Source organism: Cupressus sempervirens, chromosome 10, assembly GCF_028749045.1.
Source record: "Cupressus sempervirens isolate cs-2001-9-10 chromosome 10, ASM2874904v1, whole genome shotgun sequence".
NCBI classification, from domain to species: Eukaryota; Viridiplantae; Streptophyta; class Pinopsida; order Cupressales; family Cupressaceae; genus Cupressus; species Cupressus sempervirens.
Window position 1 is genome coordinate 324,077,783 of NC_143127.1, and position 72,089 is coordinate 324,149,871.

Sequence of the window (72,089 nt, forward strand, 5' to 3'; positions counted from 1 at the left end):
AAATCAACATCCTTTATTGCTAGAACCTATGACCCAGAAGATGTGGTTAGAACTATCTTGAGAAATATGATAGTTTATCACTTGCCTCTAACTCAAGAGATGTGGGAGGAGGATGTTATTTCAAACTATTTATTTGATAATATTTGTAGTAAAAGGTCTAGAAATGGAAAGATATAATAAGAGTGGAGGCAGAGATGGATAGTACTAAGATCTCTCCTGACTTAGTAGTTCAAGCAATATTGTCACCTTCTCCTTCCCTTTCTCCCTTTCCTATCTCAAGTGACAATCAGACATAACATGACCATATGAGGAATATTGTTGATATAAGAGATAAGAATTCTCATAGGTGACAAGCTAATTCCACATTGTCTATTTGGATTTCAAAATCACTATATTGGGAATGAGATTTTTGATGGCCTCATTAACACAAAATCTAGCGAAGACAAGTTCGAATTCTTTTAAAGTAACACTAATAGCTCTAATAAAATGTTCAAATGAGTCATTAATTTATTTAAATAACTTCTCATCGCATAACTCTAGTTGAAGAACATGGAGTCAAATCAAGACTAGAACCATACAAAGAAGCTCAATTGTCAAATTAAAACTAGGCTTCTATTTGGCCAAAGTCAATGCATGCTTACCTAGCCTCAAAGATCTCACCAAGATAAAAACAAATGTCCTTTTCTAATGTAGAAAAGAATAGAAAGAGGTCTCTCAAGATCTCTAAGACACTAACCAAGCCCTTAAGCCTCCATCCTGTGGAGAATCATCTCCTAACCATTTCAATGGGTGGTTAGAAAGAAGAAATGTGGCCCATCAAACCTTAAGAAATGTCGAGTGAGTTATTCATTACCAACAAGTCTAGCAAGAAAATATCTAGCCCATATTTTCCATGAGAAATCTTAGGAACCTCCTCTGAAGTCATAGTAGCCTTGTGACAAAGAAGGACATTCTTCCATCCTAGCTTGGATATCTCTACAATCCCTAAGTTAGCATCCTTTTGAGTCTCCTTTGGGGATGAATCAACAAGGAAATTTATATCCTCAGGTGGACAAGGCCCCCTAGATGATGACATTGGTAGCTTGAGGTAATAGGAGGGCACAACAACAATAGATTGATTAGAAAGGACAAGCTATGGATCTGGACATACTTGCACCAAGTTCAAAGGTGCAGGACACTTATCAGAAGCACACATCATGGGTAGAAGTTGTGAAGAACTTTCAAAACTTTGTTTTGTTTATAAAAATATATATAATGTTATTTCATCAGCTTTACATTTTTTGTAGGTAATTAAATATTCAAACATACTTGCACCAAGTCTAGAGAGGGATGACCCTCACTAGAAGCACACAGCATGGGCAGAAATTAAAATGAACATTCAAATCTTTTTTTATTTATAAAAATGTATATAATGTTATTTCATCTTCTTTTTATGCTTTCGTAGGTAATTAAATCAATCAATTAATATGCTAATTAGTATTTTCATTATCCTTGAGAATTCTATCACCATTCTTTCGTCTGACTTTCATAGAGATGACAAATGAATCTTATTATATAGTTAACAAGATAAGTATTTATTTTTCATAATCATATATATATATATATATATATATATATATATATATAATAGGAATTTCATTAGTCTATTATAGTTTTTACCCTTAAAATAGTACTATCCAACCATTCTTAAGTCATAATATACCTCTTCACTTACATAGTATAAAGGAAAACATTATGCACCTATAAATTCAATACATCATTATGAACAAGTTTGACATGAGTTAATAAAACTATAATCAAATGACTCTATGTTTTAGGGTTGGCTAGATTACATTTATATTATGTAGGCTCATTAGTAATGATTATGATAGCCATCTTTGATGTTCCTAAAGTTAGGAGTATACAAATTTAACAGTTTTACATATTTTAATATTCTTATCACTAATAAGGAGAGATATAATCCTATGAGTTAACATAACTTTAAAAGAATTAGTGTATAATTTTTGCTCCAAACTTCAATTAAGGATAATAATTATTTTAGTTCCATAGTTTTTCAAGCATTGAGAATGTCTACCATGAGAGATATGAAGATTAAAACTAAGAAACATAAGGGTAAAATGAGTTGTGTTGCAATAAATTTATAGCACATGTTTAAAAGATAATTAAGAAAAACAAAATACTTCTACAAACACAAATTCAAAACAACTATTATGGTTGATGCAAAAATTCTTTTCCACATTAGTTAGGAACTCTTGCAATTAATTTCATAGATTAAATGTAATAGAAGTTATGCTAAAACGTGGGGAATGGAATTATAATTACTTGAATAGAATTGCTTTTTCCAATGTGAATAGACTTTGAAGGAAAAATAGGAATTTTTAACAAGATTATGCCTCCAATATGTCCGTGTTCTTGTGAGCTATTCAACTTTAAGTGTTGGGGCGTTTTTAAAATAATAATACTTAAAATATGTATAAAATATACATTAACAAAAATTCACTAAAGGATATTAAAATGTGTCATGTTGAATGCTAGTATAAATGAGAAATTAATGAATTTAGCATGATTCTAATTAAGAATAACCAAATCTTACTTATTAGTGACAATGACAAGAAAATCCTATTATTCTCATTCTTTAAATCTCAATTTACCCTATATATTAATTACATTCCATGTTTTTTCTATCTATAATTGTTTTAGCAAATAAATATTTTTAGTAAGTTGTAGAGAAGATTTAAATTATCAATAAGAGATACATACAAACATAATAGCATGGATATGATAGAAAAGTGAACCACATGAGTAAGTTCAAGAAATAATGTACATAGAGAAAGAGTGATTGGGTCAAATTTGAGGTTACAACCAACACTTAATGAGTTGATGCAAGTTGCCTCCCATTAAACAAGCAAGAGGTGTCAAAGTAGAATCAAAACCTCTCTAATAAACTCCTAAATGATGATAATGTCAATTAATGAGTGTTAAATTTGCACTATTGACCAAGATATAGGTGTCACTAAGCCTAAATATAGATAATTAAAATAGGTCTACTAATATGTATTCATTGCTAAATTGGTAGAAGCTAATTAAATGAGGTCCTATGGTTTTTTTGACCTCATGAGTAGGGGCCTATAAGACTATTATTATGTTATTTTGGTTTTTTGTTGTTGGATAAAATACAAGGATATTATACTATCTAGTATGTGTGTATAAGACTTTGAAAAATATAAACTATATATTTGATATAATATAATTCTACTCTATTTTGGCTTAAACATTGTTGTGAACCCATGTCTAGTTTAGCATAGACAAAGAATTCATATCTCATCACCCAAATCATCAATGACGAGAGAGCCACTACTTAGGTTCCCTCAACAATTTTAATCGGTAGCATATTTTGGTAATGTGTGATTTAATTTATTTCAATAAGTTCTTTACATGTTAATTTTCTATTATTGTTCACTATGTAATTTGGTAATCTTTCTCATTAGACAAAACAATTATGTGTGTTATTTGTGTTCTATTATATCGAGCTTTTATATGCGAAGCTTAAATTATATATTATATTCTAAGATTAGATAGGAAACTAATAATATTTCTTTGAAATTTTTATCAATTTCTATCATTGTTGTTTCTATCAATACTCCCTAACACAATGGATAACACTTCATATTACAATGGGAAAAAAAAAAAAAAGAATGATTAAGTTTTCCATTTTAGGTAATTCCTTAGAGTTTAGTTGCATATAATTTTCACTTATCTTATTAATTACATGCCCTAGGAAAATATCTTCAACATCTTTCATTAGTTCTATATTTGAAATTAACAAGATACAAATATAATTCTTAGTTTGAAACTACAATACATACTTTATTTTTTCCCAAAAATTAGATGAGTTAAGTGATATTATTTTTTATTTTTTATATTGAATGCTTTATGTGTAACCTACATTATATTAACACTCTATGGATATTTAAACATAGTTTAAAGATTATATATTGTTCAATTAAAGAGTATCACTTTTCTCAAAAACATGTCAGATACAACCTAATTATAGTTCCTTATATTAAATCTCTAAGATGAATGATAAAATCAGTTAATCTGCAATTATTATTATCAATTATTTTATATAATATATTATAACTTTTCTTTAATAAAGAGTATTTATAAAAACAAAATTTTTTGTAATAGTTGAATAAAAATAAGAGAGATGAGAATTCATCGTGTCGGAAAACACCAAAAGGAATATGTAATAAACATAAATAAATAAGACAGAGTTTCAAAGATAAAACAATGGCTCTTTAATATTATTCACATGGAAGAGCATGTCGGGCTTGCACGGTTTTAACAATCGGATACAGTAAACAAATGAGACAGCGCAAGAATTCAATTGACCATAGAGCAATGGTGTCTGACTCGTCCCGCGTTCCCAGTGAGGACGTCAATTGTACCCATCTTCTCCATTGATCTTCCAAACTCCGTGAAGAACCAGCTACTAGAGTTTGAATTTGAAGATTCTAGTGCAGAGTCTATGAATGAGTTTGCCTCAGCATCCGTCACAAGCGCAGCATCTGACGCAAACAGACCCCGTTTCCTTTTCAAGTTGACGTAATAATGGTTGTCAAATGTTCGAAAGCTTCCAGGATCCATCTCTACTAAGCTCCTGCTGTCTCCAGCCTTGCATTTTATTCTCAATTTCTTGGCGTACGATTCCGCTAAGGAAGAGTCTCTTGATCCAGAGATTCTACTGGCAAAGGGTCCACAATGGGAGGTGCCGATAGTGTGAGCCCCAGAGAGCACAACCAGGTCTTTCACAGTTAACCCCTTTTCTGCGAATGAAGACTTCAGTTGCTCGAAGCTTGCGAAAGGAGACGGCAAGCTTGATGCGTCTTTCTTCAGAGATATAACGCCGTCCCTTCTTCCCATTGGAACCTTCCACACTGGCCCTCCAATCTATACATGCAAACATCATGCAATAGGCTTATAAGTAATTTCACTCTATCCAATACTAGGCAAGCTTCGGTAATTTGACCTAGGAGAATGGTCGTAGTTTTGAAAAGATAAAAAAGTAAGTAATATACCATGTCCACTGCATCTCGCGTAACGAGGGCAAGAATATCAGCACAAGACACCACGCCGGGACACTGCTTTTCAAGCTCTGTCTTTGCAGCGTCAATCACTTGGAATCCCCTCAAGCTTAAATTTGCAATTGCGTCCTTCTCAGCATCATTGTTCGTTGAATTTAGCAGAACTGAGCCGTCGCATCGCTGCATTGCATTGAAAATCAAAATGGGATCTCATTGAAATGTAAAGATAAAACCCAGTAAGAAGTAATGGAATCATAACTCACCCGTACAAAACAATCGTGAAAATGCATCCTTAGAATTGGAGCAGCCAAGGAAGGGACCCGAGATATGTACTTGTTCACAGTGCTTCTGACTATCGTCTCCGCCTTTGGGCAGCTCCTTTCGTAGAAATCCAACTTCAGTTCTGATTTTCCAACGATGAAAAGAAGAGAAAGAAAGAGCCCAACTACGATAGGCTTCTTAGTCGACATCGGTATAGCTTTCTTCTCAGTATCAATTGCGATGAGGTGAGATAACATTAAGTGATATAGAAGCAGATGGTGATTGTGTCTCTGATATGACGGGAATCACTGAATTTATAAGCAGAGAAGAGAAAAAGAGCAAGAATTAAATCACGTCAACTTCCAAGGCAAAGCAATCGGCAGAGACATGCTAGATGAAGGGATAAACAATGGTAGACTAATTTATTGTTTTTCTCTACCCCAACGTGTTTCTATGGAGATATGATTTGGAATAATTAGGCGCATTTACTAGTATTTTGTCTTGGCTTATATTCTTCAAGAAGCAACTCTGGGAAGAGTAGCAGCACAGCATTGTATTATATTCGTCTCCTTGCCAGCTAACCACGCTGAGATGGCCTTTTGTAGCAGTCGCATACTTAGTTCCTAAGGCAGTTACTCTTCTTCTTATCGAAGGGAATAATATCTATGACTTGCCATCGCAGTTTTATTTGGTACAAATATGACTGTTTCATTTAAGGATGGTACTATAATTTTAGCATGCTTTTATTTTACTGCAAAACAGAATATTGCAACGCACATGAACTGTTTACCTTTGAAGACGAAATAACTGTTTGCTAAGATTGAAAACCGTTGTATGCTAACGGATGCTTGAGCGGTACATTGAATCGTCGAACAAGTAGAAAACCCATATAGGTTACCGAAGACAATAAAAAACAAGAGAGCTGCATGCAGCAGCTGCAGTGCCTGCCTACAATGTTTTTGTTGTTTTGCGTGTTAGTGCATCTTTGAATATTTGTTTTCTTTCGTATAGCTTACTGCTTCCTTGTAGTGTTTTCTCCTTATAGGCTGAATATCAATCTAAGTAAACTGATGTATAAAAATTTGGATTACGAATAGAGAAAGCGGAAATTGGAGCGTGAGGTAAACTTGAATAGTAGCCATTACTTCGAATAAAATGTATAAATGGAAATCTATTTTGCCACAAGCTTCGAATTACTAGACCTTCAAAATTGATACTCTAGTTCTCAAAAATATCCGTATGTGCAGTTATTTGACGGAGATATTAAAATATAATGAGTTTCAAAAAGCATACATTATAAAAATATAAAAATGTAAATATGGAGAGAGGATTTCAGATGACAAACCAATAGATAATTTTTTTGACAAATTCTAATTTTTCTATTCTTGATGTTTGTTTGCTTTTGATTTGGCAAATGATTGTTGCAGAAAATGGGCATGCTTATTGTTCGGAGGATGATATGATAAAGAAAATAGAATAGAGTAAAATAATTTCTAAAATTCAGTTTTCTCTTGAAAGATGCAATCCAATAGTATGAAGTTTAAGGTTTTTTCATATTTTTGTGACATACAAAATTATGCGTATGTTTGTGTTTCTACTCTCTGAATTTTAACGAACTTGCCACAAAGATGAATAACATTATTCCTTTTGACTTTCACTTTTAAACAAGATCACTATTATTTTGCACTAATTCACTTTTATTCTCATTTACATTTCAATGCTTAAACTCATTGAATAAAACATCAAACCAACATTGTAGATTTTTTTTTTTCAATGCATAGACTACCTTGATATCATGAATATCTTACCTAACATTAGTCTATTTTCCTCAATGCCTACAATTAGACCATGGATTTTACCTTAGGTTATGGATAATAATTTATGATTATACAATTATTATATTTAAAAGCTTGTATCTCCACATATATGTGGAAACAATCTCTGTGAAATGGCTAACAATGTTTAAGCACAATAATAAATGCAATAAGGTCATGTTCTGGTTAAATAAAGTAAGATACAACCCGAACCCTTACAACCAAAATAACATCAAGTCCATGGACACAAAGTTAAGATCACAAGCAATGACACCTATAGAACAATACTAGAATAAACCAGCAAAAACTAAACAGGATGATAAAAACTAATTAAAACCAAAGAACAACAAATTAGGCAAGGAAACTAAAACCAAAATCCCATCCATTGCCAAGGCAACAAAAAAATAGACCCTAGTGCAACTAAAAACTTACAAACCAGCAACAAGAAGCTCATTGAGGAAAAACACCCAACACTAAACATCACATCAGCAACACCTGATAAGGATAAACCACCCATAGTAGAAACCCTACACCTTCATAAACCAAACACTGAGGACCCAACACACACCAACCTGAGGCAAAAGACACAAAGCCAAACCAACTATTTTTTCAGCTCCTTGAGTTCATCTAGGAAAGAGAACTTGGGAGGGTTGATAGACATAGTCCCTCACCTCCACAGGGAGGCCTTCAAATTACTTTAAACTTTTCTTGAAGTCTCCTCCTTGCACTTCTGCTTTGTTTATGTTTTTTTTTCTAGATCTTTATACCACCAATGTTGGCTTCCATTTTGGATTGAATAGAACTATTGGGAGAAAAAAAATTATTAATTTAATCTCTAACTTAGTCCTTAGCCATTTTCATGGTCATGCGAGCCTTTAGCATTTCATTCTCTTTTCTCCTCCAAGAGTAGACTATTCCCAAGTTTCACCACCTAATCCTCAATATTTTCCCAATTATTTAATTTTTCACGTATCTCTAAGCCCACTTCCTATCATGCTTCATCCCTTTGACTAGATGTCCATTCAAAAGATTAATGATCTACCTCAACAATGGCTCCCATCCTATTAATTTTCCTATCAGCAATACACATTTCGAAAAAAAGCCATCTCATTGAAGCTTTCAACATATCTTAACATAATCCTTTCTCTATCGATTAATCAAGGGTGAGGGTTTCGAAATCTATAAAGCCATCCTCCTTTTTAGGAAAAGGGTTAAAAGAGTGTTCTAGAGACACTTGAGGGTGAGAAGAGTATCTCAAATCAATGACCAAGGAATGAGGGTATATTGTGGAACCTAGGAAAAGGGGAGTTTAAAACTAGGAAGAGGTTTGAGGGGTCTATTTTGTCTCCATAACTGAGGAAGAGCTACTTTTATAGTTCTCTAAAACTTCCACAATTTCTTCTAAATTCTCATGGAGATCCCCTTTCTTTTTTTAATTTTTCAAAGGGGTTGGAGGAGTGGGGAGAATCATTATAGTTGAGCTAGATGGAGTTTTAGGAGTACTAGGGGTATGAACTTGGTTCAATAAGGAAGAGATAGAAGGGAAAACCTAATTATTGAGATCAAACTCAAGGTCTAAGAGGTCTAAGAGACTAGATTCCTATAGTCCTCATAAAACCTAAATAGAAGCCCTTGGTATTTAGTAAGAGTGCCATTTTTCTTGCATTTCTCATAGAAATAGAAAGTGGGGAATAAATCTAGAAAGTAAAAGATAAAAATCATTCCTCAAAAAATGATTAAGCATAGGAAACAAGTGGGAATGGAACCATTTATTTATTTATTTATTGAAAAAAGAGGGGTAAAAAGTTATTCACTCAAAGCAAAGTTACATGGCAAAGGCCAAAGGCCCAAAAAAGGCATTACATATTCTTGTTCTCTAGTAACATCTTATCAATGATCTCACAATACTCAGAAGGTAACTCATTCCTACCATTAATAACCCATCTTTACCCATTCTCTGAAGCCCACTTTGCGAGACAATCTGCCACTTTGTTCCATTCGCAAGGGATATGACGAAAGGAGACCAATTCCAAGGAACTACATATACCAAGAATTTGTCTAGCCATGGAGGCAAGTTGCCAGCTTACATCTTTCAACCTCTGGTTATTCAGCATATCCACAACAATCTGAGAGTCAGACTCACAGATGATCTTCCACCACCCTAACGAACATCCATGCTCAATAGCAACTTTAATAGCTAAGGCCTCCATTAGATTATTAGAATGTTGACCCTTATAAATAGAGTGGAGAAAAATCATACCACCATCATTATCTCTACCAATAGCCCCAATACCAACATGACCCGGGTTCCCACGAGAGGACCCATCTGTATTGATCTTCAAGAAACTAGTTGGGGGAGGAGACCACCTCCCATCCCGATGCACTTGATGCTTATGATGACTTGCTCTTTTACTGGGAGTACATCCTTGCCAGTTATCACTCAGGTTCAAATTCTTAACAATAACCTAATCCCCATGATCTATATTAACAGACATATCAAACTTTGCATAGATTGTCTCCTAGAGCCTATTAAGAATCAACTTCCACAATTGAGAACTTCCTAATTTGGAATCACAAAAGATTTTGTGATTCCTTTCTAGCTAGAGGTTCCAAAGAATGAAGATCGGACCCACCAACCAGGCAATTTACGAGAAGGAGGTCTTTGTAGGAGGTCTGCCCAAGCTTTCCCATAACTCAATAACAGAAGAAGCATGAATACAACCATGACACCAAGCCTCCCACCACCTATGCCATATCTCCCTTGAAAAACGACAGAGAAAAAACAAGTGGGAGACACACTCTTCATTGTGCATACACAGAATGCAAACTAAAGGTCCCTAAAAACCTCATTTGCGAAGATTCTCCCAAGTGAGGCATTTCTTCTGAGCCAACAACCATAAGAAAAAGTTAGACTTGGGCCATGAAAAGTTGTTCCGAACCTTCTTCCACCAATTCACTTCAACCAAACCGTGTAAGTTCCTGTAAAGAATAGCATAGCCTTGAGCCACTGTAAATTTACCTTTTGGACTAGGACTCCATGCCAAGCTATCCCTCCCATTGAGAGAGCTACAGAACCTATCATCCAAAACTCTAGATCGAAGGGTCTGATCCTCATTAGAGCCACCCATCGGCCACTCTTGAGAATCCTTCTAGCAAGCTATCTCAACCTGCCCCAGCTGCTTAACAGTCTTAAAATGCTCCACTTTAAGCCAACCTGCATCTTTGAAAGTTTGGGAAAGGGAGAGAAGCTGGGGATAACTAGAGAGAATGGGAGGATGGCAATCCCATGAGTCCTACCAAAACAAAGTATCCCAGCCCCTGTTACAAATCCAAAAGAGCCCCTCCTTAACTAGTTGGGTCCCTTCTTAAGAGTATCCCAAATACAGGAGTCTTTTCCCACCAAAGGAAAACAAGGCACCTCGGAGCAATCCACACCAAGAAAGTACTTATGGGAAAGAATCTTAGCCTAGTCTTGATCTTGATTGTTACACCAACACCAGTATAATTTGGCAGCCAAGGTCGTGACAACAAGAGCCATCAAGCGAAGCCCAAGGCCACCCGCATGTTTTGGCCTACACACATACTCCAACCTGACCAGGCTCCACTTTGAGGATAAGAGGATACCAGACCATAGGAATTGTCGAGATAAGGCATCAAATTCCCACATAAAATTAGAAGGGTGCACTTGAACACAACACCTATAAATGGGAAGAGATTGCACCACAGTCTTTAGCAACACCACTCTCCCAGCCGAAGATAACCATCTGTAAGCTCATTGACTAACCTTATTCCTGAATCTATCCAAAATTGTTTGCTAGTAAGCCATCCGCTGAGCACCTAAGAGAAAAGGAACCCCCAGATACATCAGAGGAAGGGAACCAATTTGGAATCTAAGAATTCTAGCAATCTGATTCTGGATAAGCCGAGGAGTATTAAATAAATAAATAGTAGACTTGTCTTCATTAATTCTCTATCCTAAGGCTTTTTGATAGATATCCAAAGCTAAATCCTAATATTCACGGCCTCACTAATTCTAGCCATGCCCATCAATCCGGTATCATCCACAAACTGAAGATGAGAATATGAAGGAAGGTTCCTATTCCAACTCCAACCATGGATAAAACCCTGCCACACCTAAGCTTTTAAAAATCTGCCAAGACCTTCAGCCATGATAATGAACAAGTAGGGAGAAAGGGGGTCACCTTTTCGAAGTCCCCGAGAGGCACCAAATAGCTCTGAAGGCTCTCCATTAATGAGAACTAAGAAGGAGGGTGAAGTCACAAAGCTAAGAACCCATTCGACCCATTCCACAGCAAACCCAAAAGTCAAAAGAACTTTCTATAAGAACTCCCAACTCACTCGATCATAAGCCTTGGCCATGTCCAATTTAATGAACATAGCTTTCTCCTTAGAAGTAGCCATAGAGTGGACCACCTCCATTGCTATCACAATTCCATCTAAAATTTTTCTTCCGTCCACAAAGCCACCCTGTTCAGCAGAGATCAAAAAACCAAGAAATGGCTTGAGCCTCTCAGCAATCAATTTGGTGATGATCTTGTAAACAACATTGCATAATGCTATAGGCCTAAATTGATCCAGCCGGTTAGCCCCTTCCTTCTTAGATATGAGAGCCAAGAAGGTAGAATTTAAAGATTTGAGCATTTATTTATTCCTGTATGATTCCTGGACCATGTCTAGGAGATCACACTTTATTATCTCCTAGAACTCTTGGAAAAACTCAATCGAAAACCCATATGGACCAGGGGCCTTACCTTTCTTCATATTAAACACAATTTTCTCCACCTCTGGAAGTGAGATAGGTCTTAAGAGGACATCATTCATCTCTGTAGAGACTAGGTGAGGGATACAATCCAATATATCACGCTCTTCAGGCCTAGCACAAAGATCCTCCCTAGAAAAGAGAGCAGAGAAGTAATTAACTGCTTCCCTAAAAATATCTGCACAAGAAGAAATCTGAATTCCATCCTCTAAGACAAGAGAGGAGATAGAGTTCCCATGCCTTTGGGCCTTGACAGAGTTGTGGAAAAAGGCAGTGTTCCTATCCCCTTCCTGAAGCCAGTCAATACGGGATTTTTGCTTCCAAAAAATTTTGTCCCTAAGCTCCCATTCTTCCAACTCCTTAAGAGCTAGGGACTCAGGTTCACTCATCTCATAATTCCACCCTTGGTCCCAAATTTGACGGGTAATCATATCTAGCTTGGTTTGAGTAGCATTCTTTTCGACATGTAGATACCTGAAGCATTGTTTATTCCATCTCTTGAGCCTGTATTTCACATGTTGAAGCCTCTTACTAAAAGTATACATGGCTGTACCATGATTTGGCATCCCCTCAACCCACCAATCCACCATAAGTTCAAGTAAAGACAAGTCTTTGAGCCACATCAGCTGGAATTTGAAAGAGGGATTCTTTGTGACTCTGAATGAAGTGATGGAAAGCTTAATAGGCCAATGATCCAATCCCCTCCAGTCAAGAATTTTAGAACTGGTGGTCCACCTGTTGTCCATCCAATAATAGGAAACCAAAAATCTATCAAGCCCTTTCGAGATAGCCTCACCCCCACATCTGTGATTATTCCAAGTAAAAACACCATTAGCTGGTTTCACATCAATGAGAAGCAATGAGCTATTCATATCTCTGAGCAAATTTGAGGATTGGTCCAGCCTGGCTAACCCTCCTCTTTTTTCCTCCAGGCTAATGACTACATTAAAATCTCCTGCCATGATCCATGGGAGAAAAGGTTCTAGGGATCTAATGAATCTAATATGGGTCCATAACTAGGATCTACCTAGAAAGTCTGTAGGAGAATAAACATTGGAAAAGAAGCATCTTTCTCCATTCTCAAAGCTAGTGGCAATGAAAGAAATGGAAGACCGACTAGAGATCCACCATAATGGGGAGACTTTCCTTAGGTTCCATAAGCACACCACCCCTCCTGAACTATTTGCGCCACCCACCCCCTACCAAGAGCCTTGGGGCCAGATAAACACAGCACAATTAGCCAATCCATCCAGTGAAAGTTTATTTTCTTGAATGAAGACCATATTAGGAGATTGAGACTCAATTAATCTATGAACAACCTTTTGTCTAGGGATGCTATTCAACCCCCTTACATTCCATGATATTACAATCATTTATGGGGTTGAGAAAAATGATAATCAATGGGTTTCACAGACCCAAACTCAACCAAATTTTCCCCCATTATCTTCACTTTCTCTTGATCAATCTTCCTACCACTTTTTACTAGTTTTTCTAAGGGCCCCTTCTTGAAGGGTTTTTGTTGAATGCCTAAAACAATAGGAGCCTTATTATTTTTTCCATAGTTTGATGTCCACTTAGACCTGCAGGAGTCAATGGCCACCAAAACTAGTCCCAGAAAATCTTGTGAACCACGAAGATCCTCGCAATCCTGAACAAGAGGGGGCAAGTCAATATCCAACTGCTTAGCTTGTAGGTCCCCTGTAACTAGAATCTGATTCTCTCTCTGCATATCTCCTTCTTAATTCTCATGCTGACCTTTGGCCTTAGAATAGAGCTCGACCGGGATGCCTTCCTCTTGGACCATATCTCCAAGAGCCTCAAACTTGTTAAATGTGCCATCAGTTTTCCTATTTGTCCAAGTTCTCTTCTTACCTTTGCACTTTATATGAGATTTAACCTGATTAAATCCCTCACTGTCAACGGGTCCATTAGATACCTTGGCCTTTCCCTTATCCTCTCTAAAGGGACCAGGAGCATCCAAAGAAGGGTTCCTATACCTAGGGCATTTGCGAAGAAGATGCCTGTATTCATCAAAAATTCTACATCTAAATGGTAGCGTCTCGTAATCCAGTTGTTGAATCCAAGAAATAGACCCCAAACATATCTCCATAGAATCTGGCAATGGATTATTTAAATCAACTTCTACACAAATATGAGCAAAAGAAATTACCTTTCAATCTTGAGTCTGTGTAGCCGCTCCCACGGGTTTTCCAAGAAGCATAGAGATTGAGTGAAGAATATCTTCCCTCCAGAATTCCAATGGAAGTCTTGGCAAGCGAACCCACACTAGGACCCAAGAGGGGATTTCCTCAGTAGAGTTAAAGCCCATGTGCCAAGGTTTGATGAATAGCCCCACCTGGTTAAAGAAATAGTGACCACCTTCAAAGGCCTTATTCCTATCTAACATGCATGAGAAGATAACCATAAAGTAATCGTTAGCCACTAATAGAATCTCCATATCTCCCTCTGGGTTCCACACACGACGAGCCCAGGAATCCAACACAGGCAGTGACAAGCGAAGGCCCAAAAATTTGCAAATAAGAGCATGATTGCTCCAATACTCGACATCCTCTAAAATCTATTTAGGTTTAATAACCAAGATTGGTTGGAGCTCAGCTTTCTGCAAGCATCCATTAGTTTTTTGTAATCAGAGCTTCCCATTTGAGGAGGATTCACCTTCCCTTGATTGGGGCTTACCCTTCTGAGCCATGCTACTAGCATGCAACCCTGAAGCTGGCTCACCCATCTCCAACTCTCCACCAGAAGGCAAGGGAGAGGCGGCACTGAAATCCCCCATGCACCCCAAACCTTGATTAAGAAAAGGAAGAGGGAAAGATGGGGCAAAAGCCGCTCAACCCCTCACCACCACCAACCCTCCCCACAGGCGTGGCAAAAGAAAAAGCCGCAGTAGACACTAACCCACGGCTACACATGGGAAGAACACATTGCAAAAAAGAAAAGAAAATGCCCAAGCTACAACATGCAGCAGCCCCCAAACTAGAGGAACCATGCTTTAGGGGGGCAAGGAAGAACATAGGATGGGCCTGCGTGCCCTAGCACAATAGACATGCACCAAAATCCTTCATCGCAAACCAGTCATCCAACCATTTTTCACACACAAGCCTCAAGAATGGAACCATTTATACCCCTTTAATTACTTCTTTATTATTCCTAGAATCTTTATAGTTGACCAAAAAGGGGTTTCAAGAGTACTACAGGTATGAGCTTGCTTCAATGAGAAATAGATAGAAGAAGAAACCTAATTATTGAGATCAACCTCAAGGACAAGGATGTTTGGAGGACTAGTTTCCTATACTACACATAAAGCCTAAACTGAAGCCCTTGGTGTTTAGGAAGAGAGCCATTCATCTTGCATTTTTTCATAGAAATAAAAAGAGGGGAATATATCTAGAAAGGAAAAAATAACAAATTATTCCTCCAAAAATGATTAAGCATAGGTAATGGGTGAGAATGGAACCAGTTATACCGTCCTTCAAATGTGATAAACTATATGAGTACTTGCACCACACTCTTCCACACCCCTTTAATTGCTTCTTTGATAAACCTAAAATGAAGTTTAGTAATTTTCTCATCTAGGACAAAAAATGCTTTGGAGCCTCCTTAAAATAGTCTTCGTATTCTGTGGAATATTCACATTCTCCATATTCATCCCATAAATGGCCAAAATCAATTCTTGCATCACAACAAAAGATGCATAACCCATAGTCACCTTACTAGCATCTTATGACTCTATAATCCTCAGTGATTTCCTAGGGTTGTAAGCCTTCAACCCCCTTATATGTTTTTTAATCTCTACATGCTTAAGGCTCCCTTTCATTCTAATATTCCCCCAATTAATTAGGATAAACTTGAAATGATACACTCCTTGTGATTTTCTTCTCACTATGCTATCTACAACACTTAACACTTTGACTTCTCTCTGAAAACTCAGAAAAAGAAAACAAACACCACTTCTTTAGATTCACATAGAAACTCAATAACTAAAATTATATATAAATCAACTCAATTAAAGGATATAAAGAAAATACCCCATAAAATCGAATAATTGCATGATAACAAATGCAAGATCTCTTTACAATGTACTAGATCACTTTGTACACTACCCATAATTCTTCCCAAATTTTGAATCCCTCTGAAAATATTTCCACACTCACAAGCTTGCCTACTACATGATTTCCTTCTTGGGAAGAGTGGAAAAATGATACCTCATTAACACTTCTTAACAAGTGTCTAATCATACTTAAGACATAACTTTTGTTCTACCCAAATTTGTCCATATTTTTAAAGATATATTAATTATCCTAACAACATCTCCCTTAATGATCGTCATTTTTAGATTTTTCCTAAGGAGAAGAATGACCCCATGATATAAGGAAACCAACTACAGCATGTAGGCACTCTAAACTCTAAGGTTGTCAGAGTGTTGGAATTACAATAGGAAAAGTAAACTCTGAGAGGGGGGTGAATAGTGCTTTAAACTTTAACCCATAAAAACATTCACCATACATCCATCTCTCAATTCAATAAGTCAATTGAAACACCATATAAAGAATATACCTTTAAAGTATGTAAACAAGCAAGAATTCACACATGTATGACACTAGATCTGTGATTATCCAGAAACTCTCCAATGAGAAGGTAAAACTGGGGTGGGCATGACACCCAGAAATCTTCACTACTATAGTAATAAAGTGTATCTAATAAATCTTACAATGTTTGATCATGAAAAATAATCTACTCTATAAAAGGTATGCCTTGTTAAAAGATTACAAAGACTATTAGGTCTTACCCTATTAAAGGATTTCAACACATTATTAGAAGTGTGCCTGATTAAAGGACTTCAACTCACAATTAAGTAAGCACCTTGTTAGAGGATTTCAATATAGGCTGTTAAGACTACTCTGTTAAGAGATTTAACTAATTCACCTTTAAGAATGTCTCAAAAATGATTCTGCGATTAGCACTCTATTGCTTGATTTTAGATCACCTCTATACTAATGTGTACTTGATCCTTTTTTATCAGATGTCTCTTTGTTATTAATTGTTTTCTTCCTCTATTCACCTTTAACTAATTTTGCAGTGTAACTTTAAATAATAATACTTTGGCCACCATGAATTTTCTATTTGCACATGCAAACTCTCCTTCTCTCTCTCTCTGATCATTTAGAAAAAATTTAGGGTTTGTCCTCCTTAACAAGACCTAGTTGACTAAGATTTAGGTATGAATCAATGGTTGTGATTCACCTATATTATTGCTTGAAGTTTCCATTTACCTGATTGGATGCATGTAATACATAGGGATTCCCACTTATGATTCATCCTTATCAACAAAATATTGTAAACTAATCCTTAAGTCAGCTCAAAAATGGTTTACATAGTAATTTATGCCAATACAAACAACTATGTCAAAACAGTGATACTCGACATCTGAAGTCCCTAGTGCTTGACACTAACTATGATGTGAATGTTGTCTCTTGGCATCTAAATGACTCGACATGTTCTACTTTCTTATCAACTAAATCACTCGTCACATACTATCTTCTCAGCACTTGAGTGACTTGGCATATGAGTCACTGGGCACTCACGTTTACTTGGCATGATCTAACTTATATATTGTGCTCAACATATGTTACTTGTTTGGCATGAAATTAGTAAATAGCTTAAGTGTATAGACACTCACTTGGTAAAGCTAATCTGAGGTTAAAAATCTCCCTCTTTGACATGAGTGTCAAAAACACTTGATCATACATTAATAATCTTATTTTTATGAGCATAAGGGTATGTGCAGGATCATGGTCAACCAAACTATGCTCTTAAGTGGCAATAAAAAATCAAAAAATCAAGGTTATGTCAACTTAACATGCAATTTTCTACTTTTTATTAGCTTTATATCAAAATGTTGAGAGAAAAGAATCTCTAGGAAGTTGAATCTAGTTTCTAAACTACTAGGACTTATCTCAAAAAATCTAAAAATTGATTGGTCAAAATTTTGAATTTTAATGCATTATTACAAAAATTTTAGAAAAAAAGTAAGAAGTAGACGTATGTCTGACCACCTTAACTAATTCAAAACTCTGCAAAATTTAATTTTCCATTTTCTTCCTTATAGTCAAAGAAACATAGAATGTGATGCATCTTTTGGATTTTAAAAATGTTTTACCATTTGAAAGTTATAGTTGTTTTTCAAACAGTGTGTTAGTCAACACTTTATATGTAACTCCATTAGAAAATAAGTAATAATTACATACTAAAATCATAATTTGACAAACCTTACATTTATGGAAATATAAGAATATTCTTAAGAAACCCTTTTCATTTCATAAAATTCTGGTAGAAAAAAAGTCGTCAACTACATGTTTGAAGTAAAAATCACATAAGAACATGCCAAAAACACATTTTTAGGATGTTTTCAAATTTGACCATATAGATTTGGTATCCAAAGATATAGTAGACCTTATAAAGATATTATTTTTTTTCATTTAGTATTAGGGTGGGTGGGGAAAAAGTTCGAATAGATTTTGAAATGGTTTGAAGCATTTCAGAACTACATATTTTTCAGATCACCACTTTTTGACACACCATGATCCTACACATACCCATAACATAGATGTCTATTCAAATTCTATACAAAATTTTAGAATATCAATTTTTTGTAACATGACTTATACCTCAAAATTTTATAACACCCCCTAAGTTGTTTAATCTATTCCATATTATACTCTGTATCAAAATCTTTCTCTTACTAAGTAGATTTGCATTAATTGATACTCATTCTCTACTTTTGTTTGAACTAATTTTTCATCTTTTTGTTCTCTTACTCCTTTATATATTAATCCCCTTTGGGTAAGACATCTTTTTTTTTTGCTTTCTTTCCCTCCTTCATTGGCTCTCCCATTGCTCTTACTCCCCCTTTTTGACATTGATGTTAATCACTTATACACCTATAGTGTATTGGTCCAAGAAAGATTTATGGACCTCAAGTATAATTTTAAAAGTGGCATCCCAATTATCACAATCTACCTCCAAAGACTTAATTTGGATGGTTAGCTCTACAGCAAGGTGGATTAAGCCATCTAATGTAGAAATATTGAGGTCTTTTTTTATAAGTCTTTCGACATAGCCCAGTTCCTTGTGTAAAATCTCAATGTGAGGAGTCAATGTCGACTAGATGTTGATCAGTTTATCCCTTATGTTGGCTTCATCTACTTTGTAATGATGCTAACTAACTCTGGGATTGTAATAGGGTCCTAAAATGTTTCTCACCTTGATTTGGAGACTTGGGCAATGTTGCACCGGATGACTGCATTTGGCTCTCCAAACTCAGAATGTGGTTCCTTACCTCTTGTGTGAAGAGTGTAGGATTACATAGTTTTGTGTACAAAGAGAAAATATTCTCTAGTAACTTCTTCACACTCTCTATCCTAGTTGCTAGCTCAACCTGTGTCATTGCAATACCACTGGATATCTTCTCATTTACTTTGTTTTGAAACTTCTTTTTAGACCATTCTAATAGTTTCGCATTAGTATCCAAGTCTGTGTCACTAACTCTTTCCACTATATTGGCCAATTATTCAATGATTATCTTGGTTTCATATAGAGTAGGAAGACTAAATTCATCTAAGAAAATCTCTTTGATATCAACCAAATCTTGCTTCTCCCTATGCTCCCTTCTAAGTAGTTCTTGATGTTTCTTCTTTGTGACGGTCTCTTGTAATATATCCATCTTCTTAATTATGATTATTGCATAATCAAATTTAGGCAATATAATCTCTTCATCTAGGCTAACGTCTCCATAGGTAATTACCTCTTCTACCTTAGACAAACTAGGACTCAGCACTAAAAATTGCAATTGAGTAGCATCTATGCTCGACCTCTAAAGAGTTTGACCAGAAGGAGTATCAGATTCTAGTAATGTCACTATTTCTTGAATAGCTAGTAGCTCCTTTGGCTTGGGTGTCAAACTTGTCTCTTCAAACTTGTCCTTTTCTGTCTCTATAGTTTCAATTGCACCTTGTCATGTGCTAGAGGTGTAGGTGTATCTACCTCCCCTATTTGGACTTGAGTCACATCAATTTCTAGTATTTATGTCTTATCTTTACCAACTGTCTCAATGTAATGTTCCCATTTTTTAGCCTTCACGTTCTTCAAAGTCTAAGTGGAGGATAAGAAGAAATTAAATTAATTTCTTATAAAGTCATTCAATTAAAAGTAAAGGTGACTTTGTATTTAATTAATTTAATTATTTACAAGGGAGTAGCTTCTAGGGTATGTATTAATTATTGGAAGAACATAAGCCTCTCGTGATTTAATTAATTATTGCCAGGGAAGAATTTCTAAAGAACACATTAATTAGTGGAAGGAGGAAGCTTCTAGCTCTTGCAATTAATTAATGTTTTAGTTCCTTCCATAAGGATGAAGAAAAGGATAAATAGGGCTGAAAGTCTCATTGCTGATCATCGGATGATTATGACTTGCATTTGATAAGAGCTTGGATGTGTGAATCACACTCCCTTCTTTTGGCAATAGAGGACGTTCATTCCCTATTGTAACATTCTAGATGTCATTCCCTTAAGGTTTGGCCTTTGGAATACATCTCTTTGTAATTGATTGCAGCATTCTCAAAATTAATATAATTTCAGCCTTGGTTCAACTTTTGGGCATTCTTGGGTGTCCATTATAGTGGTATTAGAGCTATAAGTGATGTCGTCCTGTGGAGATCTTGAACATCTATGTCTGAGCATGCGACAAGGGATTTACAATTTTTGCAATACTAGAGCAAGACAAAGTAGGATTTCTAACTCACATAACGAATGAGATAGTTCATTCGTGTGCAGGGACATACAATCTAGTCATACAGACACAGAGGAGACATTCTTTGAACATGAGAGCAATATGGATGATCGAGATGATAGGAGTACCAGTCCAGATAAAGAAAATGAAATGCTTAGGTTACTAAGTTCATTAGAGGAGGGGCAGTGGATGCAACAAGAGCATAATAGACGAATAGATATGTGAATGGATACGATGGTGCAGCTAATGGCTAGAAAAATGGGCATCAATATTAATCTAGGTGATGCCAACAATGGCAACAATAATAATAGGGGCAATGATAATGGAGGCTGAGACAACATTAGTGGTAATAATAACAATGGGAATGAGGCTGATAACTTTAGACATGTTGCACGGCTAGCTTGAACAACCAGCTCGAGACCCCTTCTACCCACCTTCCCACCTAGAGAACTAGTTCAACTAGTTAATGAACCATAGATTACAGAGTTACAGGATCACTTTAGAAGGGATTGAGAGGCTAGTGGGCTAGAGTTTCAGGCAGATATCTCTCTCAGAGATTACTTGGACTTGAGGATGAGACACGTGCCCAGATTAGGAGGAAGAAGTCAAAACTTTGAGCTGAGAAAGAAAGTGGGGAAACTTTCTTTACCATATTATGATGCTTTCGAGAAGATGACTGCACGAGCTTGGGTGCAGAAGATGGATACTTACTTGCAGCTAAATCCTATGCCTAAAGAGGAGGCTATAAAATATGCAGCTATTCACTTGGATGGACTGAGACATGAGTGGTGGCACCATGGCATGGTAACCTTTGGACAAAACTAGATCACATCTTCTGAGGAGTTCACTAAGAAGCTCATAGAGAGATTTGATACTAGGGATCCTGAATTAGAATTTAAGGAGTTGGCACAACTCAATCAGTGGGGATCAGTTGAAACATATATCAGCGAGTTTCAGAGGTTAGCTATGTTGGTCACACATATTTCAGAGAGGAGGTTAGTAGTATTGTTTGTGGATGGACTCTCAGAACCCTTGCAAGGTTGGGTCAAGGGACATGACCTAGGTACGTTGTAGGAGGCCACTAAAAAGGTTCAAGACTTAGCACCTTCTTCATTTAGGAGCAGATTTTAACACAAGGATTCTTATATGAAAAGGAACAAGGAGAAGGACAAAAAACCTTTTCACAAGGATGCTCAGCCCAAAAGAGATAAGTTGGATAATGACACTTTGAATGATTTAAGAAAGAAGAAGTTATGTTTTCATTGTAGAGAGCCTTGGGATTTATCTCATAAGTGTCACCTCAAGGCTAAGGAAAATCAAATGGAATATTTCTTAGCAGAAGAGTCATAGTCAGAAAGGGAGGATCAACACTCTATTTTAGATGAGGATAGTAGTATTCAGGGAAGCAGCATTCTTGGAGATGATAAGTCATTAGCATGATTAACAAGGGCTTAGAAGGAAATCACATTTAGGATTAGAGGTACTATCCAAGGGTAGAAAGTGATCTCACTCATTGACACTGGGGCTACACATAATTTTATAGATGCATAATTTGTAGCCAAGAGAGGTCTATAGACTGAGGAGGATGCCAAATTTAGGGTTATGGTAGCTAATGGTGGAAAACTATTATGCACTCAGAAGATATCTAATCTTCACATCAGGTTTGGAGATGGCTATGAGTTGAAAGATGAGTTCTATGTGGTAGACATGGGAGACTATGATGTCATCGTTGGCATGGTATGGATGGCCTCTCTAGTAGAGTTCACATTTAACCTAGAAAAATTGGAAATGAAGTTTCAGCATAAGGGAAGAACTGTGGTACTTAGGGGACTTTCAGATGGAAGTTGCAGAGTAGTTTCCTTGAGAAAAATGCAAAGACTTTTTTGGCATGATAACATAGAGTAGGCAGCAGAATGTTTCACTATGCCATCTTCATAAGAGTCATAGGTGAAGAGTCATCCACTAGAGATCCAGGAGATACTTGACAAGTACACTAAGGTATTTGGCAAGATTCCGCATGGGGTTCCTCCCAACAAAGGAATAGAGCATGTTATTGAGCTTGAGGAGGGAGCCAAAATAGTCATGATTACTCCCTATTGTCATCCTAAGAAACATAAGGATGAGATAGAGAAGAAAATTAAGGAGTTTTTGTAAATAGGGCATATCAGGTCTAGTAAGAGTCCCTTTTCTTCAGCAGTAGTGTCGGTAAAGAAGAAGAATGGGACAATGTGCATGTGCATTGATTATAGGGCATAAAAAAAAAAGACCATTAAGAATAGATATCCCATCCCACAAATAGATGAGTTGATTGATGAGTTACATGGTGCATTTTTTTTACAAATATTGATCGATGGTCAAGATATCATTAGATCAAGATAAGGGAGGAGGACATTGAGAAGATAGCTTTTTGGTGTCACTATGGTCACTTCAAGTTTTTGGTTATGCCATTTGGGCTAATCAATGCCCCTACTACATTCTAGATTTGCATGAATCAGGTATTTAGGGAGCAACTTAGGAGATTTGTTTTTATTTTCTTTGGTGACATTTTAGTCTTTAGTAAGACTTGGGAGGAGCATTTACAACATCTTTAGATGTTGTTGTCTACTTTGGAAAAAGAATCATTGTATGCCAAGGAATCTAAGTGCGAGTTTGGGATGACTGAGGTACTATATCTTGGACATATTATCAGTGTAGAGGGAGTTCGGGTATATCCTAAAAAGATTAGGGCTATTTTTGATTGGCCTACTCCTATGAATCTTACACAACTTAAGGGATTCCTTGGTTTCTGTGGACTTTACAGGAGATTTGTTAAAAGATTTTCATAGTTTGTTGCACCCCTAAGAGACCTTACCAGGAAAGGGGCTTTCACATGGAAAGAGGCAGCTCAGAGAAGCTTTGATCATTTCAAGAAGGTGATGTCATCATGTCCAGTACTAGCTCTACCAGATTTCACAAAGCCATTTGAGCTTCACTATGATGCATCAGGAGATGGGATTGGGGCGGTCCTAATGTAGGAGAAGAATCCCATTGTTTTTGAGAACAAGAAGCTCCATGGAGTGGAGAGGAGCTATTCCATCTATGATCAGGAGATGTTGGCTATAATGCATGCATTGGCCAAGTTTAGGTCCTACCTAGTTGGGGGAAAGTTTTTTATCAAAACTGATCACAACAGCATCAAGTACTTCATGAACCAACATGATTTGAATGATAGATAGTGGAAGTGGATCATGAAGTTGTAGGCTTATGAATTTGACATTGAGTTTGTCAAAGGTAATAATAATTTGGTTGCAGATGCCTTATCCAAGAGGCCTCATATTTGTGCTCTAGCTGAGGTCACATGAGTTTGGAGAAATAAGATCATAGAAGAATATGCAAAGGACACTTGGGCTTCTAGAGTAATTGCAGGCACCATACATGATGATCACTATGTGTTGATGGATGGATTGATAAAGTTTTAGGACAAGATATATTTGATTCCTTCATCACAGTTTAAGGAAGTAATACTGAAGGCATTTCATGATGCACCTACAGCTGGACATCTAGGGATCTTTATGACCTATAGGTAGATCCGTCAGTGGTTCACATGGAAAGGGCTCAAGGATGATGTTCAAAAGTATGTCAGGGAGTGTGCAATTTGCCAATAGAATAAGGGAGAGCACACATATCCTACAGGGTTGTTACAACCTTTGCCCATTCCGAATGGGAAATGGGAAAGTATTTCCATGGACTTCATCACCGAGTTACCATGAGTACAAGGGAAAGATTGCATCTATGTGATAGTTAACTGACTGACGAAGTTTGCTCACTTCTTTTCTATTCCATCTACTTATACAGTAGCACGGGTGGCTGATCTTTTCTTAAGAGAGATATTCCAATTACATGGGCTACCTACTTTCATTGTTAATGATAGGGATAGTAAATTCATGAGCACTTTTTGGCAAGAGTTGTTTAGGTTGTGTGGTACTGAACTTACACCTAGCACTAGTTATCATCCATAGACAGATGGGTAGACAAAGATTGTGAATAAATGGGTGGAAGGATATCTAAGGAACTATGTGACTACATAACAGAGGGCTTAGTTCAAATGGCTACATATGAGAGAGTACTATTATAACACCACTTATCATATGTCCATTAAGATGACTCCATTCATGGCACTGTATGGTTATGAAGCACCTAGTTTCATGGATCTAGTTTTGGGAGATAGTAGAGTGCCCAAAGAAAAAAACTTCTTGCAGGATAGTTAAGATATTTTGAGGGTGCTCAAGGAGAATGTTCAGCAAGCCCAAAATCATCAAAAATTGTATGCTGACCAGCACCAGATAGAACATAGTTTTGAAGTTGGGGATATGGTTTACGTAAGGCTACAACCATATAGACAATCATCACTCAAAAAAAGCAGAGCAAAGAAGTTGAAGCCTAGGTTTTATGGCCCCTAAAAAGTGATCTGCAAGGTGGGTGAGGTTGCTTATGAGATAGAGCTTCTAGAGGATAGTTGGGTGCATAATGTGTTTCATTTTGTAGACACCTAAATTTGATTACACTGCTTTAGTAATCCTATTTAGTTATCTCTAAAGGCATCATTAATTAAATTCTTATTTAATTAATCGTTTGCCATCCCTAGTTGATTAATTTAATTAATCATCTATAGTCCTAATTGATAAATCAAATAACCTATTATTTATCAATTAAATCCTATTCTTCTATCTAATTTCAAAAATCCCCATTTATTAAATAAACCTATTTGATAAATAAAATCTTCAAATCTAAAAACCCCTAACTTATCCCTAATCCTCCATTTAGCCTAATTTACCCCATCCACCCATACTAACCTAGCTTAGCCACTAACTCACCCAACCTCGTTAATGTCATCCACTTGCACATCTCTAACATCTCTAATCTAATCCTAAACCCAAGCCTAATCCACCCCCTAATGTTGTCACATTCCTTAAACAAGTTTAAGACTTTCCTAATCCAAACTAAAGTCTCCCCTCAAAAGTCCCAACCACCAAGTCATGAGTGCTCTTACAAAACATAAAAGACTCTTACAAGCCCGCTCATGACTCTTACATCCATCTTCCACACTCTTCCCTCTTCCACACTCATTCCTCTTACATCTCTCTTACATACTCAACCCCACTCATCATGCCTTTAACCAACCCTTTACCCTACCCTTTCACACTCATCCTCTTTATGACAAGTGTCACATTTCCATTGGTGCTAAACAAGCACAATCCATGTGCTCCCCTTTGAGTCCATCTTAGCCCTCCTTAACCATCTCCCCATCCTTGCATCTAAGCCCTGCATCCCTCTACCCCTTGGCCTATAAATTCAATCCCATCCCAAGCCATCAAAATCAACAATCTTTTAGCTAAAGTTACCATGCTATTTTGAGAACTAAAGTCATCAATCTTAACCTTATAATGTCAAATTGAGAGCTCACAAAGCTACCAGTTTGCTATTATCCATCTCCACCATTTGAAGAAACTTTGAGCAATTGAGCATACATCTTCATCAAAGGACACATCTACAAAATCAAGGAAGCATGGAGTGTTTTCTCTTTTGAGGTTTGCATTTCTTGTTTGCTTTCTTTGTCTAAGTTTATATGAGAATTTAGTGTTAGTTTGTGAATGTTTCTCTTATTGATAATGTTCTTTGCACACTAAATCTTGTTCTACATTTTGGCATGCCTGGTGGGACCCCGCTATGGGTCATTTTTTCATCCATTTCAATCTAAAATTTTCTTTTACAAACTAAAAATCTAATGGTTTGTTGTTGTTTGAGTTGTTGCAAGGTGTGTTTGCTTGTTTTTGCAGGTTGAAAGATGCACTAAAGAGAAGGACACACCCTTTAAAATCTGAAAATAATAAAAAAAACCAAAAAATTCTAGAAAAAACCCGCGTCCATCGGTTCACTTCATGTAGTATCGTCTCCACCTGTCGTCTCCGCAATTTAGCATCTCCGCCTGTCGCCTCTGCAAAATGTCATCTGCGCAAACTCAATTATCATCTCCGCAAGCCCAATCGTCGTCTACGAAAGATAAACTATCGCTTGCGCCTACACAACTGTCGTCTGTGTGAGCTCAACCGTCATCTTCGAAAGCACAAACTATCGTCTACAAATTTTGGCGTCTTCGCCTGTCGAACTATCATTTCCGCTGCTACAATCTGCCAACTGTCGTCTCCGACACCGCTAGCTACTTTTTTTACTAGACTGTCGTCTGTGCAGATCAGTGTCTACATAAATCAGCATCTGCGCATATTGGCATCTTCACCTGTTGTATTATTTTCCAAAATTTGCCACCTAGTTTTTGGTTGTCTTGTCCAAGTCATTGTCTTTACATGCTTTCAAAACTCTAACAAATGAACCTATAGTTTTTCAAAAAAACAAAAAAAAAAGTATAAATCAAAATTTGACTTTTAGTGGTTCCATAGGATTTAGACCATTTTAAGCATTTTATGCGTAGGAAAAATAGAAAAAAAAGTTTAAAATTTTTTTCCCATAGTTAAGCTTTCATTTTGGAAGATTTTGGGTAACTAATCAAATTGTGTTTTTGTCTTATTGCAGGTTGGAGCAATGAACTTAATCATGTTTCTTAGGTTTTTCTTGAAATGAACTTGAATGTTTAAGCATTGTTCTTTGAATGAATGTTGTTCAAAAACACACTCTTGAATGCCATGGATAAAAATCAACCTTTTATTGGAATGCATGCTTAAAACAAACAAACTCAATCTTGAATGCAAAGAATCAATGAATCAATGCAATATCTCACATTTCCAATTTGGGCTTAAAACATTCTAACACAATCTTGAATGCCTAACAATCAATGAACATTGCATGGTTTTGACGCTCGCATTTTTTATGTTGACGAATTCTCGATTTCCATTATATTGACGACGCTGTCCAGTTGGAATGAACATTGTATGCCATAATCACGAGCGTCTTCAATCATAGCTTACAAAATTTAAATCATCAATTGGGAAAGAACTTTACTTTTTAACCCAAGGTCATCCAAGTCTTCCCTCCCTTTGTTGTCTTTCGAGGCCATCTTGGGTGCATAAGATTAGGATCCAAAACCTTGTTTTTTTTTAGGAGGCCTGCTTGGGGATTTCATCACCCCTTGGACGACCTCAACTCCAATGTTCCGACAGAGTATAAGAATCGAGAGGTGAATCGAAAGACACCTCTCTTGGGATCAAGATTTTGTCACTCGGGCTAAGCCTCAAGGAACTTTATACCCTTGAGAAGTGAAAGAGGAGAAGTGGGTTACCACTCCTCTCGGCTGTGTGACATCTTTTTTATTTCATCTACGGATATGGGCCTCATGTACCTTACGTATATCGAGGACTCCCTAGTTAAACCAAATTTTATCTTTGTAGAAAGCTTCCTTGGATGTTGGTATGTTTGACGTACTTGCTCCAAAATTTTGTCTGCTTGTTTGTTCATAGCCTTTGAATAAATGTTTGCCAACTTTGGTCAAAATCTCAGAAAAGGAGAAATCTTCCAGCTCAAGGCATACTTAGCGTAGTCACTACCTCATCCAAAGATCATCCAAGCTCCCTTAGTTCTTTGCTTTAGAACAATCCCAAATCTAAAGTCCATCCAAATCATCCCCCCCCAGCTAGCTAGCAACCCAATCCAAAATCACACCCAAGCCTTTAGAGAGTTGTTGTCACTCTGTCAGAATTCGCTATCCAATCAATCCTACCAATCAACCAATCTCACCAAGGTTATCCCTCTGACAGAGCATTGTCTAGGGTAACCCAGCTTTGTCACTTGTATCCCCCATCACCTTGAGCTAAAGGTTGTGATCCACAAGTGGTCAATCTTGTGTCATGCCCATAGGATCATTAGTCTATCCTTAAGTTGACACAATCTCCACCAATCCTACACATAGGAAAGAAAACCTCTCACTTTTCGACAGTACACCCTTGAAAGCTTCCATCCACAAGAAAGCTGAAAATCTCCAGCCAATCCTCCTTAGGTCTGTCATATAGCTTTGACTCTCCCTAGGAAATCTTTCATCAGCCAATCAAAAATCTGAGCTTAATCCAAATCTGACCATGAGATTTCGTGTTCATCCATATGCAAGACCCCATCCCCATCAAACTCATCATCAAAGCATGAAATACCAATCCTATCATGATATATTCGGTCCTATTGTCCTGGCTCCTACCACCTCCTATTCCAATGATGATGAAGATCTTGTTGACTATGAAGGGTATCTTGAGAGCCTTAGAAACAGTCCACCAACCATCCCCCAAAATCCAAGAGTTATTCCAAACTATCTAGTCATGCCATCTAATATCCCAGCTTCTCCTCCATCACCTAATCAACCAAGCTTCCAGTCTTTCACCCCCATCACACTAGCTATTCCTATCAATTCACCTCCACCTCTGACACACAAGTCTAGAAGGAATCTCCCAGAGGAAATACAAGAAAAATAGCCTCCAGCAGTCGATAAGCCATGTCATCCAATCCAACCATGTGAAGTAGTAAGTAATGAAGCTTCCCCATCTATAATATCACCTCCATCTCCCATAGCTATCATCCCCATACCATCCATCAAATTGCTTAAAATCCTTCCACTTCCCGCAAGCACCAAAATCTCACCACCTGTCAAATCCCTTCAAATCCTATCCACATCCCCTCCAAGCATTTCCCAAATCTCCTGTGATGACCCTTATGCATCCATCTTCTACTCACCCATTTCCACTACTGAATCTCCCATCTATCCATCCACTGCCTTTGAAGAATCCATCCCTTCACCTCCTATCGTACCATCCACTCCAATCCAATCCTATCAAGATCCTACCCAAAAGCATGTTGACATCCCCCAAAGCATAAAAAAAGATATCATCGTACCATGCCTTCCATCCATAGTGCAGTCACCATCCCCTCCATCTCCAAAAACTCAGGCCATACCTCCTCTACTGAAGGATATCTTTTTATCCCATCAGCTAAATCAAGAGCCTATCCTACCATCTCCTTCGCTCCATGCTTCCATCTTACCACCTATCCAAGCTATTCCACCATCTAAAATCTACCCTCTTGGTTCACATACATTCATCCATGGTGGCCTCCTCTCAGCAGAAGAATTAAGAACAATATCTCCCCATTGTAGTACATCTAATAAATTACTTCCACCATTTTTTGCAAGCAAAAAGTAACCTCAGCTAGTTCAAATTCTCAATCCATGGCATTATCAAGGTCAAGGTTTAGGACCACAAGAGCAAGGAATCATAAAGCCTATTATTGCACAAAAGAATCCAGGATTTCATGGTCTTGGATATGTATCCAAAGGCTCACCATCTAAAGGTGTTGGTACACCACACCCCCAAACCAAGCCTATCTCCAAACCCACCATGCCAGCCTCCCATCACTCCTTCAAGAAATCTTATGTCACCCCCCCTCCACCATCTTTGCAATCCAAAACAACCTACCATATCCCCCCTTCATCAGCTAAATCCATTTTGGGTCCCTATGTCCCAAAATCTACCATCCTCCATCCTCCTATCAGCTATCATTCAAATCCTATTCCATCTGTTCCTATGCAAGGTCAACAAAGGCACATATCAGGGCACATTGTCCATCATCATCCCCCTACATGCTCTTCCATATCCTCTTCATCTCACAAAGCTTCTCCTAACCATCTTCCCAAAGCTTACCACAGTAATGCGAATGCCAACTTCAAAATGCATAAAGCTAAAAATCCACATCCTAGCCAATCATATGTCTATTCTAAAAGACATACTCCAAAAAGGAAAAATCCCATCAAAGAATGCAAAATAATGCAAAAGCCTATGAAACGAAAATCCAAAACCATGTGGATCTAAAAGAAAAAAGTTGAAACCCAATGCATAATGGCATCCACCATTGCTAATCATCCATCCAGTGACTCATGTCCCCCATCTCCTAACTCCATCTTGGGTGCCTATATCCCCAAGCACGCTTCCACAAAACCTCCATCACGTCCACATCTACCATCTATCCCCCATATGTTCTTTTCACACCTCTCCCAACATGTGCCAATGTTGATCCTGCAAGCATCCCCATCTCATGCTCCTTTCCAGCCTTTTCATCCCTCCATCTCCTACCATCAATCCCGTCTAATCCAATCTATTGCATAAATCACACATCCGGTGTACCAACAGCTAGCAACAAAATTGAACATTCTAATAGCTAGTCAAAAATCCCAAGGAAAAAGCCAAAAATAGCTAAAGAAAGCCAAAATCATTCCAACTAAGTCCAAAGTCAAAAAATCAAAAAAAAATAAAAATAAAGAGTCCACTAGTGAAAACTTGGCAATACAAGTGCCTTGGACAAGTACCATGATGAAAACTTGGCAAACAAGCGTCATGCGTAATCCAGCCTTCCCCAGCTTAGCCTATCACCCTCATGCTTTTGGTCATCTCTTGACATCCAACTCCATCTTCCAATCTATCCATCTATCCTCCACCCTCCAGCTTCCATCTCACACCATCCACTTATCTCCTATAGTTTCAGCCAACCATCACAGCTATCATCCATCTCCCTAGCCCCTTTAGCTTATTTCATGCTAGCTTCAATCCTATCACATCCATCGTAAGACCTCCTTCCACATGTCATCTTCTGACTGGGGACATTGTATTCCTTCGAGATCTTGTCTTGTCCATCCTCCCTTGTCATTGGTATCTAGCTCTAGGCTATCCTCATGCAAACCCAATGTCATCTCTTTATATCCATCATAATCCTAGCTATCTACCATCCTATCCAGCCATCTCATCCTGTTCCTCTAGCTATCCTTGGTCACAAAATCTCCCATCATCATTGGGATGCATCCTCCCCAAATCCATATCTTCTGCTATCACCCCATCCTTAGCTTTCACATCTTGCACATCATCGAACCATCCCACTATCCTATCATCTTGAGCTTTTTCCTGCTTGTAAATATCTTGGTCAGCTTTAGTTTGTAACATATCTTAGTTCATCAGCTTGTACATCCTCTTTAGCTTAGTACCATTGTATCTATCCAGCTTTCGTGTCAGTTCCTCCTTGATCAGCATCTTGCACACATCGCACAATCCTTGGTTAGCTATTCCAATGCATCCTTTAGCTAGATTTCCTATCACCAAAGTGTTATCCTTCTTAGTTCAGCTTGCCAGACGCATCACTCATCTAGATCCATCAGCTTAGGTGCTCTCCGGTAGATCCTTGTAGGATATAGCTTCCTTATGTTTTTATCTTGGTCTATTAGTACCTCATCCTACCCATCTCGTTGGCAAATGGTTCCCTTTTGGATTTTCCCTTTCTTTTGATTTGGGATCTTCCCTTTTGGGTCTTGAAATATCTTTTCCAAGCAATCTCCTTGTTCCCTCCTCAAGGTTTCCACGATCTTCCATATCATGGTATGCTGCGAATGGGGCAATCAGAGCGTAAGGTCTTAATCAAGTCTTTCGTTTTGTTTTTCTTTTTTGCTTGTGGGTTACCCAGTGTCGTTTCCACGTTGCTTCCTCTGGGATTCATGTGTGATACTGGGGCAATCCTTGCGTGTTTATTTTGAGTCAGTTCGTCAGTCCTCTAGACGGTTGGTGAAAAGGCCTTGATGTTCTTGGTAACCTTGGCAATTAACCAACAGTCCTATAGCAAATCTAGTGCTCAACTACATGGTGATACTTCTCTTTAAAGTATCCCCCCGCTCAAAAAGCTTCAATGGATCCCTTCATCTCCATTATTCCCCATCCATATCCAGCACCTATCCCAACTTATGCATCAGTATCTCTTTGGATCACTCCTCACGCTTAGCTTTAGGGATCTACAATCCTAGTCTTAGGGATCCACCAATCAAATCAATCCACCAAGCCTCATCTTTCGAGATCCACAATCCTAGTCCTAGGGATCTCCGAAACCCATCTTCTACTAATCTGACTATTTGAAATCCTGTTGCATCAGCTTTTATCATTCTATCATCCATCTCCCTACCATGGATTCCTTTTATAGTGCTTCTTCTCCTCCATCCTAACCCCCCAATCCTGGAAAGTCTTAAGCTTGCTTTACTTTTGTGCCTCTTATTTCCCTTTATCATTCTCCCGTAGTGAGATTTTGAGCTAATTTAGCCCCTTCTCTTCGCCAACCTGCGTCTCAGCTCATCTCAATTTCTTGTACTTTTCAAGAAGTCGTCGAGCCTCATTTCTCTCCCCGCCGCCTTCTTGAGGGGGCATCATGTAAGTCTAGTCTCTCCTCTTCTTATCTGAGACTGGGGCAACCTCATTGCTAAAACATCTTCCTCGTGTCGTCTTCATTCGAACTTCTTTGAAATAGTGTTGTCTCAACACTATGTCAAAGAGGGGCAAAATGTAGACACCTAAATTTGATTACACCGCTTTAGTAATCCTATTTAGTTATCTCTAAAGGCATCATTAATTAAATTCTTATTTAATTAATCCTTTGCCATCCCTAGTTGATTAATTTAATTAATCATTTATAGTCCTAATTGATAAATCAAATAACCTATTATTATCAATTAAATCCTATTCTTCTATCTAATTCCAAAAATCCCCATTTATTAAATAAACCTATTTGATAAATAAAATCTTCAAATCTAAAAACCCCTAACTTATCCCTAATCCTCCATTTAGCCTAATCCACCCATACTAACCTAGCTTAGCCACTAACTCACCCAACCTCATTAATGCCATCCACTTGCACATCTCTAACATCTAAAATCTAATCCTAAACCCAAGCCTAATCCTCCCCCTAATGTTGTCACATTCCTTAAACACGTTTAAGACTTTCCTAATCCAAACCAAAGTCTCCCCTCAAAAATCCCAACCACCAAGTCATGAGTGCTCTTACAAAACATAAAAGACTCTTACAAGCCCACACATGACTCTTACATCCATCTTCCACACTCTTCCCTCTTCCACACTCATTCCTCTTACATCTCTCTTACATACTCAACCCCACTCATCATGCCTTTAACCAACCCTTTACCCTACCCTTTCACACTCATCCTCCTTGTGACAAGTGTCACCTTCCCATTGGTGCTAAACAAGCACAATCCATGTGCTCCCCTTTGAGTGCATCTTAGCCCTCCTTAACCATCTCCCCATCCTTGCATCTAAGCCCTCCATCCCTCTACCCCTTGGCCTATAAATTGAATCCCATCCCAAGCCATCAAAATCAACAATCTTTGAGCTAAAGTTACCATTCTATGTTGAGAACCAAAGTCATCAATCTTAACCTTATAATGCCAAATTGAGAGCTCACAAAGCTACCAATTTGCTATTATTCATCTCCACCATTTGAAGCAACTTTGAGCAATTGAGCATACATCTTCATCAAAGGACACATCTACAAAGTCAAGGAAGCATGGAGTGTTTTCTCTTTTGAGGTTTGCATTTCTTGTTTGCTTTCTTTGTCTAAGCTTATATGGGAATTTAGTTTTTGTTTGTGAATGTTTCTCTTATTGATAATGTTCTTTGCACACTAAATCTTGTTCTACACATGTGTCAAGGCTTAAGAAAGCCATCAGACAAAGAGTTGTGTCTTTAGCAGAATTACCACCATTAGATGAGGAGGGAAAGCTTGTATTAATTCCTGAGGCTATTCTAGATACTAGGGAAAGGACTTTGCAAAGCAGGTTGATTAAAGAATATTTAGTGAAATAGAAATATCTTCCTGAGGAAGATACTACTTGGGAGAGTGAGCAGGTGCTACAGCAAATAGGACTAAGATTGATTAAGGACAAGAAATTTCAAGGAGGGCAGACCTGTAATGTTTCCATGTTTTAGCCTTCACATTCTCCAAAGTCTAAGTGGAGCATAAGAAGAAATTAAATTAATTTCTTATAAAGTCATTCAATTAAAAATTAAAGGTTACTTTGTATTTAATTAATTTAATTATTTATAAGGGAGTAGCTTCTAGGGTATGTATTAATTATTGGAAGCCTCTCATGATTTAATTAATTATTGCCAAGGAGGAATTTCTAGAGAACACATTAATTATTGGAAGGAGAAAGCTTCTAACTCTTGCAATTAATTAATGTTTTAGTTCCTTCCAAAAGGATGAAGAAAAGGATAAATAGGGCTAAAAGTCTCATTGCTGATCATCGGATGATTATGACTTGCATTTGATAAGAGCTTGGATGTGTGAATCATACTCCCTTCTTTTGGCAATAGAGGACGTTCATTTTCTATTGTAACATTCTAGATGTTATTCTCTTAGAGTTTGGCCTTTGGAATACATCTCTTTGTAATTGATTGCAACATTCTGAAGATTAATATAATTTCAGCCTTGGTTCAACTTTTGGGCATTCCTGGGTGTCCATTACACTCAACCTTATCTTCTTTAGTTTCTAGGACATTCACTAAGATTGGAGTGTCTTGTATGAGTGAATTGACAATGAAACCTACTGTCTCCTTCCTTTGATATAAAACTATGGGTTGTGAAGGTTGTACACTTGGGACTTGAATAGTGATTATAGGTGTTTCTTGTGTTTTTAATTCCTCCCCTATAGTTATAGTCACTATCTTTTGAATTTCATCCACACCTACTAGTGCAAGATTGTCACATAATTTGACCTAGAGAGTGGACTAGATAAGTATCCTTTTCAAATCTTCCTCTATAATTGGATTGATGTTCTGAGTAGTAGTGTCAAAAACATTCTTTACTTTGATAGTTTTAGCATTTACACTTATCACCTGTAGAGGGTTGACACTTGAAATTTGTGTATCTCGTACACTCTATTCTATTTTCTGCTCTTCCTCAGCTAGTGCTTTGTTATCAATATTCATATCAATGCCTCCTGCAACTATGCCTTGTTCATTATCATCTTCTTCATCCTCTCCTACCTCAATAGGTGTCTAGTCATCTTCTTTTGATGTTGACAGTCCATAGGTTATCTTCCACACTTCACTTTGGTACAAATTCTACAACATATTTCTTAATGGATTTAGACATTTCAGCATTACTAAGTTTTGGCATAACTTTAGCAAGAGTTGTCTCCCTAATTTTTCTTTCAGTGTTTAAATAATAGTGTCATTTTTTCTCAATTGTTTCATATAAACTTTTAGGTATCGAGTTGGCAAGTTCTAGAGGAGCCTTTTTGAATTTAGACATCATGGCATATATTTCCTCTTCAACTTGGTTCTTCTCAAACTTTCCAAGATTATCAAACTCGATGTGAGAGAAACTTGATAAAGTAGTATTGTTTCCAACATTCTCACATAAATTGTCTAGATCATGGGAGGGACCATGACTCATCACATCGAATTGGTTGTTATCATCTGATTTTTTCATCTCCTCACTACTTTTAGGTTGGGCAACATACTTCCTCCTTAGTCTCTCCTATGCTCTAGCTTCCTTCTCTTTAGGCTTGTATATTTCTTTAGCCTTCTGTGCAATGACTCTTGTACAAGCCCTTTTGGTAGGTTTTGTAGGTTTGGGCTGATTAGGTTTGGAAACCTTCTTTGATTTTCTCATTGCTTGAGATTTTTTCCTTTCTCTTCTTCTTGTCAATAGTTTTAGGTGCTTCACTAGCTTCTTCTTCCTTGACACCTTCTATAGATTGTACTTCCTCCTCTTGCTAATATTATCCCTAAACTTGTATCAGTGTTAATGGTGCTTGAGCCTGTGTATCCTCTTCTTCTTCTTCATCTTCCTCTTCTTCTTCTTCATTGGCTCCTTCACCAATTTTTTTTTCAATTTCTTCAGTCATCTATTCTGCTTTCTTATCACTGAAGTAGTCTTCAACTCCATAGTGGTCTTTTATTTGGACAAGTCATAATTACCTAATACATTGGTTCCCTTACCCACTTCTTCTGCACATAATGTTGTGATTTCTCAATAGACCTCATCAACATTGATTTCCTAACTTAATCACCTTATCCATGTCACCCTAGGAATTGTTTCTTGTGCATATATAAAATTAGTATCAACTAGGAAGAAAACATCATTAAAAAAATTCTCCACTAGTTATATTGGTATCTTTAGTCTCTTCTTCATTGATTGCTTAAAATCTTCAAAATAACTATTCATCACTGACTCAAAGTTATAACCTAATTTCTCAATAAATTCTTCTATTTGAATTGTAATTGATCTATTCACCTTCCATACAACCTTACCAAATGTAGGAAATGTATTCTACATATAAAAGAAAATACATACTAGAATAGATCCAAATTTACACTATGCATTCTTGGTTTTCCTTATGGCTCCCAAATTTTCAATCAATTGTTGTAATTGCAGCTCAACAAGATCATAAGTATGATCCTTCTTCACAATTTTGTAGCCCATATCCACTGCAATGCAAGGTACACTATTTAATCTGGTTGACTGATAAAACTTGTCTGCCATTACCCTAATTACAAAAGCTATTAGAGGATCTGTAATATTGTCTTTGGTCATTCCGCTTTTATTCCATATAGCCCCTATGTTCCTTTCATTAACTTTCTTTGATTCACATCTCATGGTCTTTAGTCAATCTAGGGTTGGATACTGTGTTACCCTGTGAATAATCTTCTTTTTCATTGTTACTAGCCCATTTTCCAACCATACAAAGCTATCATGAATTCTTCTTAAAACAATCTTAATCCACTCTATTTTGAAGACATCTAAAAAATCTTCAATTCTTCCTTCAACATGCCATTTTCACATAGTTCCCCATATACTTATCTAATTTCCATGATTCTTATGCTTCCAATTTTGCATGTGTAACAATTCCTAGCATTTTGAATCATCAATACTTGCGGTGGTATCATAGACAACACACTAGAGGGATCCTATTTATAAGCTATATCTGGGACAGCCTTGAAATTATGTTGTTTGATTTCATTGCTAATCAATTGAACATTTAAAACCTCTTTCCCCTCTACATATTTTTCTTTAGAAGAGCTAGACACCATTTCATGTATATAAGGTTTGTGAAATTTGAAACTACGTAGCTTGACACCTAATAAATACCTTATAAATCATGTTGAAATAGTGTCAAATAATTGTTTAAATATGCTACAAACACTTAGATTAGATTATCCTGATCACTTTGAGCTCTTCATGTTCTTCAAATTTGAATGATGTTAAATGAGAAGAAATAGGTCAAATAATCCTTAAAACATTGCATTTAATGCTAAGTACTTACACAGTTGTAAGCTTGGCATAATTTGAATTGCTGGCTCACTTAGCATCCACATGTCTTTCCACACTCTAGGCAACTACTATGAGCTTGACCTCAACTAACAATTTTTTTAGCTTGGCACAAATTGACATTTCACTAAGCAACCATATGGAACTTTTTCATGCTTGACAGTGACATGAAAAACTAACAAAACTTAAAGATTTATCCTTGATTTCTAACAACACTTTGCATCTTTAATTATGCATATGTAATCTTTTCAAAACTAAATCCATGGAACTATTGTATGGTATATCTTCTAAATACTAGTCTTACATCTTGATTTCTTAATTTGATGAGGTGTGATCACCTGCCTGATCCCATCTACACTTGATGTGTTGCAATCTTCTTTTCTCTTCCATGTCTTGTTCATCTCATTTCTGGTATTTTCAATATTTTCCTTGCCTTTTCCTTTGTTGAACTCACAACTTGGTGCCTTTGACCTTGTTGGACAATATCTTCTTATGTGACTAGTCTTCAAATAGCTAAAACATGTGCTTTGACTCAACCGCCTTTTGTAATCAATTCTTAAATGTCTTCTAGTATAATTCTTAGGAATATGTTTGTACTCTTGACTACATTGACAAGTATACCTTTTATTATAATCCCAATTATAAGAATTGTCATTGTTCTTTATGTTTATTTGCTTGTTTGATGACCACTTGGGTTTAGATCTACATTCAAAACCTCTATGTCCATAATTTTGATAGTTATAATAGTATCCTTCAAATTTTTGAGAATGGATGGTCTTGGTTCTACATTCATAGGCCTGATGACCTTGTTTTTTGCACTTGTGGTAGTGACCCCATGTTCTTCTACTTAAAATTTTGATTTACAGTCTTGCTCGTACAAACATTAGCAGCATGTCCTATCTTTTCACAATTATGACACGTAGGTTTTGACTTCTTACCTTTGTTACTTCTTTCTTCAATACTTTTGGATGATTATCCTTATTCAATACTAGTATATCCTAGTCTAAATGTATCATGTTAGATCTAGGAGATCTCATCAACCTAGTCTAAATGTATCATTGTTAGATCTAGGAGATCTCATCAATTGTTCAAAGTACTTGATGGCTTCACTAGGTTTATTTAAACTTTCAGAAAACTCCTTTTCCTTTTTTAGATCATTGCTCAACTCTTCATTCTACAAATTTAGTATTGTGATTTCAATATACTTGGCATTCAGTTCATGATTTTCAATCATCATTTGACTCAAAGTTTCTAATTGCATGTTAGCAATCCTAGTTACCTGTAATGAGCTCTCTTCTAGTATGCTAGTCAAAACTCTTTTGTCATCTTCAATCATGACTTTATCTTCCATAGCTTTCTTTTTTTGTTTGGTCACCTCACATAGTAATATGGCTTGTGATTCTTTCTCTATCTTAAGATTTCTAATCACTTTAGCTAGGGTTCTATTATTTTCCATTAGATCTACAACTGCCACATCGAATTCATTAGAGTCTCCATTTACAAATAGATTAGTAGTATCTATCTCTTAGTATTGTATATCTTAAATAGAAATTTCCTCCCTTCTTCTCAATGATTTCTTTAGATCTTCTCTTGCTTCATTCAACTAATGTAGAATGAGTTGTATCTCAATCTCTTAGTTCTTAGTAATCTTTCCCATCTTGTAGACTTCCATTTTCAAGATCTTTCCTCAAAGTTGTTAGGCTTTACTTTCAGAGAACTAGCCTCCAATACCAATTTTTGGAATTACAATAGGAAAAGTAATCTCTAAGAGTGGGGGGGGGGATGAATAAGTGTTTTAAACTTTAACCCATAAAAATATTCACCATACATCCATCTCTCAATTCAATAAGTAAACTAAAATACAATATAAAGAATATGCATCTAAGGTATGTATACAAGTAAGCATTCACACATGTATGGCACCAAATATGGTTACCTAGAAACCCTCTAATGAGAAGGTAAAATTGGGGTGGAGATGACACATAGAAATATTCACTATTGTAGTAATCAAGTGTATCCAGTGAAGGTTACAATGTTTGATCATGAAACATGATCTATCCTATGAAAGGTCTACCTTGTTAAAAGCTTACTAGGACTATTAGGTCTTACCCTATTAAAAGATTTCAACACACTATTAGAAGTGTGCCTGATTGAAGGACTTCAACTCACAATTATGTAAACACCTTCTTAGAGGATTTCAATATAGCCATTTAAGAATACTCTATTAGGAGATTTATTTTATTCACTCGTTAGAATGTCTCAACAATGATTCTATGATTATCACTCTATCGCTTGATGTCAAATCACCTCTATAATAATACGTACTTGATCCTTCTTGACCAGATGTCTCTCTATTGTTCATTGTTTCCTTCCTCTATTCTCCTTTAACTGATTCTACAATGTAACTTGAAATCATAATACATTGGTGACCATGAATGTCTTGTTTGCACATGCAAAGTCTCCCTCTCTCTCTCTCTCTAATCATTCATAGAAATTTAGGGTTTAACTTCCTTAAGAAGACCTACGTGATGTAGGGTTAGGTATGAATAAATGGCTATGATTCACCCATATTGTCATTTAAACCTTCCCTTTATCTTATTGGATGCATGTAGAACATAGGGATTCCTACTTAGGATTCATCCTTATTAACAATAGATTGTAAATTAATACTTAAGTCAACTCAAAAATGGTTTGTATAGTAGTTTGTCCCAATACAAATAACTATGTCAAAAATTTGATGCTTGGCATTTGAAATCCTTGGTGTTTGACACTAACTATGACTTCAATGGTTTCACTCGGCATCTAAATGACTTGAAATGTACTACTATCTAAAAAATTGAATCACTTGGCACATACTATCTACTTGACACTTAAGTGACTTGACATATCAGTGACTTGGAACTCACATTTACTCAGCATGCTCTAAATTATATGTTGTGCTCGACATATGTTACTTGTTTGACATGAACTAAGTAAATGATATAAGTGTATAGACACTCACATGGAAAAACCAATCTGAGATTAACACAGAGTAGGTTGCCATCTTTTCCCCTTTAGAGTCTCTCAAAAGGTCACCACCTCCCACCTAACCTTGTTTATCAATAGAAGACCCATCAAAGTTTATCTTAACCCAATTGAGATCGAGGGGGCTAGGGAATTTAATATTCCTATGAATTATAGTGGTAAAATTTTCAAAGTTATTCAGGTTCTCCATCAACACCAAAATTTGATCCACTTCCCAATGAAAGGGTGATAGGTTAGGGAAGTGGTTAGAGAGATTAAGAGTCTTCATGTTTTTATTCACATTTTAAATAAAGCCAAAAAATACAGAGCTAGATTATTACTTTAATCCCTACACAGTGTATTTCCATGTCCCTTCCAAAGGCACCAATTTTCATAAAGAAGGAACATCTAGAAAAGCTTACTCACAAAAGGATGAGAGGAAGGTTACTTCAAAGAGTTAACCACTTCCATAGGATCATCATTCTACCACCAATGTAAATTGAATCAACATATAGTATATTGATTATCTTACCAGATGAAAGGACAAGAGAAAAGAATATGATCATTAGTTTTTACTTCACTTTGACATAGACAAGATGAATGCCTCTCTTTTCGAGATTATCCAAAGTAAGAAACTTTTTATGACACACCATCTAGCTAAAAAACTTGACTTTAGGGATAGCCTTATTATTCCATATTGTATTCCAATGACATATACTTAGCCAGCTAGGTGATAGCAAGTCAAAACACATTTTAGTAGAGCACTCAGTAGAAATAGATTTTCCAAATTACCACATCCTAATAATACAACCTTTAAAATCTAATGTTTTTAAGATTTTTTGAGTAGTTCAGAGGTAATGAGCTTCAAGCAAAACTCAAACCAATTGATGTCAATATTCTATTTAATCCCACTATCCACTATCTCCCTATTGTCCATAGCCTTGAAAGCCAATTGAATCACTAGAAGTCTCTTAAGACCCATGGACAATAGGTGGAAATCCAAGGAAGGAAAATCCATTCATGAGTCCTTTGATAAATTAATAGTGTCTCCATATCTAAGAAACCATGACTTCTATTCAATAAAGTAATGGATAGTCTTCTTCAAGTTATCTGTGATTCTCAACCCCTAAACAAAAGGGTTCTTAAGTAGGGTAGTCCCACTTCCACTATTAAGAAAATTTGGTTCTTTAGATATTAGCCTGATCACAATCCAACCTCATAACAAACTGGATCTAATTTTTGAGATGAAGGATAAAATCATATGTTTAGAATCCCTAACATTAAGATCTCCTCGCTATTTAGGAAATCAAACTATATCCTAGTTTATAAGAAAGATCCATTTTCTTCTTCAAAACTAGCCCATAGGAATATTATCTCAATAGCATTCAAATTTTTAACCCACATAATAGGCATATGGAAGAGAGGCATCACATACTAGGTTGAGCTTTGAAGGATCATTGTGAGCATTTGAAGTTCCCAACATTACTAAGAACAGTGCCTTTCCAAGCTCCCAGTTTCAACCAAATCCTTTTTCAACAAATTTTCCTAAACAGTGCTATCTACTTTGGTCATAGTTAAAGGCATATGAAAATAAACTACTAGAAGAAGAGCAATTTGGCAATCAATAATCATAGCAATTAGATTTTGAATCCTCTTTGGAGGGTTAAGGAAGTAAAAATAACTATTTAAAATATTTAATCTTTGATCTAAAATAGGGCAATACTCTACTACAATATACTTCTAGGATTTTGATTCCACTATCATAGCTTCTTTGGTTGCCAGTGTTTCATCCACAATGTTTTGTGTGGATACAATATAAGTAGAGGAGGAAGGTCTAAAGTCTTTGGTGGAACAAGAAGCCACCATCCTATTAAGATTCCTATGCAAAAAATTAGCCAAAATAATAAAGAGATAAGGGGAAAGAGGGTAACCATGTCTTAGAACACTAAAAGTGCTAAATAAACCCTAAGGGGAACCATTAACCAGGACAAAGAAATTTTGCATTTGGAAGCACGCTCCCATCAGTTAAAGGATTCTACCTTTAAAATCCATTTCTTGACAACCTTAATGAGAAAATCCCATGAGAGCATGCCATAATATTTGGATATGTCAAGCTAGAGAATCATACTTTCCTTTCTTCCTTTACCCACTGAACAAATAAACTCATGAATATTGAGGATAACATTTGGTATTTGTCTAGAGTAGGAACAAAACCTTCCTACTGTGGGTGGTGTAGGATACAATTGATTAAATGCATATTGTCTTTAATGTTGCACAAATGTCATGTCATTATCAATTAGTGTATGTTGAGCTCACTCAAGTAGTGAAGATAGTTTTCTATGTCTACTAAGCATTCTTATGTTTGCCTAGTTTAGAAGGCAGTGTCTACCGAGTTCACTTGGGTGTTGAAGGATAGTTTGCAGAAGATGAGTGTTAACCAAGCTCACTTAGTTAATCAAAAAAAGCTGGATAGAATTAGTGTCAACAAAGTTCACTTAGTTTTCAAAGGATCTTTTCAAGTATGCATTGTAAATTAAGCTTCTATTGGTTAACACAGAAAATCATTTCTGAGTTAGTCCCTGCCAAGTTGGGTAGGCCAACGAAAGAATTTTATTGTTTTGAAATTTTAAGCTAAATTGATTTATCTATTGGTTCTAGCCAACTATGATGATCAATATTAGTTATTCTAAGTTTCATATAAGCTAACTTGACAATATGAAAGATATAACTATAGGGTTAAGTCGTGGATTCAAAAAATGTGGGAAGATGTTATAAATGTATTGAAGATTTAATGATGAAGAGAGGAAGAAAATTTGAAGGATAAGTAGAATATTCTTGTGGAGAAAAAAATCCATATTCAATCATAAAGGATTAGGTAAAAGCCAGAATAGAGATCTATTAGCAATTAATTTGCATTCAAATTAGGTCATCTCATTGTCACTCTCTAACCATTATAGCAATGATCTAAATCTCTTAATAAAGTTGGCTTAATAGCTATTTGTAAATCCTCTAACAAGGTGGGAATTCTATTAAATTGTCTTAAGACATCTAAAAAGGCCACTCCTAACAAAATAATTAAATCCTTTAACAAGATCACATCTAGTAGTTTGTTTTCTAACCTTTAACATGGTTGGCTCCTAGCAGGGCTCACTTTAGAAGAGTGAAAATAGTAACTAGTTGCCATTGCTAATTTTTCCCAAATTGGGTTTCCATGTTAAATCTTGGTATCAAATGTATACATGGTATTTTCTTTTATGTGTTTCTAACTAAGTTAAAGTAAGGGTAATCATAGATTTGCATAATTTTCACTTATCGAGTTATAGCATTTTATGTGTGTTTATTGAGCATTAGTAGTAATTAGTTTCTGGATTTTATTTTTAGTAAGGGATGTAGGATTTATTTTAGTAGTAAATGGTTCACCCATCCCCTCTTATTTACTTCCCTTATATTTACAACAATTGGTTTTAGAGCTTCTAGTGCTTGTAGAGAAGGTTTCAAGAACCTAAGCTAAAGATCAAGATGTCTTACAAAAGAGAGATTCCCAAGAAAAAAAAAAATTGAATCATGACAAGGACTTATGAGGTTACATTTGGCTATTATTAGTGATTTAAGGTGAAAATATCTTGATACTGAATACAAGACTCTGACGAAAACATTATCAGTCAAAGATATTGATGAAAAGAAGAATCATAACATTATGATGATTAATATTGCATCTACTCTTAGTTATGTTGAATTTGATGAAGTTATAGACTGGAAAATAGCTCATGAGATGTGGATCACACTAAAAGACATATATGGAGGATATGAAAATGTAAGAAGAGCTAAGGATGAAAGTATTAGGGGTCATTTTGATCATATGAAAATGAGAGAAGATGAGAACATTGCAAAATATGTGGAAAGAATCAAAGCAAGTGTAAGTGCAATCAAAGGATTTGGAGGAGAGATTGAAGAAGAAAAAAATGTAAGCAAGTTACTTAGAACTCTTCTTCCCATTTATGCCATTAGAGTGTCTTCTATTCAAGAGATGATATGTGATCCAAATAATGAAATATCTTTGGATACTCTAGTTGAAAGATTGATAGCTTTTAAGTTAGATAACTTTGATAATTATATTCCTACTTTAAAGGTTATTGAGTTTTCTTTTAAAGATAAACTCTCACTCAAAGAAAAGGGTAAGAAATCAAAGTCTATTCAATCAAGAAGTGAGGAAGAAGAAACAAAAGAAATTTTAGACAATGATCTTGAAGTTGTTGAAGCCCTACTTGTAAGAAAGTATTCCAAAGGTAGAGGAAAATAAAAAGGTAAAGTTCCTCTGATCTATTTTTCCTATGAAGAAGTTGGTCACATTACTGCAAGGTGTCTAAACAAAGAAATCAAAGATGAAAAGAAAAGCAATAAGCACAAAGGTAGGAAGGATTCCAAGAACTACAAAACTACAAGGAAAAAGGTAAGAGGTCTTGTTTTATAACTAAAGATTCAAATAACTATGAAGATGAAATATATTGCTATAAAAGATGAATTTGATGATGAAGGAGATAAGATGGAAATTATCTCTCATGTTAGAAAAAGTGATATATGGATTAATGATAGTGGTTTTTCGCATCATATGATTGGAGATATAACAAAATTTGAGCACATAGAATATTATGATGGACGTAGTGTGAGACTTGGAAATAATGAACCTTGTAACATAAAAGGAAAAGGATGTATTTCATTGACTAAAAAACTTTTATGTGACAATGCTTATTGCGTTGAAGGACTAAAGCATAATCTATTGAGTGTGGCATAGTTGAATAACATTGGATTCAAGGTAGAATTCATGAATGGATAGGCCAAACTACTGGATGGAAAAGGAAATCTGGTTGGATCTAACCAGCAAACAAAAGGTAATCTATTATATCTTGATCTTAGTGAATGTTCATGTTTTATTGCTCAAGTAGAACAAAGTTGATTATGGCACAAAAGACTATGTCATGTAAACATTGATAATCTAGTTAAGATAAGAAAACATAGAAGAGTAAGAGGAATTCCTAGTTTGAAGAAACTTGATATGGGTTTATGCAAGAATTGCCAAATTGATAAGATGGGAAAGACTAGTTTCAAAATTAATAACTATCAGTCAGAAGAAGTCTTAGAAATTGTTCATACAGAGTTATGTGGAACTATTGGAATAGAGAGTTATAGTGGAGAAAAGTTTTTCATTCTTTCTATTGATAACTATTCTAGAATGATGGCTATAATGTATCTAAAAGAAAAATTAGAAGCCTTTCAAAACTTCAAATGGTATTTGGCAAGAGTAGAAAAAGAAATTGGAAAGAGATTGAAATGTTTAAGATTAGATAGAGGTGGTGAATTCATGTCCAATGAATTTAGTAATTTCTGCATTGAAAGAGGTATTAAAAGACAAGTATCAACCCTTGGTACACCACAACATAATGGTATAGCTAAAAGAAGAAATAGATCTATCATGGATTGTGCAAGAACCTTGATGATTTAAAATAACTTTTCTATCAAATACTGGAAGGAAGCTATCAGCACTGTATTTTATACCTTGAATAGAGTACAGTTGAAGAAAGATTCAAACAAAACTCCTTATCAACTATGGTATGGCTACAAACTTGGTGTAAGTTACTTGAAAGTATTTTGCAGTAAATGTTATATCTTGAAAGAATCTAGAAAAGGAAAATTTGATGTAAAAGGTGATGGAGGCATATTTCTAGGATACTCCTACTAGAGTAAAGCATATAAATGTTTGAATTTGTCTACTCATAAAATAATAGAAAGAATCAAGGAGCCAGAGGATTACAGAAGATTTGTTTACTATGAACCTGATACCCTACCAAACCTATTTGAAAGAAAGGAGGCTTCATCTCCTGAGTCCCCAAAATCTCCAATAGTTACCAAGTTACAGACAATGCAACCTGAGTCTGACTCTAAAGGACATGATTCATAGTCAGATGCTATTGAACTAGTTCAAACCAAGTTAGATGGACTTGAGTCACAGATAATGTGACCCAAGCTTGATACTAAAGTTCATGGTGAAAATGGTGGAACTCATTCAAAACCAAAAGAACCTATGTTAGTAAGATATGTCAGAATGAATCATGCACTTGATCAAATCATTGGAGACAAATTTGATGGAACAATGAAAAGAAGAAAATTAAAAGGTACATGTTTACTTGCTAAATTTGAACCTAGAGATGTTAAAAATGCTCTGGATAATAAAATTTTGGTTGAAGCAATGAATGAAGAGATAGAATATATAGAAAAGAATAAAACCTGAATGCTTGTTATTGGCATAAAGTGGGTGTTCACAAATAAGCTAAATGAAGATGGAAACATTTCTAGAAATAATTCAAGACTAGTATGTAAAGATTATTCTCAAGAAGAAGGTATTGATTATGGTGAGACATTTTCTCCTATTGCAAGATTAGAAGGTGTTAGAACTTTACTAGTATATGCAGCACAGAGAGATTTAAAGTATATCAAATAGATGTTAAATCTTCATTCTTGAATGGAATTCTTGATGAGGAAGTCTACATTAAACAACTAGAAGGTTTTGTAGATCCTAGCAAAACAAACATGGTTTACAAGTTACACAATATATTATATTATCTCAAGCAAGCTCCCAAAGCTTGGTATGAAAGACTTCATAATTACTTGGTACATGTTGGCTTTCAAAGAACAACAGGTAATGTAGTCTAAATATCAAGGAAGGAACAAACAAGAAGATTGTGTTGATAAAAATATCTGTTGATGATACTTTATTCACAAGAAATGATGACTTGTGTAAAGTACTTTCAAAACAAATGAGTAAAGAATTTGAGATGACCATGTTTGGTGAGATAAAATTCTTTGTTGGGTTGCATATACAATAGGGGAAAAAAGGTATCTACATTAATCAATCTAAGTATATCAAGGAGATACTAAAGAAATTTGGAATGGAAGATTCAAGACCAATTGGAACCCCTATGTCTATTGGACATAAGTTTTCCAAGAATGATGATTCCAAAGCAGTAGATCAAACATTATACAAATCAGTGATTGGAAAATTGTAGTATGTAGTACATACAAGGCCTGCTATTGCACTAGCAGTTAGTATCGTGGCAAGATTCTTAGCAAATCCTTGAGAAAATCACATGATGGCAATCAAGAGAATCATGAGATATCTGAAAGGTACTAAAGACTATGGCTTATGGTACAAACTTGGAGGTAATTTGGACTTGAAGGTGTTTACTAATGCTAATTGGGTAGGAAGTCTTAATGATAGAAAAAGCACTAGTGGTGGAGTATTCTTTCTTGGTAAATGACTAGTGTCTTGGACAATCAAGAAATAAAATTGTATCTCTCAATCCACAGCAGAGGAAAAATATGTGGCAACAATAGTTACTTGTTCTAACATTGTTTTATTCAAACAATTATTGGAAGGAATGAAGATAGAGATCAAGGGTCCAGTAGTCATATATTGTGATAACACCAGTTCAATCAATATATGAAAGAATCTAGTAATGTTTTCCAAAACAAAGGACATTGCTATAAAATATCACTTCTTAAGAGAGTTGTTGTAGAATAAAGAAGTTAGATTGGAATATGTAAATACAAAAGAACATATTGCAAACATATTCACAAAGCCATTACCTAAGGATGAGTTTTTGTATCTAAGAGGTAAACTAGGGGTCATTCTCCTAACTAAAGCTCACTAAATAAAGTTTAGTAATGCATCAACTAGAGCAAGTTGAAGATCAATCTATTGGTACAAAATTGACAAGGACATATTGCAAATTATTTAGTACTTAAGGTACATTAATATTAACAAAGTTGCTATCCTTGGCATGTGTTGTCAAAGACTGACAAGTTTACTATCATATCTCATAGAAATTTTGGTCATTCCAAAGAAGGAGAACTTTTTTGTAATAGGGAGAAGATTGTTATTATAGAAACTTTATGAAGAGATATCTATGAGGAAGAATGAACTTGGCAAAAGCTATTACTGATGGAGAAAGAAATTGAAGGAAAGAAGAGCTCACACTAACAGAGGAAGTTCTCATGAATAAAACTAAGGATATCTTCCTTACTTTATTCCTACTCCAAAATTTTATTATGTTATGACATGTTATGTTGCCATCAATGCCAAAGAGGGAGATTGTTGGATACAATTAATTAATTGTGTATTACCTTTGATATTACACAAATTTCATATCATTATTAGTTAGTGTATGTCAAGCTCACTGGGGCAATGAAGATAGTTTTCTATGTCTACCAAGTGTTCCTACATTTTCCTAGTTTAGAAGGCAGTGTCTACAGAGTTCACTGGGGCATCGAAGGATAGTTTTTAGAAGATAAGTGTTAATCGAGCTTAATTGGTTAATGAAGAAAAGTTGGATGGAACTAGTGTTAATTGAGCTCACTCAGTTGCCAAACAATCTTTGCAAGTTTGTAGTGTTAAGTGAGCTTCTATTGGTTAACACAAAAAATCATTTCTTGAGTTAGTGTCTACCAAGTTAAGTGTGCTAACGAAGGATTATTCTATTTTGGCATATTAAGGTAAATTTATTTATCTATTGGTTCTAGTCTATAGTGATGATGAATATTAGTTTTTATAATTTGTATATGAGCTAACTTGAAAATATGAAAGATATAAGTATAAAGTCCAGTCATGAATTCAAAAAGTGTGTGAAGATGTTATGAATGTAATGAAGATTTAATGATGAAGAGAGGAAGCAAATTTGATGGATAAGAAGAATATTCTTGTGGGATAGAAAATCTATATTCAATTAAAAAGGATCAAGTACAAGCAAGAAAAGAGATCTCTAATGAGAAATGAAGTTGCATTCAAATCAAGTCATCTCATTGTTACTCTCTAACCATTGTAGCAATGATCTAAATCTCTTAATAGATTTATCTTAACAATTATTTGTGAATCCTCTAAAAAGGTGGAAGTTCTATTAAATTGTCTTAAGACCTCTAACAAGCCCACTCCTAATAGGGTGATTAAATCCTTTAACAGGGTTACACTTAACAGTGTGTTTTCTAACCTTTAATAGGGTTGGCTCCTAACAAGGCTCACATCAGAAGAGTGAAAATAGTAACTAGTTGCAATTGGTGGTTTTTTTCCAAATTGGGTTTCCATGTTAAATCCTTCTTTCAAATGTGTACATGCTATTTTATTTTATGTGTTTCCAACTAAGTTAAAGTAAGGGTAATCACAGATTTGCATAATCAACACTTACCAAGTTACAACATTTTATGTGTATTTATCAAGCATCAACAATATTTAGTTTTTAAACTTTATTTTGTACTAACATCTAAGGGATCCATGATTTATTTTATTATTAATTGATTCACCCTTCCCCTCTTAGTTGCTCCTCTTATATTTCCAATAGGTGGATGATATGATCTAGGACAACTTTAATATGAGAGATCGACAACTTAGATAAAATCTTATACATAGTATTACATAAATAGGTAGGCTTGAAATACTTTATTTTATTATCTTTGAAAACCATTGAGAATTATAAATGTGTTACTCAATTTCTTTAGAATAGCCCTAGATGAAATAAATTTATTCGTAGGAAAAAATACATTCTTACCCACTATCTACAAGTATTTTTAGAAGAATAGGTGAGAGAATCCATCATGTCCACATGAGTTTAGAGGGATTAGGGAAAAGACATAAAACCTAACCTCTTCCTTAGTGAAATTTTTCTCTAATTCTTGAATCTTGTCAGGCTAGATGCATGTAAGAACACATCAAAGAAAATTATTTAATCTCTAACCTAGAAGATGGATAGTAGGTTGATTAAGAAAATCCTTAAAATAGGACAACACCTCTTTCTCAAATTCTCCCTTATCAATAACATTTCCTTGTTTTATGGATAACTTCTTGATCAAGTTCCTCTTTCTATGCTTCAACATAGATTGATTAAAGAATGTAAAGTTTTTGTCTCCCTCCTTGATCCACTAAATCCTACATCATTTCTTCCAATAGGTCTCCTCTTTTAGAATGATGGCATGAAGATAAGATAGTAATAACCTTTCCTTTTTATCTCTATCCTTATCCTAGCCAAATAATTCAATTTCCTTTCATAAAAATTATAGATTATCCTTGATTTTATATTTTTGTTCAAATATGCTTCAAAGTTAATACTTATTCAAATAGATGAGGTATTCCTTCACCTTCGTAAGCTTTCTTGTAAGATGAAATTTGACAGAACCAATGACTTTACCATTCCACTATTGCTTGAGAAGAGCGCAAATTTGGGTTTAGACTCCACATATTTTTAAAATACAAGGATAATTTATCCAAATCCACTAATTTTTCTCATTTGAATTAGATAGGGTGATGGTAAGAACCATACCAAACAACAAAATAAACTAAGCTCTGATGATATCATATTATTGCTAAAGAACGTGTTGGACCAAGTAAAGCTACCACCCTACATATTTAAATCCAAAATCTCCTCATCCTAGAAAAACTTATGGATATCAAAAAAAGAATATGACATATGAATGTTACTGCAATTTTTTAGACAGAAAAAGAGGGGAATAAAATTCCTCTATGACCATCTACTTATCAGTAATATTGGACTTGTATTCTTAAGAAATGATCTCGCAATAAGTTGTCCTATCTTGAGTTTAGATAGCAGTGTAAACATTTGTCAAGTTATACTCAATTCACTCATATTCCAAGATGCAATGATCATTGGGAAGACTAGTTTGAGGAAAGATACTCAAGAGTGTTTTGGCTTCCATTAGTGATTTTCCTTTTTGTAATTTTTTCCCTTAAGTCTCTTCCTTAATTTGTACCATACCTATATTCTAAACTTGAATCATCTTACTTACAAGTCTTCAAAATGGAAAAAAATGGAGGGAAATACCTAGTGGGAGGTTAGGGGGAAGGAGGGAGATGAAGGGGACCTAGGTGTAGCTATCAAAAGAGGGGAGATGAAGAGATCACAAAAAGAAGGGAAAAGGGGAGGGGAAGAGATCAAAAGGACATATATGGGGAATAAAAGGAAGGAGAGCACCAAACCTACCCTAAAGGGGAGCCAAGAAAAGAGTTAGCCTCACCCTCGAGGGCTGAAACCACTTACAAAAAAGAAATGGAAGGAAAATTCAGCTAAGGAGAAGAAGTAGTAGGACAAGGAAAAGGGGTTATAGGAACCTAAGAGGGGGAACCAAAGAAGAGATCCATCTACAACCAAATACATAGAGAAAATTCATTGGGAAAACACTTAGACAACCTTAGGAGATGATTTACATTAGGGGATACTTAGGATATGCTTTGGAAAGATGACCAATATAAGAAGATATATAAAAAAGGGGATAGAATTAAAACATTCCATGGATTTAGAACTTGAACCCAGTTTATATTTAAGCACCACCAAAAGTGGGAGAAAATTTCTTGGGGCCACCAAAATTCAAAACCTAGCATAGATTAAGTGGGCATAGTTGCAGGTCATGATATTTGCATATAGAAATTCATGAAATGAATTATCTATTCCCCCTAACATATTTCTATCCTCAAACTTGAGGGGAAGGCCATACATGTGTGCACAAGTAGAAACAACCCCTAAAAGATAGGAAAATAGATCAAACCTTGGTTGTGACTTCCAAAATTGGATTGAGAGCTTGCCCAAAATCTAAGGACCTCTTGAACAAACTACCAATGTTTACCTTTAATATTAATGAAATTCCATTACTGCCTCCTATGTTCTATAAGTCTATTGGTTGTATTGGATATTGATAGGTCAATCTTTTAGTGTAACAACAACCCTAGTTTGTAACAAGTGCCATAATATATTAGTCTAAGGGGTAATAGTGGGGCATAGATTGGTGAACTAACCACCAAAATTAACTTCTAGTATTCATCACATGTCTTACCTATGTCATTTTTTCCATAACCATATTGGTTGTATCAGACAATGAAAGGTCAATCTATGAGTGCAATGAAAACCCTATTTTGTAACCCAACCACATACTAGAATATTTAGAATATTCTTGTTGAGTAAAAAATAAAAGAAGAAGCATCCCTTAGGAAGAGATTAAATACAGAAAAATAAAAATTTAAAGTCCTTGTGGAGAGATCACATTTCCTTACAAAAAAATTATCATGCCTCCTACCCCCAAATTTGAAAAATAGTTAGGTAAACATTCTAACCAAATTCTTGTCTAAGGAGGATTCCTTAAGCTAGACTCAAGCCCAATCCTTTTATTTAGAGACCAAAGCTTCACCCAAGGTAGCCTTGGACACATTACTAAACAAGGATTTCTAGTTTTCATCAGGAGCTAGATTATGAACTAGACTATGAGAAGGAGCCACTACAAATGGAGCCATTAAACCCACTTTTCCAATAATCTCTAGGAAGAAAAGACTACATAAGGAGACAAGAGGGACAAAAGACTCATTTCTAACAAACTTACTACCTTCCTATATGAACCCATTTTCTTCAAAAGAAAAAATACCATCTCACACTATATCAACACTTCAATTTCCTCCTTTCTCCAACATTGAAATTGGAGATCACATTTTGAATTTTATTAAATTGAATGTTCCTTTCTTTGGGTAAGTCATGTTAATCCATCCATGTTTTTCTCAATTTTCTTTAATGAAAAATAATTTAAATCCAAGAAAATACTTAAGGACAAATCAACAAAAATAAATTAATGAATGATAATTCCTTTAAAAATAAAGCTTCTCTAAACTAAATATAGATTCAATAGTTTGAACCGCATAAATTAGCAAACAAGAACTATTAAAAGCATAAGTTAGTGACTAATAATTTAGTATAAATATGAAGAAAGAAATAGAATCACAAGAAAATTTCTCACCAAGTCTTAATCCATAATGAATATTTCTATTTGTTTAATGAAGTTACAAATATTTTTGATATTAGAGTAATAACTAGCTGATCATAAAAAAAGGAGATGTTAATATCATACAGGAACACATTAATAAATAGAAATCATTGTCAAAATGATAGCTTAAAAGAGGGGGAAATATATCACACACACTCATGAGAAAGGTTGGAGATAAAACAATCAATTTTTATTGTCAGCAAGAAATTTGTGATTCTCATTCAAAGAGGGAGAGGTTTCATATAGTTATAATAACACCAACATTAGCAATAACGGTGATAACTACAATGACCATCATGCCAATGCTTCTATAACCTTGACTCTTACTTCTTCATTCTCTCTCTTTGTATTTTTTTTCTTTTTTAACCCCACATTCTCCAAGGATTTGTTTAACAAATAAAAATTGAGATAATAGATCAATTTTAAATTTCCATATTTTATATTAAAGAATTTGTAAAATGGTATCACAATATAGTCTTGATAGTGAGGAAATCCCTTTCCCAATATAGTGCTCTTGTACAAAAAAAATTAGAAACATATTCATGTAATTTATTATTGTGCACATATGTTGAAATTATTGATAGTAAGTAAAGTGCTTTCCCAATATAGTGCTCTTGTACAAAACAAGATTAGAAATATGAAAACCACAAAGGAATAACTATAAAATTAAAAGAAAATTGTTTTGCAACTAAAATGGAAATCCATAATACAAGATTAATAAGGAAAAATATTTGCATTGATAATATAATAAAAATGGAAACTTCTACTTATAAGTTAAGTGCTTCAAAATCAACATCATAGGTCTTTGATATATAGAAATAGTGTTCCTGGAAGCTTCTATAGTAGAGATCATTGAGCCCATACTACAACTTGTTGAGGGGATTATGGTGCCACTACTTATGCTATTCAGAACATAGTGAAGATCATTTATAGCCATAAACTCATTTTTTTATCATGTAAATGTAGTTGTATGCATGCATGAAAAAAATTGTAGAAAAACAAGCTACATTTATCATTTACAAAATGTTGATTATGAAGCTTATATGCAAGACGCTACATGAAAATTCTAGCAAATGAAATGTGTATGGACCCCTTTTAAAAAAAAATCTACATAGAAAATGGAAAAGACTACTAGGAAAAAATCCACTTGCCAAAAGAAAAAAAAATAAATTTATATTCCTAATGCCTACTTATTTGTAGAATTTCTTTAATAGTTATAAATTCAACATGATTATTTCATCTTTAAGGGATCACAAGGAAAAAATAAATGGTAATAAATTATTTAATAAAAAAGTCTACTTCCTTAAGGATAGGTATTAATAACTATGTTTTCCATGAAAATTGTCAAATCCTTTAGGTCAACAAGATCTCATTGTAGTTGTTTATTCATTGAGAAATACATGGAATCATTTTTCTAGTGTAAAGACTTTCCTCAAGAGGTTTTTTTATTACATTAGTACATTAAAACATGCAAGGAGGACATGAAAGAGTTATCTTAATGGACATGAAATGGTTATTTTTTCTATTAATTACATTGGCAGTGGGTCTTGACCACTCATTAAGATTCCTATTCCAACAAAAAAACAAAAAAGACTAAGTATTAAAACAAACAAGAACAACCTAAACCTATCCCCCAACTATTTCAAAATATCCCAAAAAAATAAAGTATTCTAGCTAAAGATACTATGGGTATAATACCACTTTAATTTATCAATACACCTTAAATTAACTACTAGAGAGTTCCTACCAAAGTTATAAAAATAGAAATATCTAATACTATAGTTAGCCATAGTATTAATCCCTCAGTTGACTATAATAGGAAAGAAAAGTAATATAATATACACCATAATTCCAATTGTTAAAATTCTAAAAGGAAACAACAAACCATTAAGAACAATAATACTTAAATAATCATTAAAAAAAATTTAAATCCTCCCAAGTCATGGTGAGGTTTCTTAGTTCATTTTTCCTTCTTTCCTTATCCCCCCTTTCCTTTTCTTAGTTTTTTAAATCAATCAAGTCCTTTTTAAAAGGTTTTATTGATCCTTATTCTTCCTATGATGATCCCAACAACTAAATTAGGCATCATACCATGAAAGAGTTAGCATAGAGAAGAAACAAATATGCTCATGGAATTAGGAAATATAGTCAAGGGTATCAGCTTCTTCTATACCAAAATCCTATTTTGCAAGGGATTCTAATACCCAAATTAATGTTTTCCATTCTAACTTAACCTTCCTCCCAGCTCACTAGGTTATTCATACAGGTTTCTACTTCAACCTAGATAGGAGAATAATTTGAGAGTTTCCCTATATTAAAAAAATGATAGTTTACCTTTCCTCCTTTGAATCATCTATTGATTCTTCCCTATTACTTTAATCATCATCCATTAAATTATCAATTTCATCATATTTCTGAAGGGCATATGCTTTATCTATTTCTAGGACCACTTCCTCCTTACTCAACTTCTCCTTTTCTTTTCTTCATTTTTCCAATTCTATGGGATCTTTACTCTGTACTTGTAAATGATGTTACATCTTTATTTTTCAATCTAATAAAAATGAGTGCATATTTAACTTCATGTTTTTATGGTTCCATGGTTGGGAAATACGATAAGCACACATCACCCATTACAATAGGTACATTGGAAAAATGATATAATAAATATAGTACTTCAACCATCACAAAGCCAACCAACATATTTAACTATGTGAAATGTTGAATAAGAGTGATGCAATAATTTATGTTAGAGAAACCCGTACATATTTTGTATCTTATAACCACTTAAAATATTTTTTTATTAGGGTACCCAAAAGTATTTAACACAAAGATTTAGTAGGAAAAACCATTAACTGGAACATATCATAACAAAAAAAAAATTAACAACATAGAACATAGAAACCAATAGTAAAAAGACAAGAAAAATTAACTATAAAAATAGAATAGAATAGGGAAAAAAAAAAAAAAAACCATGATAGAGAAGGGTGACCTAAGAAATACTATTTATAGCATCTGAAAATTCTAAATTGAGCTAGCTTATTTTGAAAACTAACTTATCATGTTCTTTATGTCTTGTGAGGTATTATCTTTCTTTCTTTTTAGATTCTCACTAGGTATCTTGTTCCAAGACAAGTTTCCTCTTCTAAGATATAATATTTCTTCATATTTATATCCATAATTACCTTATCTTTGTCTATTATTTCAAAAATTTGAACCACTTAATTCTTGATTCTAACATTTTACTTTATGATGTTGTAGCCATGGACCATAATGACCTAGAAAAAATACTTAATGTTATTTATTTTTACTCATAATTATATTTTATTTATATTCCTTTATTAGTTTTACCTCTTCTATAATATGTTGAAGATATGGACTACTATCTTCTTACATTAATATCTCTTTACCTCTTTTTTCCCATTAATTTACCCTATTAGTATCTTGTCACTCAACCAACTCTTGCCTTCTTCTCATTTCCTTTGTTTAATTTCTTTTATTTTAGAAAAGGCCTATTTAATAAGTTTAAAGAACTCATGTACCATTTCTGGGAAATAGAAGAAATGCATTTTAAAAACTCTTGATCATAATTGAAATCAAATGAATTGACATGTATGTTCAAAGATAACTTAGGAAAACTTTCCCTATTAGTTGTAGGATATGAGGTGTGTGAGTTCTTTAACGTATGGGAAATTATTGGTTATAGGTTCTCCAGACCCAAAGGAGAGATCTTCTTCACTGGAAATTTATCTATCCATAATAAACTAACCAACATTTTTTCCCATTAGCATTCTTATTGAAGGTAGGGGAAGAGGAGAAAAAAATAGATTTAAGGATAATACTCCATTTATACATAATTGATGTTTTATTATAAGCTCTAGTTTTCCTTTTTATCTTCTTGGGTTTAGACTTAGATTCCTCATCCTTCATAATTATATTCCATCCATCCATGTCAAATTAGTTCCTACCCATCAAATTCTCATCTAGAATTAAAATGAAGGAGATAATTGAGGGAGAAGTCAAAGCTTTACAATGGCCTTCAATCAATAGAAGAACCCCTTCATGGAGAAAAAGGTTATTCTATAAGGATTCTCCTATGATTTTCTTTCATACTATTCAAAAAGCACAAATAAAAGTATGTAAAGAAACCCTTTCCTGGCGCCTAAAATTTTTGGTGAGAATAAAATGTGGGCTAGAAGCCCTATTAAAGTGTCACTGCAAGGCAATATATTATTTAATCATCATCAAGACCACCCTTTACATTACCTTAATCATCTAGAAGTCATTTCATATCATATCTTAAAGAGATAAAAAAATGTTCTACCTCTCCTTATCAATTTTTTGGAAACTTTTTAACTACCAAATAAGATACTCTCTATGTCTATAGAACTTGAGGTTGTCAATGGAGACGCCCCTAGCCAAAGATTACTTTAGCGGTGAATCTTCACCATTTGGAGATCTTGTCTCATGGGTCAATCATCATTTTTCAAATAGCACATGCAACATAGGTCAACCGCATTACTAGATATTTATCAGATTTGGGTTCAATGTGTGGTATTAGTTATCACGTGATTGGTCAAAAATATTAGTCCAATTGCCAATGCCATATACATTTTGGATACATTTATTTTAAACATTTCATCATCCTTTGCATGTTCTTTCTTATTAGCCCACATTCTTTCACCTTTACTACAACCAAATAATTTTTCCTTGAGTTGGGCATCATCTACCATATTCTCAGCATGTGTTGACCACCAACCCCATTTAGCCAACCGTTTCCTATTGTGGGCTTGCATTGCAAGGTGTATTAAACCTACCTTTGACATTCCCATTTGTTAATCCCACATAATTCACCAAACTAGATTGGACTATAAAATATTATTATTCTACACAATTTTCTCTTTTCTAGTGTAGAGACTACCATTTCTTATTGCTACCAAAGTTTCAGAGTGTTGAATGCATTGCCCACTGACTCATGGACTATGGTTTTCATAAAAGGCAAGTGATTTTTAATTTATTTTTTATGTTGATAGTGGTACCGGTACAATGGTATTAGTTATTTATTTATTTTTATTGTCCAATGTCCATTGGTGACACCGTGATTGGACATCTCACATGCTAAGATAGCCTATAGGTTTACAAATTATATTGGGTAGTACCTTAGCAATAGTACCATTTTTTGGAGAATGAGTCATATTATTGTTATTATATGTAGTCTAAGTAGTCTACTATCACTATTCATAGTCTTTGACTCGTCACTATTTGAGTCTTTTGTTTAACAACTAAGTTGATTTATTTTTTGTAGCCTTTATTGAATTGCAATGTCAAACAAGGGGGTTAACAAGGGTTTTAGTAGGATCCCTGAAAGCCAAGAGAGGTCACCATTAGCAAAATGAAAAACCATATTGACATATGTTGGTGGTGGAAATGTTGGAAACCTACAAGATTCACAAGTTAGATGTCTAGTGCTTATTGAAAAAGGATATTCATCATAAGCTGGAGACTCAAACTATATTGAAGAAGTTTAAGTTGGTGAACCTGATATCTTAGTCGAGAACGAACTTGAACATGATTTGGAGGAACTTACCCAAATTAGGGAGTCACAAACTAACATTATAGAGTTGGAGTCAGTTTTGGACTAGTTGGGTGAGAAAATGAAAAGTGATTCCATAAATCATGTTCATGCACAAAAGGGGAAAAGAAAATTGGAATAACATAAATAAAATCTCGTTGGGATCTGTCCAAAAGGAATTTTCAATTAGAATGGATGGAAATGTATTAGTTCATTGAACCAATGGCCAATCCAATTGATGGTGAGCCTCCTATAGAATGCAGATGTAAGATTTGCATAGAGATAACAAAGAAGGAGAAGAGGTTGCAGCTCAAACTTGATACCATAGAGAAGCATGTCAGTGAAGTTTAAAAAAAGGAAACTATAGATGGAGTTGAAAAATATGTGCTAACTTGGAAAACAAAGGATAACTATCTGCATATCAGGAATGTCAAAATATATGAGTTACACTAGCAATTATAGGAGAAGTGTTATGCAGTAAAAGGTTCCATTAAAGATTTCATTAGGAAAGCAATGGAAGTGCAAAACGTGGGAAAAATAGTTCAATTAAGTGTGGTATTTTATATTTTGAGTAGAGGACATCTTATGACAAACTACCCTTCAATTACTGCCTTATTACACTTTTTCAAAATATGAAACTATCTAAATAGTCACTGGTCAATAAACAGTGGGTGGGAATGGGCTAGATGTCTTTCACAAAAAAAAGATATGAAGGAAAAAATAAAACACTCAAATTTTATTGTAGTCTCTAGATGAAGTTACAGCAATTGATAATACTTCATGGGTGTGCATGCATGTTTATATTGTAAATGATCTTTTTCATCAACACTTTCTACTATCTATTGCTAAATTGAATTGTAGTGCGACAGCTAAAAATTTATATGATTTAAATTAAAGAGTACTCTAATTAATGTTAAGGTTTTGATAACATGGAGATTTCCAAAATGTTGGTGCATGTTGGAGTGGATGGAGCTTCGGTTATGCAAAGTCATAAAGGTAGTCTTTGCAAAAAGATCAAGAATGATTTGGCACCCTACACTATTCCCATTCATTTCATGGCCCATCAAATGAATCTAGCTTTTGAATTGTCAGTGATTTTGGTTGTGTAAGTAAAGTGGAATCTCTAATCAAAGAGATTCACCAATACTTTTTTGAAGTCCAACATGAGTCTAGAAATTTAAATACTTTGCTCAAGGACTTACTGATGGGGGGAAGCTTCTTAAAGACAATGATACCAAATGGATCTCTTTGGATGGACCAGCCCATCAAGTATTCTCTAAATATTCATCATTTCTTGGACTAATCCACTCTGTGTGATACAAATTCCCTTGACTATATCAAGTCTAGCTAATGTTAAGATACTCTTAACTTTAACACCTATTCTCCCCATGCTACAAGACATGAGAAATATTGTAAAAAATGTTCAACAAAGAGCTATGTACATTGCAGAATATAATAAGCTACGTAAAATGACATGTAATAGCCTAGATGCTCTATATTGATTACTACCATTAAATGAATCAAAGTTTGCAAAGTGAATAGAAATCACAAATTTGAACAATCTTAGGAACTTTTTACATATTGGTGCAAATTATGAGGTTTGTGCCAAGATTCATGGAGTCAACATACCAATGTAGCACTATGCCCATGCCAACCTCGACTCCAACCCCAATGAAGCTAGAAGCAAAGTAGAATCAGAATTAGAGAAGGTACTTTCATGTGTTACAAGTGAAGACTTCAAGAAGATCAAAGACTCTGTGCTTGGTCAAGCGAGTTTGCTACAATATTTCATTACAAATTAGATTCAGATTCCCTCCAAAGGAACTAATCAAAGAAATGTCAATTCTTTTTCCTCCATATTGGTCTCTAAACTATCTGACTAATTTTTGAAGAAGGATGTCGACTTTGATTCAACATTTTTGTAAACCTACAGTAATCAGTGAAGTAATTATAAATGGAATTTTAGATGAATCTTGACTGAGACATCAATCATATTCTTTTGCAAACATAATGAAGGAACAATATGTTATTATGGAGAATCCAAACAAAGAGGGAGTGGTAACAAAGCTTTGGAAAAACCTTGGTGAGAGCAATCAGTTGAGAGATTCAATACTAGAATATTTCAAGCTTGCCAATTTATGTTTGACAATGATATTGGGTTTAGTGGAGGATGAGAGAGTTTTTAGGACTTTGGGCTTCCTAAAGTCAAAGGTTAGAAATAAATTAGATAAAAATTTGGATAATTGTTTGAGGCTTTATAATTCTATGTATGAGGTAGATAGTCTCCCTTATGATAGTGCTCTCAACATTTAGAGAAACTAATGTCAAAGAAGAGGGATGACCAACATTTCAAACCCAAGTGGCAGTGGCAGTGGTGGTGGCAGTGCTAGTGGTGGAGGAAGTGGTTCATGTCCTGATAGTGGAAGCAATGAACATGATGTTAATTTTGACATGCATACTAACACTTATAGTGAATCTGAAGGAAACACAATAAACAATGAAATGTGATATACAATAAATGAGGAGGATTCTAATGATAGTGATATTGAGCTAGTCCAGGTAGAGTGACAACTATAGTAGCTTCTCAACTTCAAGTTCTAACTTTTGCATGAGTCAAGTAGTAGGCTAGTAGCTCTAATATAAGACTCTATCTACTAATTAATTATTTTTGTAGAAGTTAATTATATCCTTCATTCATTGTCCATTTTATAGATGCTTAAAAAATAATTTAAACATGTTGATGTTACAAACATACATGTTGAGATTTTCATTGATTCTAGTTCTAATACAATAGTACATGTTGAACTTGAGATTTTCATTCATTCTAGTTTTTAGACATTTTTACTATTAGATTTTCATTGATTCTAATTTCTTTAAGAAATTGTAACATAATGCATTTAACAAAATAAGCTCTATTTTTAAAAAAAATGTATTATAATTTATAATTATAAATGAGCCTGTAACATAATACATTTAACAATTAAAAACAATTACAACCCTTTGCAAATGACTCAATGTCAAATTGAAATGAACTTGAATTCCCTTTTGCAAATACAAGGGAGAAACAATTGTTGTAGGTTAGTTTGTAATTGTATATATAATCAGATTATTACTACATAATACTTTATGTCCATACAATCACATTGCCAATTGTACAATTTTTCAAGTAGGACTAGGAAATTTTTTTCTATCTACTTTGTGTAGTAATAGTATATTAGTGCTTGCCTATCCAACTATCCTAATATGCTAACTCTTGATTCCTATAAAAATTACCATTAAACAAAGTTGAAATTAAATCCAAAATTTGAAATTAAAGAGCAACAAGTAACAAACCAATTATAGTACTATCACTTACTAAGTTGTTACTTCTTAGTACTATCAGCTATGAGTGCCACTAATAGTAACAATAAAAATTTGAGAAGATGACCCAACTCCAATGAAGTTCTTTAGGGTGCTCCATTCTACATCATTTGGAAGCTCGAGTTGTTTGAAGTCGTACCTCAATAGTTGTCACCTTATAAACAATGAATACTTCATAGAGATAGTTTTATATGAATCAAAGAATTTATCTATAACTACATTCATTGTTGATAATGGTTTGATGCAACTTGCAATTCTTTCTAGAGCAGTTTCCTTAGGCAAGTTGCCTAGATCAAAATTCATGGTGTTCTACAACTTTTTTGTGTAATCTTCTTTTCCAATGAATTTTCCTTTTGAGTAAGCTAGATTTGGTAATCCAACATTTAGCAAGTTTAGTACGCTATGATTCAACTTCATCAAGCCTTTGGTAGTAGATTTGAGAGTTTCATCTAATTCCACTACTTCTTCACAATTGTGATTGATAGCAAAGGCCATTATAGAAGCATCCAAGTGGTTATTTATTCCATGGTTTTCCAAATCCCTTTCATTGGATCTCTATACTTTATTCCAAATTTATTTAGCAAGATTATTTAAGGAATTGGTGAAGATTTGTCTTTTACCCACAACATCCTTTTTTGACATTTTCAAAGACAAGTATGAGATTTCTATTTCAATCAAGCCATTCAAACAAACTATCACTAATCTTCATTATTTTGTCCCAATTTTCTTGTTTGATAAGCTTAATCATGTATATTATAGTATCCTTGACATGATGTTCTTTGGTAGATGTCATTCTATTTTGTGCAATTACATTCTCCATCTTTTTCTTCATTTCAAACATCTCTATTTCACTCGTTTTATGTATTTCATCTAGTTACCCTTACCAATTAGTTGCTCTCTTCCACTCATCTTTCAATTTCTTCTTCAAACCTTGGATTGTCTTTGCAGTAGTTACCTCTTTTTTCTTCTCATCCTCAAATTCCCCTTTCAAATCATGGATTGTCTTCATAGTGGACTACTCCTTTTTCTTCACATTGTCCAATTCCTTCTTCAAATCATGAAGTATTTAAGTAGAATCCTCTTTCTTCACATTCTCCAATTCCTTCTTCAAATCCAAAATTTTTTTTGTAGTTGACTCTTCTTTTTTCTTTGCATTCTCCAATTCCTTATTCATATGGTGGATTGTGTCACTATTTACAATATCACTAGACTCCATTTTCTTCACATTCTCCAATTTGACTCCTTTTGTTTCTTCATATTCTCCAATTGCCTCTTCAAATTGTGAATTGTGTTTGCACTAGACTCCTCTTTTTTCTTCTCATTCCCCAATTCCTTCTACAAATTATCAATTATCCTTGCCATAGACTCCTCTTTTCTCTTTTCATTCTCCAATTCAATCTTCAAATTATTATTTTCCTTGATAGAAAATTCCAGGATAGTTTTCAATTTTTATTGTTGACTTGTGCACTACTCTCTATAGACTTGAACAACTATGCAGTAGAGGCTTTTTCATGCTAGATTTTTTCTTTGTACTCATCCAATTCTTTAATCAAATTTTGCACTTGTTTATTCAACTTTTCTTGCTAGATAATTGCCTCTATAGGAGACCAATTCTTTATCTTGTTTTACAATTCTTTGAACCTATTATCTGTTGCTTTCTCTTTGGCCTTCACATTATCAAGGTCTACCTATAACTTTTCTATTTTCTTTGTAAAATTTTTATTTTCCCTCTCTACCTTCACAAGTGTAGAGTAGACCATTTTGTTGCTCTCTTTTGATATATTGATTTTGTCAATATTTTTCACTTTTGACAAATCCATTTAAAGACTGGTAACTTGTACATCATTACAATTTATTATGTTTTTTTGTGGATTATTATCTCTAGCCAGGGGCATAATATCCATGAAGTTCATCATTTCATTGTTTGGATCATATGTTCGAAATATTATGTTAGTATATCCCTAACATTTAGACACTACATCACTTTTCAGAGTCTTCATAATTTGCCTATTTCTTTTGCTTGTCTGATCAAAATTTGATTCAAACTCATTCAAACTAAAATTTGGGTTTGCTAACACAATTGAGTGTTTGAAAGGTAAATTATCAATTGCATTGTTGTATGCTCCTCCAACTCTAGCTAAAATTACTCCACCTATAATTGTATTTTGAGGATTACCAACATACTAAAGATGGCTCATTCCAAATCCTAACATTTTAGGACTAGTTTAATATTTTGTATATAAGCTATTGGTGCATACATTGGTGAAGTAACCACTGACATTGCTGTAGTGTAATTTTCATAACTTTTTTCTTTTTGGTACAACGTTCATCCATACTAGTGCCATTTCTAGTGCCAATGGGATCAACTACAATTGGATTTAAAGATTTAACAAATAATGTCTTGGGATGACCTTCAAAAGTAGAAGTATAGTTTTTTTTTCCCATTTCTAGATTAATTATCTTCAATGTCATTAGAGAGTCCAATTATTGTTTTACTTCCTCTTTTGGGTGGGGCTAGTACTAGAATTGGATTCCAAATCCATTCACCACTTGCACCAATGGGCCCTATACCTAGATAACTATTTTTTTGTATCATAGTTGCCCCTTTACTATACATCTATTTAGTAGAATCACTCATTTGAAGATTAACAATATGTCTACCCCTAGTTGACTCAGAATCCTGAATGCCTCAAATGTTTGCATTAGACTTGAGGTCCTTTTGTCTTTGAATATCATTGTCAACACAATTTCGAAAATCATATAGTATAGTTGGATGCTATTTATTCCAATAATCATTGAAAATTTTATCCTCCTCAATTTCCTCAAAACTTGGTGATTTCATTGGTTCATCCAAATTTTTCTTCATTTTCTAAAAATCAGTCATCTTGGTTTGACACCACAATTCAGTAGCACATTCCTCTTTAATTATTTTGGCATAGACCTCTTAGAAGGTTGAGATACTTTCTTGTAGAAATTTAAATATGCTAGAGGCTCTGACTTGTGTGACTTTGATATGTGGAATGTCATAATTTGGGATGAAATTCTTGCATTTAAATAGTATTCTCTATTGCATGTTTCTCCATCTCTTTCTTAAACTCATCCCACAAATATTTGTTTTTTTAACTTTTATATCAATGGCGTCTCCTAATGTTGATATTTGCTTGTACAGTTCCCATTAGAAATAAGTCTTGTTTTTATTTTGTTCAATAGATCATAATTCCAGTGACTAACAAAAACAAAGCCAAAAAATGTTACCAATTCATTTGCCACTTTGAAAGCTTTTCACTCGAATGTGTGGCCTCTGATTGTGAAAGGCAAGGAAGGAAATATTGTTTTCTTTTATTGTCCACTAAAAAGTTCATATGTGCTCTCCATCTACTATACATATTTCAGTACAAAAAAAATTTTGTAACATGCATTGGAAGTTTGTAAGGTTCAACCACTAAACCATAAATCCTTATGACAGTGTACTCTTCCATGAAGAACCAACTAGCCAATTGAATTTGAATTCCCAATTGAGTGTAATTTTTACAAGACATAAGCAATCTATGCATCGAAGCGCCTGTGATTTTTTGGTAAATAGGTGCCAAAAAGAAGTCTACGAAATGGTGGTAGTTATTACTGTTAGCAATCATCCTCATCTTATGTGCTCATCTACTGGACTTGGAGTCTTTGATTTCTTCTATGTTTTCTCATCAAACTTATAGACCTCAATATCAACCTTGTTGTTCTCTATCTCAAATATTGGGTGATGCTTTGCTAAAAGAATGTAGCATAAGTAATTTGTGAACCTAAATGTCTTTGTCTTGCCTGGAGTTGTAATTTGTCTAATCATTAGTAGTAGTTGTTGCATAGAATCAACAATGTGTTGAACAAAATTATATCTTACATCCACCTTCTCAACTGACTGACCTTAACAATGGATATTATAAACCATTTCAAGAACATTGGACCCCACTTCCTTGTTACTATCCAATCCCAGACAAAATGATAACAAAGAAATAGTATTGTAAACCCATGGCACAATAATATCATACTAAGGAGGCTTATGGTCTACATCCAATGTAACTCTATTAGATGACTCTGAATTTATTAAACCCTTAATATATGATTCTTGAAAGTCTCTTCCAATTTTTCATAAGCCTATGCTAGTTTATCCAAGTTAATGTTCTCGTTAAAGCTTTCTACTTCAAACCCTAGCCCTAGGTCTAATAAAGTGAAAAAATCACTCTCATTAATGGATAAAATTTTCTCCTAAGTGTTTTGGTTTACAATTTTCTTTCTTTTTTCATCATTATTCTAAGCATGTAGCATTACAATTTTAAGGCAAGGAAATACTTAGGGTACAATGAGGTTTGCTAATCTAGTAACCAAAGTAGCTAGTTTATTTGTATGTGCAAAAATACTGTTATTATATTTCTAATATTTTCTCCCCTTTTGTGTATCTTTCCACTTATTAAAAAATGAATATATAATTCCCATGATTTAAAAATCTCCATGGATAATAGGATAAAAAATATCATGACATTCATTGGTGAAACTTGGGGTTTGTAGCACTTGCCTAAGTTCTATAATGTATTTCTTTCCCTTTATGCTTGCACTCGTACTAGAGGTTTTTTATTTTGTTTTGCCCATGCCAACTACTAGTTATTACACAAAATACTTCTTCAAACACTATTTAAAAAAATTGTAAAGTGTATTCCTCAGACAATAAAAATCAAGATTTCTATTGTTGCGAATTGCAATGAAAAAAAATTAAAAATTTTAAATACCTAGAATCGAGACTTGTAATTGGTGTTGTCCTCTAATACTCAAGTTTTGCACTTTCAATCTTTAGAATACAAAATGAAATTCAGTCAGTCTTTGAAAACTTGAAAATTGAAAACCCTATCATATCGAACTCTCAACTTGGAGAACTTTCAACTTCATACTCTAAAATCATAGAAGGTAACTAGTTAAAAGTTAAAACAATAGTATTAAGTAATTAATGGTTTTAGGTACTTTACTAATAGTATGTACAATGTAAATGTGAATGAAATAAAGACTCAATAATGTAGTAATGTACATAACTATGTACTATAAGATTTTAGCTAAAATCTTGACCATTGACTAAAAGAAAGATCGACGACACGAGATGCATTTCAGGCCAATTTGCAAAATGTTTTCTCATGTGCCTAATCCAGAATTGTGACACATGTCCAACTCAATTAAGTGTCAGGACTCGATTAATATTATTAATAATTATGTTTAGTCTTTTGAAAAATTATTACTTAATCCTGACTAGGCAATGTCATGATTGTTAAGTAAAAGGCAGATCAATGCCAACAACAATGACCCAAGATGAATTTTAGGTAAATTTTGGGTCCGCTATCACTATTGTCAAGAAACATATGGAATCATAACACATGTCCTTGACAAGTGTCATGATTCTAGATGACTCTTGAAAATAGCAATAGCATTCCACAAATTGACCCAAAAATAATATTGATAATTAAGTTCAATTTTTATTAATTTATTTATTTAATATTAGAATTTTAGGTAGAAATAGAATTTGACTTCAATCTTTTAAATTTTGGCCTAAAATAGAGTCATGCTCATTGATCTATTTTATTGAATGGTCTAGATCAAATCATGAAACATTAAAACTTAAACCTTTTGTATAACTAATATAAAATATTTAAACAAGGTTCCACAGCAACTAAGCTTGTGGCAAAAAGATCAATAGAATTAGTAAAAATTTGATTTAAAAAAATATTAGCATGAAAAGAATTTAAATAGCATATCAATTAATATAGAGAAAAATATAGAAATAAATATTTTTAAAGAAATTATAATTAATTATCATTATTTTACTTTTAAGTTTGAGTTTTTCAAAATCATGATGTTAATTTAATTATTTTTATTAAATAATTTATGTATATATAATATAATTTATAATAATTATTATAATAGTTATAATATAATATAAATAAAGAATTTTCTTTTCTATTATAGAGATGATTTTATTTTCTATCATAAGCTTTTTATTGTAAAGATGATATGAACAATTCAATGAAGATATATTAAATTTTATAAAATAAAATTGGTGCAAGACATGAAATAATAATGATAATAGCTTAATTATTATAACAAAATTAAGGAACCAAATGAAATTTTTTTAAAGCCTTCTTTTCTGAAAAAGTGTTCTTACATAAAGATGGTGAGTAGACCAAGATTTGCAAATTTTAATTCAACTTGTGACAACTTCATTAAAACAAATAAATGCAGGCATAAGAAAAAAACTTTCGAATAATAAGAAGAAGGCTTTCCTTGGCCCAAAATCCAAAGCTACTCTACACAAAAGAAGAATAGAAGCAAGTTTTAGGGAGAGAAATAACAGTTTTCACCCAAATTAGAAGGGCTTCTTGCCAAATATCAATACCTTCAATAAGTTTTCTGCACTCAGAGAGATTCAAAATCTAGACTCTTTGAAACCAGAGAACAGGGTTCAAAGTAGTAGCAATTATGAGAGATGCCTTTGTATTCATTCAACCCATAGTTTGGATGGATAGATTTATTTTTTCAATCTCACTAAATACACTAGTTCTAACTGTAATTCTATCTTCCATTCTCAACCAGGCTTTTTTCCATTCTCCCATTAACAGATCCCCCTGCATTTCAGAAACCCTAAGTTTGGCTTCCAAAGAACCCTATATTCCCCCTCATTAAAGAATGCCCATCAAGGATAATACTCCCCATTCTGGCTATATCCCCTCTCAGGTGTTCAATTCAAATGATGTTCAAACTGAAGAAGAGATCCTGATTATTAGTAATCAAGAAAGAGAAGAATTTTGGTAGGAATGCATTGAAGTAGGCTTATTCATTTACTAAAATAGCCCACCTATTGAAATTTACAATGTTACTGAGTGGCTGGAAGATTTCCATGGTGACTAGGTAAGTATCTGTAACTATTTGGATAGATTGCTATATATCCTATGCAATAATAAGAATGTAAAGAAAGAGTTTCTAAATAGTCCAAAATATTTTTTCAATGGACATGGGATTAGATTCTTTGATTGGATACCCAATTGTTGTGAAAAAAACGTAGATTTCTCCATTCCTACTTGGTTCTCTGTTAATCCTATACCTCCAAAGTTGAAAGATATTAACATCATTAAGAAAATTGGAACATCTATGGGTAATTTGATTTGCATGGATAACTATTTTGATAGAAGCAATAACATCAAACTCCTCATAGAATGTGATATTAAAAAGATAGAGCTCAGGCCAATTAAAATTATTACAAATAGATCAACATGTAGATTAAATTTTCAAAGATTTGTAGGGGGTATCACGAAAATCATTAAGTTGGATGATGATCGAGAAGATGATTTTGATATTATGTTTGTCTCCTCTAATCTTGAAGAATGTTATCCTAAAAATAGTTACAAAAGAAGAATGGAAGAGAAATTTAAGGAAACATATGAGAATGAGGATTATACTATTGTTTCCCAAAGAAAAGAGACCAAGGAAAATGTCAACATCCTTCCAGCAAATGATAATAAGGAAGATCCATTAGGCTCAGATATGAAGAATGAGGAAGAGAAAATTTGAGTGCCAAATAATCATTGTCCTAACTTAGTTATTTGTATAGGAAACAATCACAAACTACAAAGCATTATTGTGGATGAGAGGAAGCATAAGAGGAAAGGAAAAAAGGATAGGAAAAGAAGAAAAGGAAAAAAGATAAGTATAGAGCAGAGAGAGCATATAGCTGACAGAAGCCCTTCTATTCCTAAGAATGATTCAAAGGGATTGGTTCCTTATTCCAATTTGAAGGAGAATTCGATGGATAATAATCATAAGGAGATTCAAGGGGTTTAAGCTAAAGTAACCTCTTTTGCTTATTCATTATCTGAAGAGGAACTTACAAAAAAATTAACAAAATTGTAGAAGACTCCATCCCCCAGAAAAGAGTCTTAGGATAATAGGAGTTGGGACAAGAATTTAGAGGGGTATAATTCACCTAAAACCACAGTTGAAATTTTACAAAATTTCCTTTATAAGGAACCGTCAGAACTAGAAGAAAAGGATAATGAATCTCTAGATAGTATAGATAAGGAAAAAATTGAGAAACTTTCTGAGCAGTTAATCCAAGTCTTTGACTATGAAAATTTGAATAAGACTAGTCTTGCTCAAAAGGAAGACCTGGTAAAAAAGGTTGTGCAACTAGGAGGAATCAATTACACATATGAGGATCTCAGAAGGGATGTTATATCCCTAGATGAAGAAAACATGCACAAATCAAATACCTAGAATAATAGATGAAAATATTTTGTATATATTAGAAAAAAATTAGACAGATTCTTCATAAAGGGTGAATTAGACAGTTCTAAACCTCATAAACCTACTAAGACTTCATTTAAATGTGAGAAAATGTGATTTTTAGATCCTAACTTTCTAAAAAATATTAAATTATGGTAGTCTCAAGGCACCTTTGTAGGTTCTAAAATGTTCGTTTTCATGTCCAAAATTAAAATGTTAAAAGACAAAATTCTCAATTGGAACAAAAATCATTTTAATGATATATTCAAAGAAATAATGGGAGTTGAGTTTAAATTAAAGGAATTAAACGAAGAATTGATTAGGAAAGGTATCAATAATGAGAGTTATCTCTTGGAAAAGGAACTTTTAGAAAAATAAGAAGAATTACTATCTAAGGAAGAAATCTTCTAGAGACAAAAGTCTTGAGAGAAATGGTTAGATGAAGGAGATAGAAATACCAAAATCTTTCATAATTCTACTCTAGCTAATCGAGCTATTAATAAAATATCTAGCATTAAAAATCAATCATGTGTTTTCACAGAAAAACCTAATGAGATTGCTGACATTTTACTCATTCATTTTCAAAACATCCTTAATAATATTGAAGGTTCTAATAAGGTTTCCTAAAGCAAAATGTTAGAAGTTATACCTAAAATTATTAATAAGGAAGATAACAAGGCTCTTAACAAACCCATTTCTTATGAAGAAGTCAAGAATGTAGTCTTTAATATGAATCCTGACAAATCCCCTAGACCTAATGGATTTCAGGCCTTTTTTTACCAAAAATGTTGGGATATAATAGGTATAGAGTTATGGGAAGCTATAGATGGTTCAAGACAAGGGGGTTCTCTACTCGCTGAAATCAATTATTCATTCTTCACCTTAATTCCCAAAATGTCCACTCTAGAAACCCCATGAGATTATAGGCCAATTGCTCTTTGTAATGCAATTTATAAAAAAATTTCAAAAATTCTAGTAAACAGATTAGAACCATTATTATCTAAAATTAAATCTGAAGAACAAATGGGATTTGTGCTAGGAAGATCCATTTTAGATGAAATTATCACAATTTAGGAAACTATTCATTCTGTCCAAAAATCCAAAAAGTCTTGTATGTTTAT

General features: G+C 34.4%; 1 protein-coding gene and 1 pseudogene across 1 annotated transcript; both read right to left on the reverse strand.

The window, feature by feature from the left end:
• Positions 1-4,383: 4,383 nt before the first annotated feature.
• Positions 4,384-5,554, reverse strand: LOC149533921 (peroxidase 1 pseudogene; annotated as a pseudogene).
• A 6,324-nt stretch (positions 5,555-11,878) lies between these two features.
• On the reverse strand, positions 11,879-12,901 carry LOC149533922 (uncharacterized). The gene has a single exon (XM_089805926.1). It carries the CDS (start codon positions 12,899-12,901, stop codon positions 11,879-11,881), a length of 1,023 nt encoding a protein of 340 aa, XP_089662052.1.
• Positions 12,902-72,089: the final 59,188 nt, after the last annotated feature.

Bases quoted from the DNA above. Each gene is read 5' to 3' on its own strand.
- LOC149533922 (XM_089805926.1), bottom strand. From the start codon at position 12,901: ATGGCAGGAGATTTTAATGTAGTCATTAGCCTGGAGGAAAAAAGAGGA.